Here is a 72089-nt window from a genome sequence, read left to right as displayed (position 1 = left end):
TTCCATATCCCCTGTCTTTGAAATGCACGCTGTGGCCATCAGGATTCTCCTAATTAAGCAAACCGCCTGGAACTCCTCTGCCTGTTTGAGAATCCTGGTGGGGCATTATACTGCACATTGTGTCGAAAAATCAGTTTTGGGACCTGGAGCCCTGAGATTTCTATGAGATCCGGGTGGGATGATATCTCCAGTCCTAGGTCCAGATTTTGTGAAAAGCCAGCACACTGAGGTCTTTTTGTAGAAACCTGACAATGGTTCTGGGCTCCCCCCTTGCAGACATAGAAGGTCTCTGTACAGGAGTAGAAGGAGCTGTGAGCTCCGAGCGCGTAGCCTTTCATTCCACAGAGACAGTCCTGACCCCTTCCTCCAGCTTCTGCTGGTGACATCATTTACGCTTCTGGTTCAAGCTGGTCAGCATGGAGCTGACTACTTCCTAGTTTTCCTGAAAGTACAGCTATTCAGCACAATATCACACCAGATCCTTTCCCAGCTACCCAGATCGTATGAGGAGCCTGTGGGACGCAGTAGAACTGCCAGGACTACATACTTATGATGAGCATGACTCCCACCTATATCTTGTGTTTTTAATCTTGTGCAATAAATGATACTGTTTTTATACTACACTTAGAGAGACGCTCCCCTGTTTATTTTTTAAGTTTATGGATCAAGATACTTAGTAGTACTGTGTAATGGTCTGTGGGACCAGAGTAAAGGCCAGGATGCTGACTGTTTGTTTGTCTGATGGAAGATAAATGCTGAATACCCCTGTGAGGGAAACTCATCTACACCAATATCAGGAAGCAGTCCCAGTATACATGGCCTGGGGTCTAGTAATAGAGGGAAGCCCATGTTGTCATGAAGGAAATTGATTATTTTCCCCAGTAAACCTGAATAAAAGGAGTTAAGGACAGCTCCAAATTAGATGAAAGAAACATCAGCTTTGGTAGAGCATCTGGCGACACCAGGCTCTGAATAGAGTGGTATTTTGATACTCTGATTGGGGTTAAATAGGCTTTATGTATAATGTACAGTTGCATCATAAGGCCCCCTCTCTCCTGGCACCCCCTCTATCACCAATAGATAGATTTGTGCATTGCATGAATCTATCCATGGCCACCGCTGCCACCCCCTATTCAGGCGCCCGGCTCGTTTTCAGGCACTGGGTGCCTGAATTACAGTGGCGGGGGTGTTTTTGAAGCAACTGATTGAAGCCATAGGCTCTAATAGGTGTCAAAAAAGGTAAACAGTTGTGTTAGGAAAGTGAATGACTATCAGGTGTCCAATCATAGCAGAGGACGGAAGAGAGGATGGAAGAAGACATCAAGGAGCATGGAAGAGCATGGAGGACACCACTCGCTGCCCGTCGCTGTCATCTGCTGCCCCACCAAGACAGGTTAAGTGTCTGGCAGATGGGGGTGGGCGGGGGGCACAGTGGGAGCATTTGATGGCACAGTGGGAGCATTTGATGGCACAGTGGCAGCCAGTGGCGGCTGGTGCTCAAAATTTTTGGGGGGGCGCAAACGAAGAAAAAAAAAATCGCAGCCTCACTGTGCCCATCAAATGCAGCCACTGTTCCATCAATTCGCACCACTGTGCCATGCCATCAAACGCAGCCATTGTGCCATGCCATCAAACGCAGTCACTGTGCCATCAATTGTCACCACTGTACCATGCCATCAAACGCAGCCACTGTGCCATGCCATCAAACGCAGCCACTGTGCCATGCCATCAAACGCAGTCACTGTGCCATCAATTGTCACTACTGTACCATGCCATCAAACGCAGCCACTGTGCCATGCCATCAAATGCAACCACTGTGCCATGCCATCAATTGTGGTCACTGTGCCATCAATTGTCACCACTGTGCCATGCCATCAAATGCAGCCAATGTGCCATGCCATCAAATGCAGCCACTGTGCCATGTCTTGAAAAGTGGTCACTGTGCCATCAATTGTCACCACTGTGCCATGCCATCAAATGCAGCCACTGTGCCATGCCATCAAATGCAGCCACTGTGCCATGCCATCAAATGCAGCCACTGTACCATGCCATCAAATGCAGCCACTGTGCTATGCCATCAAATGCAGCCACTGTGCCATGCCATCAATTGTGGTCACTGTGCCATCAATTGTCACCACTGTGCCATGCCATCAATTGTGGTCACTGTGCCATCAATTGTCACCACTGTGCCATGCCATCAAATGCAGCCACTGTACCATGCCATCAAATGCAGCCACTGTGCCATGCCATCAAATGCAGCCACTGTACCATAACATCAAATGCAGCCACTGTACCATGCCATCAAATGTAGCCACTGTACCATGCCATCAAATGCAGCCACTGTGCCATGCCATCAAACACAGCCACTGTGCCATGCCATCAAACACAGCCACTGTGCCAATTGTCACCACTGTGCCCTTTAATTGTCGCTGTGCCAATTGTCCCCACTGTGTCACTGTCCAGTCATCCATCCACCTTGGAGCTTTATATTATAACCTGCTGGGACTTGTAGTTCTCCATCGTCTCCTGGGGCTCAGGTGCATGCAATCCACCATCTTTGTCTAGTTTTTCTCACTGCTGGGACTTGTAGTCCCATAGATGGTGGATTGCATGCACCTGAGCCCAGGAGAAGATGGGGAACTACAAGTCCCAGCAGGTTATAATATAAGACACCCATCCACCTAGGAGCCTTATATTATAACCTGCTGGGACTTGTGGTTCCCCATCTTCTCCTGGGCTCAGGCTGCTGACGGCTGGCATTTCACCCATAATATGTATTGCATTGAACATTAAAAATCATTATCAGTGACGGCCGCCCGGAAACTTTCAATAAGCGCGGGGGGTGGTCCTGACGGCCGCCTATTCGGCCAGATGGTACATTAAAAAAGTTTTAATAAGTGGGGGGGTTAGTGCTGGAGGGTGCCGCGATTTTGCCCAAAAATATATTTCTCACATGGGGGACTGGGGGGGAAGGCATGGCTTCAGTTAGTTCCCTACCTCTTTGCAGCAGATCCTCTCAGGCCGTGCTTGTTCTATTGAGCTGCAGTGCTGAGGTCACTTCCTGTGCTTGGAGACTGTGAAAGAAAGCACCGCCCACTAGGGCGGTGAAATAGTTCTATGCACTGTGTGCACTCACTGCACCCGCCCGGCCATAATACAGGCCATCGCGCCGGAAATAGTGGCACGTCGGTTTGCGCCACAAAGGCATATTTTAGCTGCCAATGTAGCGCCGCGTCTGCAATCTTGTGATTGCACAGACGTGGCACTACCCATACCGCACTATGCCCGGCGCCGGGACACAGTGCACATAAGGATTTTTTTTTAAATTTTTCGTTTTTTTAAAGGGACATGTTTAAAAAAAAGTTTTTTTTTTACCGGCTGGGGGAGGGGGGGCGGCGCCTGGGCGCCCCCTATGGATGGGCCGCCACTGGTGGCAGCATTTGATGGTACAGTGGGAGCATTTGATGGCACAGTGGCAGCGTTTGATGGGCATAGTGGCAGCGTTTGGGCACAGTGGCTGCATTTGATGGGCAAGGTGGGGACATTTGATAGGCACAGTGGCAGCGTTTGATGGACACAGTGGTGTAGTTTGATGGCATAGTGGTTGCGTTTGATGGTACAGTGGATGCATTTGATGGGCTCAGTGGCGGAAATTGATGGGCACAGTGTACTTGAGCAGAGGTGTGGGAACACAGAGCAGTATACAATGCTAATATTAGATTGGAGGGTTCTGAGCTAGTGATGATGTCTATCAGGGATAGAGTGTAAATGCTCCGATGTTTGACAGCCGCTTTTGCCCTCTCCCTCCCACAGCTTTAAGATGCTTTATCGAAAGCCACACAGGCAGATCTGTGATTGTAACTCTCTCCACTGCCAATTGCTCCTGACTGTCCCCTGTGTCCTCCTCCAGTCTTCCTCTGGTCCCCCTCGGTGTCCTCCTCTGTATACTTCATGTGCTCCTCTATGTGCTCCCCCTTGTCCTCCTCCGTACCCCCTCTTTGCTCCTCCCCCCCTGTCCCAAATATTGCAGGATGGAGAGCAGGGGAAGGAGCCAGATGTATGTCATTTACTGGCTCCTTCCTTTTCAGAATGGTAATAGTCACTGACTGTTCTTTCATAACTGAATATCGTAAAATTTGTTTACAATGTTTCAGTTTATGAATGGAGAGGAGCCTCTTTCTCCTCTCCATTCATCTTCAGTGCAGCTGAGGCTGCACTGAAGATGAATGAAGAGAAAACAGAGGCTCCTTTCCCTGCCTCAAAGGGAAGATGTCAGGGGCCTGACATCTTCCCAAGCCTCCCCACACCCAACAGGGTTGATTTTTTTTTTAGGAAACTTAATAAATATTTAAAAGTAAAATTGTAAAAATAATAAAAAATTCAATACATGAAAAAACGTGTCCACCAGAAAGCATTGTAAAATAACAAACAAATATAAATTGTAAAAAAAAAATATATAAAAAAAACTATGACAGTCCACGCCTCATCAGTGTCTATCAGTGCCACCTATCAGTGCCCATCATTTCTGCATATTAGTACCACTGTCACATGACATTAAAAAGTACTTGAAAAAAAGTATCGGTCTTAAAAAAGTGGTATCGGTGCAACTCTACCCAAAACATAAAAGAAACTGCAATATAGAGAAAATATCACCTGAAAGACCATAGTAGTATAGAATGGTGAGATGCTATGGGGGGCAATCTCACACTACAACTGGTAGGTCACAGTGTGTTTCTTTAGTTTTATAACATTACGTAAAAGTGCTGATGCAGTTCTTGAGCATACGGTCAGTATATAGAAGAGAAACACAGACAAACTAAAGTCCAGGGGAGTGGTAGAGTGGTAGAAGACTTCACCCTTTGGTAAAGAACTGCAGTGAAGTGTACATGACAGAGGAAAAGGCTAGGAGCGTGTGTTGGAGACATAAGGGATGAAGGCGCGGTAAGGGCTCCAAGCATGGCTTCAGATACTTTGGGGGCAGATCCCGAGAGGGGCAGTTTGAGCAATCAACAGTACAGCATTGTGGATCAGTCCCTGTATGATGATGATCAGTAAAGTGTGTTGGAATAAGACACGCTCAGTGTAAATGTAATGTACTCACAGTCACTCAATTCATTATCTCACTTAGGTGAAATAAATTAAGTAGAGGCAGCTGCTTAATTAATTAAGGGTGTCAAAACTTTATAACTCACTCATAGGCAATATTTGTTTTCATTGCGCGGATTCATTTATACCATTTCATAAAAAATTTAGAACATGCTCTAATTTTTCTCGTTGTTTTTCACGTCGTAAAAAATGGTTGTGTGTAGGCTTTAAAGACGAGAAAAAAAATGCACATGCTCAGAAGCAAGTTATGAGACGGGAGCACTCGTTAAAACTAGCGTTTGCAATGGAGATAGCACATTTGTCACGCTGTAACAGACTGAAAAGCTCGAAGACTGAAAAGGGTGAATTGTCTCTCACCAAACTTTTACTAACACGAAATTAGCAAAAGCAGCCCAAAGGGTGGCGCCATCCGAATGGAACTTCCCCTTTATAGTGCCGTCGTACGTGTTGTACATCACCACGCTTTGCTCGAGCATTTTTTTTTCACGATGTATGCAATGCAGGCTTGACAAGAATGACGTAGAGAAAAACTTTGTTTTTTCCATGACATTAAAAATGGTTGTGTGTACGCAGCATAAGGGTACATGTCCCTGCAGTGTAAGCAATGGTAGGCATTACAGCAATTACTTCTGCAATGCTCTATTTAAGGTATTTGATTTCTCAATCTTTCTGAAGTATTTGACCATGGGCAATTTCCAGCTGTCTTTTTGCAACACCTAGTGCGGAGAACAAATCGAGCTGGATCCTTGTTTCTGTTTTCTAAGTGCTGTGTTTTTATGCTGAATGGCTGAAAATGCAGACATTAACACCTCTGTGTCGTTTTCATTTTCCTACTTTCGTAGCTCCTGAACTTTTAGTTCCAAATCTATTATCTGTCTTCTTTAACTTTCATGTCTATTGACAGTTTTTTACATTCACTCTCCAGATCTCTGATCCGACTTCCTAATGTTTCTGTGCATTCACCTCTGTTTGTTGCAGCAAAGGCAACTGCTCTGGCTGCTGTGGCTTCTTATAATTTCATTATTTTCTTCTCCTCCATAAGCTACTTCTCTACAAACGCTCAAGCTTCCTGCCTTTAGCTTCTTCTCTAGTTGACTGATCGCCTGCTTGTCTTTCTGTTTCATCTGAACTGTGCTATGCAATTTATTTTGTAGGAGCTCATTCTCCTGTCTGAGCTGCCCTATTTTCATTTTGAATTCCCCACTCTTTGCTTGTGAGTACACTGTTCAATCTGCCAGCTGCCCTGCAAATCTGATTTTAACTTCTTTACATCTTGTATCAGCCTTACTAATGTATCTGGTTTGCTCAGCTGGTTGTTTGGGATACAATTTTCCATAGGATCCTTGTACATAGTTGGACTTTTATTAGTGCATTTATTTTTGTCATTCTTATTGGACAATGATTGATGAAGGGATACTCCCATTGGATGCACTGTGGCTCAGATGAGATTAGTTTGCTGTCCCTGTGGCGCATGTGTCCTCTTTCAAGAGGTTTTCTGTGCTCCCCAAATCATTGTTCAATCTTTTACTGTTGATATGATTCTCCATATATTCAATCTTCTGAACTTTGGAGTCTGTGGGCTGCAAGATATTGTTGTTAATCCCCAAAAATATGTCTTTTTACATCTTTATATTTGCCCTTTTCTTTATACCCCAGCTCCGGTAAGGTGCTAGAATTTTTTCTTACTTGTTGAGAGTCCGTTGTGCTGTAACATTATTGAAGAATCCATTTCAGATAAACCCTTGGCTGCTTCTTCTGCTTCCCTTTCTTATCTCTGTAACATCTGTTGTTCTGGGGGTAGTGCCTGCTGAAAAAGCTGCATATAAAACACATTTTATTTCTTTTTTCTTAACAGCATCTTATAACTGACGTAGCATTTTTTTTTTTTTAGCCGAAGCCTAAAGTGAAAATAGGATACCCAATACAGTGTGTAGCAAAGAGACAACCTAGATCTACATGTAAATTCTTCAGGTCTTTAAACCTAATTGCTGCTTCAATGACACTGTAGGTAAACAAACTCCTCCTTCTGTATGCCATACATACAACATCCATACATAGGTACTGGCTGCAAAAAAAGCCTCTGCACTGGCATTAATTAAAGACATATTTTATCCAACGTTAATGCTACACACACAAAAAATACAGAGAAGGCCAAGCCTTGGTATCTGAATGAATCATATACACTTCTGATGAACAGCCAAAATGACTACAGGTACATAAATCTTAATGCTAGCACAAAGTCTGCTAGTAATACCAGAGCCCAGATGACCAAGAACTTCAGATACAGGAAGGTGCTATGGGTCAGCTTTAACCCTTGCAGTGCAGGGGAAAGGGAGCCACTGCTAGGGTAATTTTTTTTGTAATCCCAGAGTTGGGCTTCAAGATAGGTTGTGGTGTGAATTCCAACACAAGGTTCTGAGGTCCTCCCGTAGATGCCATCCGTAATTCGGTTCCGTTTTAATGCAGTTTGCATTCCACCGCTTTATTCTCCCTGTGTCCGCCTCCTCCCGCTGCTGCCAGCACATGAGGCCTTCCCCATCCACCGAGACAGCACTCACACCAGCTCCAGCAATCACCAGGGGCACCTGGGAATTCATGACACATGGAATGAATGGTCACAAACGGTTGGTCCCTGAGGTTTAGATGTTTTGCTATAAAGGTGCAAGGTGGAGCTCCCTCCGGGTGTTTGCGAGCAGGCATGCGGTGTGCACGCTCCACCATGAATGTGGTGGAGAAGGCCTCTCTGCTAAAGGTATTAATAAGGAAATTTTCCAAGAAAGTAGCAGGGTCAGGACTTTCAGATCCCTCAGGGAGCCCGATAATGGGCAGTTTGTAATGTCTACGTCTATTCTCCAAGTCATCCTGCTTTTGAGCAAGCTGTTGCTGCAAGGCTTCTGCTGTGTATTGCATAGGGTGGAGGATGTCTTTGGCTCGGCTGATCCTGGTCTCTGTTTCTGTGACCCATTCCCTTAGGTTGTGCATATCTTGCCTGATCAGGGAAATGTCCACATTTACCTACTCTATCTTAGATGTCAGTGTTGCCTGGCAGGTGGAGATTTCCTCAAGAACCTTGGCTGTTTTGGTCGGGACAGGCTCAGAGGAGGGGGCAGCGCTGGCGTCATCTTCCGACAGGGGGTCCCGGTCTTGTCTCCTGTATTTCTCCAGGGACTGGGCAGCGAAGGTGTTTTTTTAGGTGGCGACTTGGGGAGAATGGTATCGGCACTCAGGAGAGCTATTTGCAGAAGGAAGGAGTAGCGGTGGGCATGCAGGATATCAGGGTACAGGATAAGCCAGTAGCGGAGCTCAGCACACGTGTGTCCTACATTGCCATCCAGGCAACACCACCCTAAGATAAACCATGTAAGACTGTCAGGGGTGTTTATTAAAACCTTTATCCCAAAGGGAAAAAACATATTTTAATTAGTTAAAAGGTGTTATCGGGAATTAATTTGTAAGTCGCATATGTAAAGCCCATCTAAACCTACTAGTCCATCTAATACTACCCTCTACAGAATGTGATACTGTCCAATGGTGACTTTATTGCTCCTCCTTAGATAGGGAAGTCACCCTAAGATAGGAAGTGTGATACTGTCAAAATCACCAGATAAATATAAAAAAGGGAACACAAAAAAAAAATGAAAACGAATACAGCCACCAAATTTAAAGATTGGTAAGCTGCAATTTTTTTTTGTTAATTTTTTTTTTTTTTTCAGTTTAATATCACTTTAAGTGTAATTTCATATAGAGTAGGTAACTTTATGTGGAAACTTTGACACTTGACCACCGGGCCTATTTTGGCACTTCTCTCCTTTATGTAAAAATCACAATTTTTTTGCTAGAAAATTAATCAGAACCCCCAAACATTATATATTTTTTTTGCAGACATCCTAGAGAATAAAATGGCAGTCATTGCAACTTTTTTTCTCGCACAGTATTTGCGCAATCATTTTTCAAACACCTTTTTTTGGGAAAAAAAAACGGTTTCATGAATTAAAAAATAACAAAACAGTAAAGTTAGCCCAATGTTTTTGTATAATGTGAAAGATGATGTTACGCCGAGTAAATAGATACCTAACATGTCATGCTTTAAAATTGCGCACACTCATGGAATGGTGCCAAACTTCGGTACTTCAAAATCTCCATAGGTGACACTTTAATTTTTTTTACAGGTTACTATTTTCGAGTTACAGAGGAGGTCTAGTGCTAGAATTGTTGCACACGCTCTAATGCACGCGACGATACCTCATATGTGGGGTTTGAACGGCGTTCACATATGTGGGCAGGACTTGCATGTGTGTTCGCTTCTGCGCGCGAGCTACCGGGCACAGGGGCGTTTAAAAAAAAAATACATTTTATTTTTATTTTACTTCATTTTTTTATTTATTCACTTTTAGTTTTTATTTTTAGTTTTTTTGTATCACTTTTATTCCTATTACAAGGAATGTAAACATCCCTTGTAATAGGAATCAGTGTGACAGGTCCTCTTTATGGAGAGATGTGGGGTCAATAAGACCCCACATCTCTCCTCCAGGCTTACAAGCATTAAATCGGTGAAAAAACATTTATCGATCTCACACCGAAAGCCGCGATTGCGGCTTTGTTTACTTCCGGGTACCGGGCGTGACGTCATAACATTGCGCCCGGGCCTCCGACGGTCATAGAGATAACTGTGACCATCTGGTCACCAGCCATCTCTATGCTTCTGCAGCGAGTGCTGGCCGATTCGCTCTCCGGGCCCCCGATGGCACGGGAGAGCCCAGAGAAGCACCGGGTGGAGGCGGGAGGGGGGCATCCCCTCCTGCTGCCTATAAGAATGATCAAGCAGCGGAACTGCTGCTTTGATTGTTCTTATTGTGCACAGAATCGCCGGCTGAAGGCGGTGATATCTGAATGATGCCTTTAGCTGCAGGCATCATTCAGATATCACCGCACAAACAGAGGATGTATATTCTTGTACTGCGGTGGGCAAGTGGTTAAAATGTGCTTGTTATTAGTTACAAATTATTGTGAATGGTGACAGTCTGCTACAGTATACAAATATACCATACCTCAAAAGGTACAAAGCAGGTGAAAAAAACTCAAATAAAATATGCTTGGGAGATAAATTGTTACTTAGGAAAAATTTTAGTTCAGAAATGTTTTTAAAGCGGTAGTTCACCCCCCCCCGACACATTTTACCATCGAGACAGGCATTGTAGCGCGAGCTACAGTATGCCTGTCCCGATTTTTTTAACCCCGGACTCACCTTGTAATCGGAGATCGTAGATTTCGTCTCCCGCGGGGAATGGGCGTGCCTATGGAGAGGGAGGATGATTGACGGCCGGCCCTGGCACGTCACTCTCCCCGAAGACAGCCGGAGTAGGTCTCGGCTCTTCACGGCGCCTGCGCACAGGCTATGCGCACGCGTCGTGAAGACCAAGCCTATTTCGGCTATTTCCGGAGAAGCGTGACGCGCCAGAGCCGGCCGTCAATCATCCTCCGTCTCCATAGGCACGCCCATTCCCCGGTATCTTCAATCTACGAGAACAAGGTGAGTACGGGGGTAAAAAATTCGGGACAGGCATACTGTAGCTCGCGCTACAATGCCTGATTTTATGGTAAAATAAAATTTTTTTTTTTTTTCCGTCGATAGGGTGAACCCCCGCTTTAAGAGGTCCAAGTTTGTATGTGCATCTGGTCGGACCCTTACTTTCACTAATGACCCACAATTCTCTTTATTTATATTGCTTAAGGTTTTCACTGCAGTTATTGCATACACTAGACATCTTTCTCAAGAAGACAGTTTGTCAGTTTGTTTTATCTGATAAATATATGAACTGGATTGTGAGAATCTTGCAAGCTACCTAGTGCAAATAAAACAATTAAAATAAATAAAAAAGATGATCAACAAATGAAAGTAAAAAGTGACAGCTCCTAGCACTAATCACGTCTCATACACCGTGTGAAGCCAATTAAATTAAATTGTGCTGCGCTATTTCACCAAAAATCTTCCCAAATTAAAACGAATTAAATATATTTTATCTGTAAACTATACTGGGATATATGTCACACACCGCTGTAAATATATATATTAATGTAAATTATTATATAAAAACATGCAAATAAATCAAATATATAAATATATATATAGTGCCACACTGTAGAATATAATAAAAAGATAATTCATAAAATTATAGTGCCACAAACGTGAATCATAAATTGCTGTAGTGCATAAAACAGTGATACAGTGAAACATCGGATCACGAGCATAATCTGTTCTAGGAGAATGCTCGTAATCCAAAGTACTCGCATATCAAAGCGGGTTTGCCCATTGAAGTCAATGGAAACTAAAATAATTTGTTCCACATTGACTTCAATGACATGCAATACCGTATGTGGCCAGAGGGTGGGGGATGCCGAAGAGCATCGGAAACGGCCGGAAAGGCCTGAGGATACCTTGGCTGACCTCGGCAAACTTCAGAAAGACTCTGTTCCTGAGGTTTGCTGAGGTCAGCCGAGCTGTCCTCTTGCCTTTCCGTGCATTTCCGAACGGCGCTGATCAGCTGCGATCAGCGCCGTTCGGCTCCACTTGGCTCCAGTGCCCCCCACCTCAGGCCAAATGTGGTACCGCACACAGTTTTGGCATGAATACTGCTCTTTTGCGAGACAACACTCGCAAACCGAGTTAGGATTTTTTTAAATACAGTGTATTGAGAAATGCTCATTAACCGCGTTACTTGCAATCCGAGGTTCCACTGTATTCTAATTCAAGATGGAAAATCCATCCAATGTAGTTGATATAAAGTCCTTTTGATATGTGTTTAGTAAAAAAAATTGACAAACAGCTTGCTGCGCTGTTCACACATATGTGCTCCCCACCCTCAGGTAATGGCTGCTCACCTCTGAGCGTGTGACCTCACAGCTATGTTTGGTCAAACACTCTTATGAATCACTTTAGGGAATCTAGGCGGGCTGTCTGTTTCAAAGCTGCTTACTGGAGCTGTCACCTCACATGGAAAATGTTAAAAAGAAACTCCATGGCATAATATCGTTTAAAACTGTTTATTGTGCAGACAAATAAAATCCCAATACTGGGTACTCACATGGGTTAGGTGCGTTAAGTGCACCGCTCTGTATACGGCCTAAAAATGCTGGGTAATGGCTGGGATCGTACGTTCATCCTCTGTATGGTAGCTGAGCTGCCTATCACACTACCATGACAAATATTTTTATTGTACTAATACTTTTAAGCAACTATAATGTGTGCATTTAACTACTTCCATATCGGACCTTATCCTACATGTAAAAATCATAATTTTTTTGCTAGAAAACTCAGAGCCCCCATTATATATGTTTTTTAGCAGAGACCATAGGGAATAAAATGGCGGCTGTCTCAACTTTTTATGTCACACGGTATTTGCGCAGCAATTTTTAAAACATTAAAAAAAGAAAACAGTTTTATGAATTGAAAACAAAACACTAAAGTTGATGTTATGCTAAGTAAATAGATATCTAACATGTTACACTTTAAAATTGCACGCACTCGTTGAATGGTGCCAAACTTCGGTACTTTAATTTTTTTTACAGGTTACCAGTTTAGAGTTATAGAGGAGGCTAGAAATGCTCACTCTACGTTCATTGCGATACCTCACATGTGTGGTTTGAACGTCGTTTTACGAAAGTGGGTACAACGTACATATGCGTTCTCTTCTGCGTGCAAGCATGTGGGGACGGGAGTGCTTTTTGATCACTTTTATTCTTACAAGGAATGTAAACATCCCTTGTAATAGGAATAGGGAATGACGAGGAGGGGAGGGGTGTATTGTATTGTCTTATTAAGAATTTTTTTTTTTTTCTCTTCTCTTCTCCTAATTCTTCTCTCCGGCCTGAGGATAGACGGATGGAGGAGGGGAATGGGGGAAGAAGGGGGTCTAGAGGTAGGGATAAGGGGGGAGGGAAAGGGGGGATAAAATGAGGAAGGAAGTGCTGCGGGAATAAGGAGGGAATTAGTACTTTAGATAAAGAATAAATGGATATTTAGTGGGAGATGGAATACTCGGGTAGTCTGAAATTTAGTTTAGAAGTAGAAAGTATTTGGTCTATTATAGAGGAATGGATTGAAACTAGTAGTGATACAGATATTATGAATAGTAAATAGAGTTGAAGAGAGAGAATAAATATAATTTCCATACATATGTTGATGTATAGGACTATGCTTAGTCCTCTTCTTATGTTTCCTGTATCACTTTCTTGCTTTTTTTTCTTGGAAAAGAAACGAAATAAAAAGGAAAATTAAAAAAAAAAAAGGAATAGGGAATGACAGGTCCTCTTTATGGAAAGATGTGGGGTCTCTGAAACCCCACATCTCTCCTCTGGTCACTGAGATAAAAAAAACGATTTCTGCCTTTTCAGCCGAGTGCACGACAGTGTATATATCTGCCTGGCCGGACGTGGCGTCATAATGTCGTGCCCGGGCCTCTGAAGGTCATGCCAGGGATGACCTGGTCCACGGTCTCTATAGTTAACTTCTGCCGCCGGGTGGGTTCCTTCTCTGGCTTGCCAATCACAGGCCCTTCCCACCTGAAAAAACAATCAAGCGCCTGAAAATAATGATATCTGAATGATGCCTGCAGCTGCAGGCATCATTCAGATATCTCCACACAAAGTCCAGGAAATCATATGATGGACAAGGGCTGGAAGTGAGATTATGGCCTATGTATTTAATTTTCGATGCATTAGTCAATTAAATCAGTTATTTAAAAAATAATGTTGGTGTTCCAAATTTTCTCCAGCCTTGACCACTTACTTTAGGGTGCTAAATCCCACGAGAAGAGTAAATAACTTTACTTTTACAAAGGTTTTCTCTGAATTTAGCCCTGAATTGGCACCTTATGGAGTTTGTCAGGAGCATGCATGATGGTTGAAACACTTTCTTATAACATTTGTATGTATTTCATAAGCAGAAATGGCACATTCCAGTTTCCACCAGTGGTTGTCTCTCAGCAGAGCTTGCTAAACCTAGACAGACAATTGTGTTACCAGCAAGTAATTTCCTGACAGTGTGCAAACCTTAACAATTAACTTTTGTTATGTGATTCCTTTTAATCTGGAAAATGTACTATTGAAAACATTTGGCTATATCTGTTTGATAAGTGCAAGAAAACACCAACTGATTATGACAACAGTTCAGATCTGTGATGTGTCCAGTGCACACTTCCTGTGTTATTTTAAGAAATTTTGTTTGCTCTCCTTGCTCATCAGCCTTTATGTTGTGGCAATAGGAGGGTTTATGTAGTTAGCTAAAAGAAAACTGGGCTGACATCACTCAGTCCAGTGGAAGCTTTGCAGCAAAATCAAAAACAGCAGCTAAAAGTCAACACTGTCTTAAAATCAACCACAAAATAAAAATGACAGACAAAAAAAGCATACAATAATAAATACAAAGAAATGCATGTGGGGGCTGATTGCCCAACAATTTAGCAATCAGAATTAGAGTATGGTTCCCTAATTGACCCTAATCACTCCCTATGCAGTTTGTCAGCCTTCTCTATGCTTCTCTTTGCTACAACAGCTTACAATTCACTGACAATATGACTGTTCTGTGCCCCCCCTTTTATAGTGAGAGTCTGGATTATCCAAAATCCCCGTGTAACAGTCAGGGGTTAACGCCGTTACGATATTCCATTCCACCAACCCAACACAGCTTCTGACACTCCACAATCCAGCAGACAGGACCCATTGGATTTCCCCCAGAAACGAGACACACACAGCTCTGTCTCTGGTTCCAAAACGAATGACACTTTAATGGAAAACTTAGGCTCTTTTTATACAGTTGAAAGCATGCTGCAGTAATCAAAGGGACAATGACACACTCCACCCACAAAATCACACAATGGGTGCTAACGAGTCCCCCTCAATCCACATCTTAGACAGACTTTCTGGCACCGAATCTACATGAGTTAATTACTATAGCTGACATGGCAGACGCCATGACTCCGGCTCTTTTCACCTTCTATTCAATACACATTCCTTTAGTAAACATAAGTCAGACGTCTGACCTTTAGAGGGTGCTAAGTCACATCACATATTATCATCAATAGACTTTCACACAATACAGTGTAAATTAGCATAGCACAATGAAATATCTTAGGAGCCAGACTTAATTAACACAATAGACAATAGAATGCAATCACAGCAAGCTTTTATCACTACAGCCAGGTAGCTGGAGGTGATTAACATCTTAACCGTATGTGTCCCATCTCATGTAATTCAAGATATCATTTCTCAGTCATCCTATGCCCCTAGTGGACATAGGATGACCCTAGACCCAAGAGTCATTGGTGAAGCTGAACCAGGAGTACCCCCGTATCCTTCAAGAGCCTCTGGGTCCCACGGGCCATACCTTTACACCCCGTACTGGCCCTTCTAAGCCTGCTGGCTATAGTTCAAAGGCCACATAGTACATTATGGTTTAAAAATAAATATCAGGCAAACCTGCACAAAAAGTCACAGGTCTTTAAATCTCTAACTTACAGGAGTCAACTAAAACTTATGGCCGTGATGAAATTGAACATCATTCCTTGTCCACAAAAATGCTGTGTGTTGTTTGTCATCACTCATCAAGGATTAGCAACAGAGTGCATTTTTGGAAGATCAACACATAGGAGTGTATTTATAAAACATTTTCACGGTTATATTTCCTGTTATGTGTGAATGAGGGATAAAATGTACATGTTAGGCTAAATTCTCTACACGTTTAACTTTTTTATTCATGCAGAATGGAATGAATCAGGAAAATACTGCATTTTGCCCCATTCATGCACAACAAATGTGCATGCAGTACATGATAAATAGCTCTGCAATATACACCCCTCATATACCCCTATGTACTTGCAGGGTCTCTCAAGGGGAAAAAAGATGGGTAAACATGCATGCATTGCAAAAATGTACTGCATGTATATTTTTTGCCCTGATATACACTTAAATTCCCCTTTTTTTTTTTTTTTCTGAAAGCAGTAAATTAAACAATGGCTGAAGATCTAGGGGTCTACAAATTGTGAATGTTTAATGCTTTGATTGCTTGGGAACCTCTGATAGCTACAGTCACCTCCTGAAGTTCAAAATCTAAAGCTTCAGTACATGAAAGCCACGTGTCTCAGCCACCCACTTTTGCATATTTCATGTAATTATTGCTATATCCTATTTATTAGTGTATAGGTCCCAAGATGTAGTATAGATGTGATGTTAACCTAAAACATTTTTTTTACATATTTAGTGTTCCATAATGTTACTTGATTATATTTTTCATTGTTCCTGATATAACTGTCTCTGGAGTTTGAAACAGAAACCACAAAAAAATGTCATTTCTTGAAGTCATCAAGTAATACAGAAATAGGGGTGCAAGCATAAGGAAAACAAAAAAAAATCAAAACAAATATATACAGTATGTATGTTTAGTATTTATATATAGTAACATTTTCTGATGTGTTTAACAAAGCACCAAAGCCAACTCATGGCTGCTACAAGACAACTAGCAGGCTGGTTTACTGCAAACTCTTGGGAGGTTGATGCGCTGACGTCATTGCAAGTAGACGGGCGATTGCAGACTGGCCAGCTTTTTATCCTATAGATGCCCCCTTTTTTACCTGGATGCTGTCTAAACCTTTTTAATACTGTAAGTGCAATTTTAATTCAATAAAACTTTGTGTGTTACTGTATTACACTATTGAGTGTTTTATATTTTGGGAACACGTATGGATGTTATTCCCCTCGAGTGTTTGGAGTACTCCTAATCCACATACCTCTCCCGGTTGGTGGAGTGCGGCTGAATTCTGCATTAACATCCTACAGGCTGGTGTATAGCCTGCTTCTGGTAAGCAGGTCATTCATGTGGTGGTGGATCATGTCATTTTTGTGGTGATTGATTGGGATCCTTGCATTGTCGCCTCCCTCAATCGTGTCATTAAAACACTATTTTGGATTTCTTTCTTGGTTATTTCACTAATTCCTTTAAAGACTTTCATCTTGATTGAGCACTTAGTATATTTTTCACAGATATATGACATTGGGTCACATGTTTATTGTGCATCCCTTTATATAATAGTGTTTTCCAATTCACTAGCGCAGCTTTGTTCACATTATTATAGTTTAGCATGTGGTATCTTACGTTTCAACTGCTGCTGTTATTATATTTCTTATTATATTTTATTTATGGTCATTTGATTAGCGCGGCATTACTGCAATTTTCTCCCTGCTTCACTGAACAAATTGGTGGAACATTCTGGTTTTCTAGTGTGCAAACTAAGTTAGTTGATGGCTTTGTCAGAAACCATGAATCTGACCGAGACAGAAGTACAGTTAAATCACACTTGTTTAATAATAATAAAAAAAAGATAAACAGAGAAAGCATAAAGAAGGCAAAACATAGCCAGAGTTCAGGAACCAGATCGGATAGTCAGCCGAGCCAGAGAAGAATGTAGTAGAACAGCCAGCAGGATCAGGAACCAGAAGGGATGTCAGCCTAGCAAGTCTTCAACAGGAATGCAGGTGATGTGACCATGGCGAAGGCAGAGAGCAAGTGAACTGGAAGGCTTAAGTAGGCAGGACTGATGAGCCGGATCATCAACAGGTCAGTCACTGTGGAGAGATAGGAGCTGACAATTAGCCGACAGCTGAGCGGCCAGCTCTGAGAAGGAAGGGCTGAGCCCAGCCCTGACAGGCTTACTGTTTAACTTTCAAACTAAATATTTTGTATATCACCTCATACTGGCCATTTCATTTATGTTTTTTTGGTATTTAATGTAATAGTTCATAACAATTTCCAGCTTAATTGTTCTTACACCTGTTAAGCCTGCTGCTGGTAAACGGACATTTAGGAGCAGTTGGGAGGTTTTTTTTTCAACTGCCCCTGAACTCTCCTCTGTTATCTTATCTTTTCATGTACACAGGGTTGTTTACAGTCGTTTCTAGACAGTTGAGTTTAGAGGCATTTCTTGGAATGCCAAAAAATGCATTCAGAATCTGAGTTTACAGGCATTTCAAGCATCAAACACTTCTAAACATGTCTAACTTGCATCTAGCCACATTTTGTTTACAGGTGTTTTTCATTTTTGGCTATTTTGAAACACTTTTTTTTAAAACGCTTCAAAATGCAAATTCTGTTAAACGCGGCATGTAAACACGGCCAAATGGATGTTTTAAACATAGGTTACTATTTGTCAAGTTAAATCGTTCAGGAGAGGTTGTAAAAACGTCCCGTGTACATGAAGCCTTAAAGCATGGATTGCCATAATAGGATGTTCTTTCCTAGAGAAGGGTATGGTCCTCACTGCTAGGACAATAAGTAACTTTGTTGTACACACATGTTACATCAAAAATGAATTAGATCCTAAAGTACAAGAGATTCTAGGGATATTGTTACATTTGTTGACTGGATTTCAAAATGTTACAGTGCAGTTAATTATAAAATTTGATATTTTCCTATTATTGCAGACAGGACAGTTGTAACAGAAGCATGTTTAGGTCAACACGAAATGAATAATAGTAATGAAGAAGAGAGGGCCAGATTCACAAAAGAGATACGACGGCGTATCTCCTGATACGCCGTCGTATCTCTGTGATCCGCCCGTCCTAACTATGCGGCTGATTCATAGAATCAGTTACGCATAGATAGCCCTAAGATCCGACAGGTGCAATTGACTTACACTGTCGGATCTTAGGATGCAATTCTATGCCGGCCGCTAGGTGGCGAGGCCATTGCGGTCGGCGTAGAATATGCAAATGACTAGTTACGGCAATCCACGAACGTCCACATTACCCGTCGCTCTAACTTTACGTCGTTTCCGCCGAGATACGGGCCATAAAATTAGGGCTGAGCCCTAGGTGTTCTTAGCCATGTTAAGTATGGCCGTCGTTCCCACGTCGAATTTTAAAAAATCACGTTGTTTGCGTAAGTCGTCCGTAATGGCACTGGACGACATTGACGTTAACGTCTAAACAAATGACGTCCGTGCGACGTCATTTAGCACAATGCACGTCGGGTAATTTTCCCGACGGAGCATGCGCAGTACTTCGGCGCGAGAACGCGCCTAATTTAAATGGTGCCCGCCCCATTTGAATTAGGCGGGCTTGCGCCGAGCGGATTTACGTTACACCGCTGCAAGTTTGCAGGTAAGAGCTTTGTGAATCAGGCACTTACGCTGTAAACCTGCGGCGGTGTAACGTAAATGGGATACGTTACGCTGCCGTGGAGCAACGTAAATGTATCAGAATCTGGCCCAGAGTCTCTATGGTTGTAAGTAACTAAATAGTATAAGTACATTGGGCCAGATTCACAGAAGAGATACGACGGCGTATCTCCTGATACGCCGTCGTATCTCTGTGATCCGCCCATCCTAACTATGCGACTGATTCATAGAATCAGTTACTCATAGATAGCCATAAGATCCGACAGGTGTAATTGACTTACACCGTCGGATCTTAGGATGCAATTCCTAGGCCGGCCGCTAGGTGGCGATTCCATATCGGTCGGCGTAGAATATGCAAATGACTAGTTACGGCGATCCACGAAGATCCGCGCATTTGTCGCAATCCCGTACGTCGTCGCTAGTCGTTTTTACCCGTCGCAAAGTTACACCTGCTTTAACATGGCTTATCTTTAGATCAGCCATGTTAAAGTATGGCCGTCGTTCCCGCATCAAATTTCGATTTTTTTTTGCGTAAGACGTCCGGGAATACGAAACGCCGTAACGCACGTCGCATTTAAAAAAAAACTTTGGGGCGCCGTAATTTCGCGCAATGCATGTCGGGAAATTTCCTAACGGAGCATGTGCAGAACGTTCGGCGCGGGAACGCGCCTAATTTAAATTGTGCCCGCCCCATTTGAATTAGGCGGGCTTGCGCCGATCGCATTTACGTTACACTGCCGCAAGTTTACAGGTAAGAGCTTTGTGAATCAGGCACTTACGCTGTAAACCTGCGGCGGTGTAACGTAAATGGGATACGTTACGCCGCCGCAGAGTAACGTAAGTGTCTGTGAATCTGGCCCATTGTATTTAATTGTATCATTTTATAGCAACAAAGAAATACTATAAATGTATATATTACAGGATAGGCATATTGTACAATATGAGAGGTGCAAAAAAAGAGAGCAGTTATACTAATTCTCTGGCCTGTGTGTACTAAAATATCAGACATTGATCACAACTACCTAATTTCAGACTATTTTTATAGTGTAATTTATGTTTTTTTATGGGTTTTCTAATCAGTGATCATAAATAATTTATGCTACATATTTAGGTTCATTTTTCTTTATGCGAGACCTGTGCATTAGTGTAATATGTATACCGATACTTATTCTTTTCACTTAGTTTATTCATTCTATTTTTCTTTTGCAACAGGAAATAATCAGATCCAGGTGCAAACTGCACAGAAATGCATGTTTATTATACCCACGGATGCCAAGCTCTTACTAAAGATTCTTCAGAGATTCAACCACACATAGCTAATTTCTGTAATGGCATTAGAATGGGCCAGCTTAATTTATCCCAGGCATTCTTTACACTGTATGCTTTCTGCTTGAAACTACAAGCATGTCACTTTCAAACATTCAGAGCATGCAGACACATTATCACAACGAGGCATCTGAGTATATTTTGGGTGGCTGGTAAAAGACAAGTAGGAAGTGGAAAGACAGATTATGTTTTAATCTTCTTTTGAAGATTGTAAGGTGGATAACTATAATCAATGTAATTTTATATTACCTCAGTAATTATTTTAAAATTCACTTTATTAGTTCCACTTGATTATATCACTAGGCACAAAATATTCCCAAACCCATAGAGAGGTTAGTGGTTGCAAGCCTACAGTCAATCCTTTTAAAACAATAAGCCTGGCGGTGTGGTTATGCAATCCCATGGTAATAGGGTCTCAAAAGGGAAAAGGGACAGCTGTAAGTGCAAAGATCTAGAGGGCAAATACGAGATCTGAAAAAAAAAAAACATATCCATACACATGCTAAACATAGGAAGGACCCAAAACAAAAATTGTTTTTTTTTAAAACAGGTCCATCCAAGAGCATAGCCAGCTATAACAATCTAACACCAGGAAAAATGCAGAGAACCATGCCTTTAAATATCTTCCTTATATATGACACAAGACAGGAAGCTACTGAAGGTGGAGCCAACAAAATAAATCAAGAACACAAAAAGCAGACCATAATTTTACCATGTATGTTTTTTCCTAAACTACTGCCCTCTATTGGACCCCAAGCATCCAAGTGCAGGATATACATCATCATCTAACTGTAAATTATGTCACTGCACATGTTCAATAGTGGCACATGACAGCCATCTTGGAAACCCACATTTGTTCAAATAGGTCAAAATATCAATGGACACAAAGGGAAAGGCACAGCAGGTCCAGACGTTCAGCTGCATACCACAACAAATGTGCCCACAGGGCTGTAGCATCCCCCAGAGCCCACCACTAAGGTCCACCAGCCAGGGGGGCTTTTTGTGCTAAGCATAAAAACCATTCCACCTAACATGCAGCCTGACAGACAGATATCTCACCGCTCCAGGTGAGCTCCGTGAGTAATCAAGGGTTGTTGAACCACCAAGGTGCTGGCAATGCTAATGATAGCAAATAAATGGACGAGAACTGGACAGCCGCACTCCAAAATCACTTAAAAAAGTTGTCTTTTTATTTTTCAACTGCACAAACAGTCACTGCAAACCAACAAGATACAGTATGGCCGACGCGTTTCACACTTACAGTCAGTGCTTAGTCATGGCTCATGACTAAGCACTGACTGTAAGTGCGAAACGCGTCGGCCATACTGTATCTTGTTGGTTTGCAGTGACTGTTTGTGCAGTTGAAAAATAAAAAGACAACTTTTTTAAGTGATTTTGGAGTGCGGCTGTCCAGTTCTCGTCCATTTATTTGCTAACATGCAGCCTGCACCACCTATAAGACTAGCACATAATAGTCAATAAAAGTACAATAAAAGTACAAAAGTACAATAAAAAAATGCACAATTGCATATAAATGCATGTTAATATACTAATATAATGAACACAAAAATGTTTGATAATACATACATTGCATCTCCCAGGATGAGAGGATACAAAATCAATAAATGTTAATCACATATCCATAAAAACCTCAGCCTATGGGGGAAAATACTACGCTGCTCAAAAAAATTAAAGGAACACTTTGAAAACATATCAGATCTCAACGGGCAAAAATCTCATGCTGGATATCTATACTGATATGGACTGGGTAATGTGTTAGTAATGAAAGGATGGCACATTATTTGATGGAAATTAAAATTATCCACCTACAGAGAGCTGAATTCAAAGACACCCCAAAAATCAAAATGAAAAAATTATGCAGCAAGCTAGTCCATTTTGCTGAAATTTCATTGCAACAATACCTAATGGCAGTCAGGATGCCATTGTGTAGCCTGTAGAGGTCTGTGCGTCCCTCCATGGATATGCTTTCCCAGGCCATCACTGACCCACCACCAAAACCAGTCATGCTGAATGATGTTACAGGTAGCATAAAGTTCTCTGCGGCTTCTCCAGACCCTTTCACGTCTGTCACATATGCTCAGGGTGTACCTGCACTCATCTGGGAAAAGCATGGGGCACCAGTGGCAGGCCTGCCAATTCTGGTGTTCAATGGAAAATGCCAATCAAGCTCCACAGTTTCCAGCAGTGAGCACCAAGCACACTAGAGGATGTTGGGCCCTCAAGCCACCCCCATGAAGTCTGTTTCTGATTGTTTGGTCAGAGGCATTCACACCAGTGGCCTGCTGGAGGTAATTTTGTAGGGCTCTGGCAGTGTTTATCCTGTTCCTCCTTGCACAAAGGAGCAGATACTGGTCCTCCTGATGTGTTAAGGACCTTCTACGGCTCTGTCCAGCTCTCCTAGAGTAACTGCCTGTCTCCTGGAATCTCCTCCATGCTCTTGAGACTGTGCTGGGAGACACGGCAAACTTTCTGGCAATGAAACGTATTGATGTGCCATGCTGGAGGAGTTGGACTGCCTGTGCAACCTTTATAGGGTCCAAGTATCGCCTTGTGCTACCAGTAGTGACACTGACCCTAGCCGAATGCAAAACTAGTGAAAAACAGTCAGAAAAGATGAGTAGGGGAAAAAAAGGTCTTCTCATTGTTGCCCATCTAGTGCACCTGTTGTTAATTTCAATTAACAGCAAAGCAGCTGAAACGGATTAACAACCCCCTCTGTATACACCCCTCCCCCTCTGCTACTTAACTGACCAGATCAATATCCTAGGAGTTCAAAATCAAAAGTGTTCCTTTAATTTTTTTGAGCAGTGTATATAAGGCTTCCACAACAATGGTGACCAGAAAAAGCATTTGGTGGTAGACCATCAATTACTCTTAAAAGTGAATTGTGTCTTGTAAATATGAGGAAAGACTTGTGACAAAAGGACATAAAAAATGATCTACCAAATGACTGAAATTTTCCAAGTTTGAACCCTGGCCCCAAAAAGGTGTCTGCCCAGTGGGTCAGAATAATTTTAATGACTCTTGGGCAATGTGTAGAAAAAAAAATTGAGGGGGGGGGGCGGAATTGTGGCAATTATAACTTCTGTAAATTCATCAACATAGCAAAATATTTCAGACTTCCCAACAGTAAACTGTATTCTCCACTTACAGATTTGTGATTGTGGCAGTTTCTGTGTGGGGAAAAACTAAGAGGGAGTGGTGCAGGAGGATTCAGGATCACATATATGCAATGATAGTAGACAATCTATGCCTTCCCTTGGGCAGGCATGTGGCCAGGGTCCACCACTACTATTTCCTGAATGTTCTTTTCACTGTGTTGTTCCACATACATCTCAATACCTGTGGGGTGACCTGTGGGGATGACAGAAGGCTTTAAGATAGATTTTTAAGTTGGGAGCCAATGTCCCTCTGGGACTTAATGAAGCTTTGAGATTTCAACCTTTTTGAAGGGTCACTCTTGATATGTACTTTTATTGACTATTATGTTTTGGTTTGTAGGTGATGTGTCTCCTGCTGGATCTTAATGGGATGTTTTTTATGCTCTACACAGAAAACCCCCTCTGGCTGCAGAACTGCAGGATTGGGGTGCTCTCTATCAGTGGATCTTAGTGGTGGGCTCTGTGGGGACGCTATGTCCCTGTGAGTACATTTACACATTTACTGTGGTGTGCAGGTGGATGTCTGGCCCCACTGTCGGGCTTCTACTACAAATGTGCAGTTACATCATTTCCAGTTTGACAATGTTGTATATTCTGCACTTGGGCACTGGGGGGTCCAATTGAGGGCAATAGTGTAGGCAGACACATACATGGTAACTTTAATTGACCCTCTGGTCTGCTTATTGTGCTCTTTATTTAGATCTTTGTTTAGTTCCACCTTCAGCGGTTTTATTTTTTTATATTTATTTTGCCATATATAATGGAGATCCTAAAGCCCCATACACGATCAGACTTTTTGACAACAAACTTCAAAATGAGCAGGTTTTCAAAAAAATCAGAGCGTGTGAACGCTCCATCAGACAAACTCCTGCCGTGTGTACAGAAATCCATCTGAAGTACAAATACGCATGCTCAGAACCAATGTTAAAATCAACCAACAAGAGCAGAAGTTGACCAAAGGGTGGCGGTAAAGAGCTCAAAAGAGCAGAAAAAACACGTGATTTTGGGAAAGTTTGCTGAAAAAGTCCTGTCGTGTGTATGCATACAAAGTTGCCATCATTATATTGATATGCGCTGTATTTTCATCTGATATGTAAATGCAACTTTTAATTAAATATACATTGATTTTTTACAGTGTTACACTATGGCGTCCCCTCTTCTCTTTTACACATTCATATGTGACTTTTAAACATGGATGACCATCTCCTGCATTCCCTGAGTGAGAGACCTTCCAGCTTATCCCCAGGTTATTGTATCAAGGCCATTCGTTGGCCCCTTCCTGAAGTAACTCTACACCGTGGTTTCCAGCTTATACCAAGCCTGATTGACTCTGGAAATATACATTTCGCAGAGTCCACATGTTCCGGTAAGCCTGCATTCACACTGGTGATGGGATATCTTTTTCACTTGGAAATTTATTTATATCCACTTATATCATCTCTGGAAGTTATCATCCCACTTCTATTGATTCTTCAATTTTGAACTTTGTGCCATTCATTCATCACTTGGTTCACTTCGGACTTTATTTATTTATTTATCTATGTTATGATATCTTTGTCCTCATATTTACGTGCATTTTATATTTTACATATTGATCACGCATGGTTTTGACTTCATTGTCACATCTTTCTTGTATTAGAGCGCTGCACTTTCTTGTCCACATTTAGTTTTTTGCTTCTTATTTTTCAGTAGCCGTGTTCAGCAGCTTGATACATGCACATTTAGCAGCGCAGTAATTCACACCATACCATGATTCTTAGAATCAGTTACGCATAGATTTGACTAAGATCCGACCGGCGTAAGTCTCTAACGCCGTCGTATCTTAGTTGCAATTTTACGCTGGCCGCTAGGTGGCGCTTCCATCGTTTTACGCGAGGAATATGCTAATTGGGTAGATACGCCGATTCACAAACGTACGTACGCCCGGCGCATTTTTTTACGTCGTTTACATTAGGCTTTTTCTGGCATAATGTTGCTCCTGCTATATGAGGCGTACGCAATGTTAAGTATGGACATCGTTTCTGCATCGAATTTTGAAATGTTTACGTCGTTTGCGTAAGTCGTTCGCGAATAGGGCTGTACGTAAGTTACGTTCATGTCTAAAGCATTGACGATTTGCGGCGGAATTTCCAGCATGCGCACTGGGATTCTTTTATGAACGGCGCATGCGTCGTTTATAAAAAACGTCAAATAAAAGGAGTCACACTAAATTTAAATAAAACGCGTCCAAATTTGAATTAGGCAGGCTTATGCCGGAGCACATACGTTACTCCACCGTAACTTAGGGCGCAAGTTCTTTCTGATTACGGATCTTGCAACTTGCGCCCTAATTTACGGTGGTGTAACGTATCGGAGATACGTTACGCCCGCACAACATTACGCAGGGCTATCTGAATCTAGCCCACAGTGTATATATGGGCATATCTGTTCTGCAGTGGTTACTGGGCTTGCACTGAGCCATAGACTTCTATTACCTGCGAGTTTGGTGTGCTTTCTGAAAAGTGCACCGCACCTACAGGATATAATAGAAGTCTTTGGCAAAGTGCAGTAAACCTACAGGAAAGCCACGGGTGAACTGTGCTGCACTCGTGGTGCGGATAAACAACCATGCATCAGTGCAAAAGCAGCCTTAGGCCCCTTTCACACAGTCAATCCGACTCATCAGACCCACCATTCACCTCTAAGGAGTGGCAGATGTAAATGGACTTGTGTCTGTTTACAAACGCCTACCTCCAATCCGATCCGCAAAAAAAAAGAAGAAGTAGAATGGGCTCTATAGAGTAAAGAGGGCTGCCACCCACCCGCTCTGCTCATTGTGGCCTGTGACCGGTTACTAAGTCACTTAAGTGGCCCTTTCTCTTCAAAAGGTTGGGCACCCCTGCTTTAAAGTCTATAGGATCCGAATTTGAAAAATCAAAAGTCCCCATTTTGAAGGCTTGTATGCAAGTTATTTGACATAAAAAGGGTATGGGGGCCCAGGTATTGCCCTGAGGGACATGTATTCATGCAAACCTTTTTTTTAATCATTTTTAAAGAAGCAGTGATTTTAATAATGCTTAAAGTGAAACAATAAAAATGAAAAATTCCTTTCAATATAGTGCCTGGGGTGCCCTTAGTCTACCTGTAAAGTGGCGCATCTGTACCATGCATAGAACCTTCTGCAGCAAAATTGACAACAAATATGACATTTGAATTGTTTTTCCCAGCTGCAAGCCGTTGCCGCTAATAGAAAAGATGTAAAAATAAAACTGTGTGCCCCCCCCCCATTCTATACCAAGCTCTTCGTGTCTGGTATGAATTTTAAGGGGACCCCATGCCAAAATAAATAATCCAAAATTCTTACGAGACCCTTATCCACGCTCCCTCACCCTCCGTCCTGAACCATACCAGGCAACATGCCCTCAACATGGGGGGGTGCTTTTTGGGTGGAGGGCTCTGCCCCCCACCCCAAAGCACCTTGTGCCCCTGTTGATGGGGACAAGGGCCTCTTTCCCATAACCCTGGGGGGTGGTTGTGGGGGTCTGGAGGCAGGGGGCTTATCGGAATCTGGAAGTCCCTTTTAACCTCCCTGGCGGTATGATTCTTTCAGAAAAAACATGCTAAAAGCGGTACCATTATTTGCAAGGAAATTTGGCGTTTTATATTGTAGGTCTGTAATTTTTAGAAATAACTCACTTAAATCTGACCAAACAAGATTCTAATAGGCATCCCGTGTATTACATTTTTTTAAAAACAAAATTATAAATTATAATATAATAAATAATTATAAATAATTATAACAAATAATAATATAATTATAATAGAAATTATTCAATAATGTAATCAAATCAAAATCACTGAAATTTGCTCAGTTGCAGAATTGTCGCTGTCATTACTTTTATTTTTTTATGACGAATTTCCCCACAAATCGCTATCGCACAATTCTGCAAGTGATTATAATTTATTATCGCTGTTTTTTAGCTGATCTAAAACTATTTTTGACATAAAGGGACACTTTTGGTTGCTATGGACAATCTACAGTTTGCAGGGAGAAAAAAAGGTTTTTATTATATAAAATGACATGCAGGACACTGGGCAGACCACTAGGGACAGGGGGGGTGTGTTTTTTTTACATACAGTACTGTAATCTATAAGATTACAGTATACTGTGTGTATAGTGTTTGTTTACGTTTTTGAATTTGGCGCCGTTCTCCGTCCCCGTGCGTCGTAACGTCGCAGGGAACGGAGATCGGCGTCACATGGAGGCACTATGTGAATCGAGCGAGGTCCCGCTCGCTCACACAGCGCGGTGGCATCGCTGGATCCAGGGACAAGGTAAGTAAAAAGTGCCTGTGGATCTAGCGAGGCAAGCCCGAGACTGACACGGGGTTACCGATAGTAGCAAGAAAATCTAACCCCGTGTCAGTCTCGGGAAGACCGCCAGGGAGGTTAACAAGGGGGCATCCAGATCTCACCTCCCCTATGAGAATGAGTATGGGGTACATTGTACTCATTCACCAAAAAAAAGTGTCAAAAAGAAAAAAAAAACACACACAGTTTTTGACAATTCTTCCGCCGTCTGACAGTTCTTAAATAGGTAAAGGGTGGAGTCACTTGGTGACATCACCTGGTGGCACCACCCTCTTGTGACATCACCGACCGGTGCATGCTCGTTACGTCACAACCCCCCTTTCCTGGTTGCCTGACCGGCTGCAGGCTCGGATATGGGTCTGTTATGGATTTTCTTTATTTTGGCATTGGGGTTCCTTTAAAATCCATATTAGATCCAAAGGGCCTGGTATGGATTGGTGGGGACACCACGCCATTTGTTTTCAAAATGTTCTATTGCCGACAATGTTTTTTTTTTTATTAAGCTGTCAGCGGGAAAGCCTTCTCACAGCTGACAACTCATTAATTGATAAAGACGCAGTGGCTGGCTTCCCATCCCACTCCTTATCAACCATCGGCTATTCACTGTGCCCTTGGTGGGCGAACATCCCACCAACCACCCCAGAAAGTTGGATGTTTGCCGAACATGTGAACAGGTGATATTCAGGCTGGACTTATGCTCGGCCCGAATTGCTTACCTAGCACTACCCTTTAAATATAATTTGTAGCCAGAACTACTCCGAGACTGAAATTATGCTTATTTAATGTCACTTCCAGAGTTAAATCATTGAACAGTACTCTGCCATGGGAATCTTTAGTATTTAAATAATGGTGCAGTTCTTGTTTGACAAGGTTATCTTTATGTGTATATTTCAATGTTAACTGCATTTGAATGTATCTACTGTTCAATTGATTTGACTTGTATAGCAATATCTGCTCTTTGTACATGTATGATATGACAATGACTGTATCTATTGTGTACCGTACAATAGATCAGTCCCTATGCTACATCCTTCAGACTTATATTAAAGAGGTATTCCATTCAAAAACAATAATCGTATGTACATATTGCAGTTTACTAGCTCTTATTTTTTTTTCTTTGTGTTCACCTTCTGAATTGGCCAGTAATACACCACCTGTCTGTGTAATGGTGTCTCCACTCCACTGGAGGAATAATGAAGATACCTTTAAACAATAGCATTGTCAGTCTGTGAGGATTGACGTATTTGATGCACTGCCAGATTTAGATGGATAAGACAAATCTAAAGTCAAACTCTAGCTAACACTTTTTTTAGCAGCTACAACAAACAGTGTTCTGTTTTTGGGATATACATTTTAAAAACATGAAGAAAAAAAACATATGTCAGTTTTAAATGCTTTGTATAAACACTCTGTGGCAGATCCACGTACCCCTGCGCCGGGCGCAGCGTATCTAAGATACACTACGCTTCCGTAACTTTGTTCTTTTTTTTCGACTCCTGAAAGAATTTGCACCATAAGTTACGGCGACGTAGTGTATCTTTGGCGGCGTAATGGCGCGCCATTCAAATCTCTGTGATGGGGGCGTGTTTTATGTTAATACGTCGTGACCCGAGGTAAACAACGTTTTTTTTTAACTGCGCATGCGACGTCCGTGGGGGTATCCCAGTGCGCATGCTCGAAATTAACCCGGAACAAGCCAATGCTCACGACGGTGACCTCATTCTATGCAAATCCGTATTCGCGAACGACTTGTGCAAACGACGTGAAAAATTCAAAATTGGACGCGGGAACGACGGCCATACTTAACATTGAGTACGCCTCATAACAGCAGCTTTAACTATACGCCAGAAAAAGCCGAACGCAAACGACGTAAAAAAATGCACCGGCCGGTCGTAAGTTCGTGGATCGCCGTAACTAGCTAATTTGCATACTCGACGCGGACCTAGCGGCCGCCGAAAAATTGCAGCTTAGATCTGACGGCGTACTAAGACGTACGCCTGTCGGATCTAGCCGAGATGCCGTTGTATCTTGTTTTGAGGATTCAAAACAAAGATACGACTCGCAAAATTTGAAATTAGGCGGCGTATCTTTTGATACGCCGGCGTAATACCTTTGTGGATCTGCCCCTCTAACCGGTCCATTGAAGGAGCTTGAAAATTAACAGTCTGCCCAGAGCAACAGATGATGAAGAAAGAAACTATTTCAGCCACCACATCTAAGCATTAGTGAGCTAAAATATACTACTTTGTTATTTTAGGGTTTTAGACAGCTATAATATCATAATAGTTGAGACACACAAGCTTCTGCGCACGGGTGGATAGTCCGACAGTTAGTCTATATTCCGCATGGAATTTTCCACAAAAATCAAAACTTGTAACAACGGCCTTATTTTTATTTTTATTTTTATTTTTATTATTTTTACTTTATATTATTTCATTTTATTTTATTTTAATTTATTTATTTATTTGTTTTCTATTATTATCATTTTTTTTCCATTATTTTTCATATTGATTTACATTATACTGTTATTCATCCATTGTTTCTATTTTTTCATTATTTTATCACTTGCTTTTCCTATATTTTTTTCGTTTTCTTATCCTTTCTTCTCCCCTTGTTTCCCATGGGCTGTTCTCTGTCAAAGTACCTGTGCTAGGACTGCCCATAGCACATCACCTGACGTATTTTCCATCAGCATGTCGGCTATCGCTGGCCACCGCTGATGACGTCATCGTCGGCACGCCAGTCCTTGGCGTGCAGACGAGTGTGTCTGCGTTACATGGCCACTCGTCCTTCACATACCTGCCTTGATGGGCAGCGGGATCCGAGACGGTGATGAGCTGGGGGACGCGACTTGTTCACCCCACTCTTGGAGGAGTGGCAGTCTGCGATCCCCTTGGGTCCACCCAATTGTGAGTATATCGCTCAGCATCGCCCCAGATGATCTGGTCCAAACACTTTTTTACCCCCCCCCCGCCCTTCTTTCTTTTTTTCTAATCCATTTTTATTCATTCATTAATCCATCACTTTTCTTCTCTCTATGTCCTGTTGTTGCTGTCATTTTTCACTTATTGTCGTTTATAATATATGGGACTGCCCAATATTGGGTGGGAGGAGTCTTGGTGGCCCCTGGGTGGTCCCCTAGGGCTGGAGATAGGCGTGGTCTGTGCATATGTGTAGGTATATTTTAGGGTATGCTTGTGGAAGGGTCGGTACTGCTGAGCTCTGATGAAGAGGCCTCTGTTGCCTTGAAACGCGTCAGCCGGCAGTGACACACCTCTTTCCCCCCTATCCGGGATTGTGACTTGAGGGGTATTCATCATCAACCGTTGTTGACAAGCCTTTTACACTATCTCGTTTGTGAGTAGTTTGATTTTACCTTATTTAGTTATTAAACTGTCAAACGGTAATACACCAGGCTGGTGCGCCTTTCTTTTCCTTCTTTTTCATAATGGTTGAACTTGAATGGTGTACAGGTTTTTTTTTCCTGGGCCTGATTTACTAAATACTTTATTACTGGCCAGTTAAACAGGTACAATTAAAGGAGAAAACTTAAAAATGAAAACCAATTCAGCCAACACACCTAAGGCCGGGTTCACACCATTGCAAATTGGATGCAGCCCCCCCCCCCCCGGTTCTCTGCTCCAGGCACATGCCTAAAGATGTGTAAGGGGCCCCAACATTTCTGATGACTGCCCTGTTGATCAGCCTATTTGCCTTTTGTAAATCAACCCACATATGTCACATTGGTCCTTGACATGGCACCCTATATTATCTAGCTCAAGCTACATGTATCCATGCTCTTTATTAAGCGTTTGTATAATTTGCATTGCTATTTTCACATTTCACATTAGTTGGCTTTAGAGAAATGTTACAAAGCTTGCTATTTTTATTTTAAATGTTCTTAGGAGTGGCCAACATTAATGACCATTTTTTTTTTTTGACTGGCATATATTAATGATATTAGAATGTTTGCTGCTCGTATACCTGCTGGATCCAAAAATACATTCACAGTGAGCTGCGCTGTCAACATCCTGGTAGGTCCATGATGGTATTTGTACACACAAAAAAAGGTTTAACATACTATAATCTCTGCTGATACACCCATAAATTGTAATTTTATGTAACGCATGTCTGACCCACTTTGTCCTTGAAATGCCAGGTCTAATTGGTCTAATATGATGAATTATAGAACAAAACATACTTGACAACATGATGTTAATTACACTTATGGAAGCTGATGAGGAACATAACTTTTAGCATGTGGTTTTAGTGGAACTGTAGTGACACATAGGTCAATGGTTACAACAAATCAACCAAATTAATCTAATGACTTTTTGTTTCCATTTTGTTAACACAAAGTGAACAATGATGAAATTATTTTTTAACCACGACTATGAATAGGAGACATAAGCATTTTGCTGTAATAATACAGCTCTTCAAAAGCAGTGAATATTATAATTAAACTAATGAAGTCAGTCAATTGTTATTCATGGAACACTAGAATATTATTACAGCTCCACTTGATCTACTCTTGGAGTTATTTACACCAAGCAAAATGAACCTTCCATCCTTTCTAGAGCTATACAATTTATAGCCATTTCTCAACTGCAAATATAATTCTGCATATCAGGATTATATTGAAGAGCATAGTATGAATCTTCACTCTAACTCTTTTGTGCAATATTTAATTTGGTCACAAAGCTACTGTGTTTTATTAGTTGTCCCATCAATTTTCAGTAGTTAAAAAATGCAAAAATTAATAAAAAAGATATAAGGTCTTTGAACTCCATGTTTTTATTCTGATACTGTAGTTTTTGATCACCCACATTTATGTTTAGACTGGTTCTGCCTCTGTACATGACCTAGGCAGTAACTACAATTCATGGCATGTTATTGATTCTAATTCCGCGTACACACGGTTGTTTTTCGGCATGAAAAAAACTTTGTTTTTAAAAACATCATTTAAAATCATTGTGTGTGGGCTTTACATCGTTTTTTCGGCTTCTGAAAAACGACAAAAAAAAATTCGAACATGCTGCATTTTTTAATGTCGTTTTTTAAAATGTCGTTTTTTGGGTTGTAAAAAATGATCGTGTGTGGGCTAAAATGACGTTTTAAACCAGTGCATGCCCAGAAGCGAGTTATGAGATGGGAGCACTCGTTCAGGTAAAACTACCATTCATAATGGAGTAAGCACATTCATCACGCTGTAACAGACAAAGCGCAAATCGTCTTTTACTAACAAGGAATCAGCTAAAAGCAGCCAAAAGGCGAATAGAACTTCCCCTTCAGAGTGCTGTCGTACGTGTTGTACGTCACCATGCTTTGTTCATCATTTTTTAAAAACGATGGTGTGTGGGCAACATTGTTCTTAATGATGAAGTTGGAAAAACTTTGTTTTTTGGACATACTGAAAAATGTTGTTTTTTTTCATGCCGAAAAACGACCGTGTGTACACCGCATGAGTTTTGTGCCTAAAAACCCGACCGGTTTCGTCCTCACAGACATCTACTGGGGCATGGAATGTCTGTGAGGACGAAACCATTCTGGTTTACTGGACTCCAATCATTACCACTGCGCCATTGATCCTTTTGCTTTTCTTGATCTGCTGTGGTGATTTGATGTGCTGTGTGGAACTTTTTATCTTTCGGGATTTTTTATATACCCATTTGTATTGGTTGGACTCTCTCCCTGCTGTGAAACAATTTTTATATTTTTCTGAGAAATTTTATAATTACATTTTCTACACTATGAGGAGGTGTTCTTTTCCTTTTTTCTCCCATTCCCTCTGAATTTTGGAGTGCTTCCTCCACACCATCTCACGGACGTTCTTGAGACCAGTACTACCAGCTTCCTTTTGGGACCCCTCTGGAGCATCGTAATAAGGATTCCTACCTTCAACGGTGCCGTTGGAGGGTGTTTGAGCCCACATAAGCCTTGAAGACCTACCCACCGTACGGTGAGACGTGGGTCAACGGTAGCTGGTAAGAGTATTTATTCTTTTTACTTACCAAGGAATGTCCATTTGAAGATGTGTTGTTTCCATTTGAAGATGTGTTGTTTCCAACTGAAGGGAATATCTGAATACAGTCATGAGTCATGAATGAGTCATAAGGAACCACCCCTATACACATATATGGGACTATTTCACTTGTGTACCAGTTTGAATATATCTGTAGCCATACAGATGCACAGGACTTATTTATTTTGTTTTATCACTGAATTTTCACGCATTTTATCTAGCCTTGAGTGAAATTTGTTTAGCTCAAGGCACTTATGATCCTCTTTTCACTGTGTGCCTAGCTAAGAATTTAGTCATATTTCTTAGCAGGATTATTATCCACCTTGGGGCCAAACGGTGGACATTTTTAAATATACAGGTTGGCGCTACATTTTTTCTTTTTTCACTTTTATACAATTATCCATTGGTATGTTGGCTGCCTAAACCACCATTTTTTCACCTATTCTATTTTGAGTAGCGCAATATAGTTTATATTTTACGTTTCAAACAGAAGATTGGTACAATTTGCGAGTTGATCTCTACTGTTCAGATTCCCTCCACGCTTTACCCTTAATGCCCACAGGTACAATCACTACTTCCCTCTTTCAACCCCACCACTATAGATGAGGTTGCTAAACTACTTGCTAACACCCATCTTACCACCTGCCCCCTGGATCATGTTCCCTCACAAATGCTATGTTCACCCTCTGGCTCTACTCTCCACTCTCTGACTCACATCTTCAATCTCTCCCTCTCTTCTGGCATCTTCCCCAACTCTCTAAAACATGCATTGTCAGCCCCATACTTAAAAAGCCCTCATTTGGCCCATCCAATCTTGCCAACCTACACCCCATCTCCTTGCTCCCTTTTTTATCCAAACTCCTTGAACGTCTGGTCTACAACTAACTGAGCGACCACCTTGCTGACAATAGCCTTCTTTATTCCCTTCAGTCCAGGTTTCGTCCTCAACACTCCACAGAAACTTCTCTCCTAAATCTAACAAACGATCTTCAAACAGCCAAAACCAATGGACACTATTCTGTACTCCTACTTCTGAACCTCTCTGCTATCTTTGATATGGTTGACCACCCCTCCTCCTCAATAAACTCCAGGCCTTTTGTCTCCATGACTGTACTCTTTGCTGGTTCTCCTACTTATCCAACCGCGCCTTTAGCGTTTCTTACAATTCTACTTCCTTCTCCACTCTTCCTTTCTCTGTTGGGGTCCTACATGGTTCTGTTCTTGGACCTCTCCTATTTTCAATCTACACCTCCTCCCTGGGTCCGCTGATAGCCTCCCATGGCTTCCAATACCATCTCAATGCTAATGGCACTCAAATCTATTTCTCTACTCCTAAGCTCGCTCCCTCAGTCTCCTTTTGTATAACTAATTTACTATCTGATATGTCAATCTTGATGTCACACCACTTCCTCAAACTAAATCTATCTAAAACCGAACTGATCATTTTTCCTCCCCCTCACACCTCTTCCCCTGATCTTTCTGTCAAAATTGATGACACAACTATAAGCCTATCCCTACATGCCAAGGTGTAATCCTGGACACTGAACTCTCCTTTAAGCCCCACGTCCAATCACTGTCCAAATCTTGCCGCCTCAACCTCTGCAACATCTCCAAAATACGCTCCTTTCTAACAAATGACACAGCAAAGCTCTTAATTCACTCCCTGGTCATCTCTCGCCTCGACAACTGCAACACCCTCCTCATTGGCTTAACTCTACATAGTCTATCCTCCCTTAAATCCATCATGAATGCTGCTGCCAGACTCATCCACCTTACCAATCGCTCTGTTTCTGCTTCTCCTCTCTGTCAATCTGTCCACTGGCTTTCACTCACCCAACTGATCAAATTCAAAGTACTAACAACTACTTACAAAGCCATCCACAACTCTGCCCATCATCATTGACCTAGTCTCAAAATACCAACCTAATCATTCTCTTCATTCTTCTCAAGACCTACTGCTCTCTAGCTCCCTCATCACCTCCTACCATGATCTGATCACCCCCAACAGCTTTTACCCTTTGTTCCACTTGACCCTTCCTTCTAGACGGTAAGCTCCAACGAGCAGGGCCCTCTGATCCCTCCTGTATTGAATTGTATTGTAACTGTACTGTTTGCCCCCATGTTGTAAAGCTCTGTACAATCTATTGGCACTATATAAATCCTGTATAATGCTGATACTTTATTATTGCCTGTCACATTTCTTGGGGTGCAAAATTTCCATAGCAGTGCAAACACCCCCAAATGACCCCTTTTCTGAACTTAGACACCTTAAGGTATTTTCTGAGAGGCATGTTGAGTCTATTAAAGATTTAATTTTTTTAAGTTTTTGGAATACAAAGAAACCAGAGCTATCCCCCATAGTCACCAGGTGAGCGGAAGGAAAATGGACTATATCAGTACCCGTATATACACAGACAACTTTATTAAAGCAGAGCTCCACCCAAAAGGGGAAGCTCTGCTTGTTTGCTTCCCCCCCGCATTTGGCACCTTTTCGGTTCGCTTTTCGGTTTTTGACAGATACCCGCTCCCACTTCCAGGTGGCAAAGGTGGCAAAGTCACTCAGAAGATCGGCCACCCCCCTCCCATTCACAAAACGCAGCACCCTTCTCGCATGCAAAGTAGGCTGTGAAGCCTCAAGGCTTCATTATTGATTTCCCTTACAAGAAGTTTCGGTGACAGCACCTGAGAGCTGATTGAAAAATCGGCTGGAGTGCCAACGTCGTGGGATGCCTGGATAGGTAGGTGTCCTAATATTATATGTCAGCAGCTACAGTATTTTGTGGGGGGGGGCTGGGGCTCCGCTTTAGGAATCACATAACATTTTATTATAGTATTACATTATTAAAATGTTTGCAAATAAACAAGTGCGTCACACCAAAGTTGCATCAACCTAGCTGATACATAGATTACAAGGTGTATGGCACCTTATATTCTCAAAGTTTTGCGGACTGTGTCGCTTCTTCAGGAGGAAATGAACAAAATATAATCTGTAATAAAAGATAATCATTAAACAGGGACATGTAGCACACAGCTTAATATAGTAATGGTATAGTCAAAGTACAGATATGATCTAACTATGGTATTTATTGGGGGAATGCTACATATATGCTTACCATAAAGAGCTAGCGTCTGTAGAGAGCCAAAGCAAGGAGGACCAACACATCTCCCCCATGGTGGGCGGGGCAAATCAGGAGCTGGACCCAAAGCACCACAATATTACTGGTGTGCCGCAAAGTGCTCTGAATATAGACAAACCTACTCAATGTGACACGAAAGAAGAAAGACAGACAACGAGAAAAAAAGGGAATGGGGTAGAAATGGAGAGAAAGAAAAAGGGAAAGGGGTGACAAGAACTATCAGAAATAGGGAGTAAGAGGAACAAAAATGGGGAGGAAGGAGGGGAGGGGAGGGAAGGAAAGATGGGAAAAAAAAAAAGGGAGGAAAGAGGCTGGAGGAAAGAAGGAGGGGAAGGATGGGCACTATCTCATCAATCTAAACATTACAATATATTACACTTTCTCTACTTATATAAAGGGGAAAACGAGGGGAGTCAGAAACAGAATTTTCAGCTTGTCACATTGAGGATATACTCTACATGTTTGATAAAAACATCTTACAACCTGTATTACATAGTTAAAACATAATAACAGTTACACAGTAGTCAGCCTGTCATATAGATTTTGGATGAATCAAGTTCGCAATATGGCGCAATGGATCGATGTGTTTCGCAGGAGCATGTGCTTCTTTAGGATCCATGCCTTTTGGATGCAATCAATATATCTCTCCTGACAATGATGGCTATGAGCTTGGGGGGGGGGGGTAGTCAGTTAACCTGGATACAGTCCACATGTATCCTCAATCCAAAGCAATAAGGGGGCAAAAGACACCACTTAAAGACTAAAACAGCCTCATCACTTGGCGCTGGGGTAGCACTGTTGAATATTTAACAGCACCGGTATGTTAGTATGTACAGAGCTCTGAGCCACCATTGTCAGGAGAAATATATTGGTTGTGTCTAAAAGGCATGGATCTTGAAGAAGCAAGTGCTACTGCAAAACGTGTTGATCCATAACATACTTTTTGGACTTTGATTCATGCACCAAGTTATCAAAATGTATATGGCAGTCTGACTACTGTATGACTTGTACTATGTTTTCACTATGTAAAAAAGATTTGTAAGATGTTTAATCAAATTTGTAGAGTATATACTCCCTGTGGCACACTGGAAGTTCCATTTCTGACTACCTTTGTCCCCCTCTTTATATGAGAAGAGAGAGGGTAATACGTTGTAATAATTGATTATGTATATTTTTATCTAGCCAAGTTATATTTTTTTTCTAAATTGAGGGTCACAATGCATTACTGCTATGAAAAGTGAGTAGTCTACACTAACATTGAATACTTTTAAAATTTTGGAAGTTACCATAAGGCTTCTAGTAAAGAAGCTTTAAACAATTTGTTCATTGATGCATACATAACAAATGTCTGCAACAGTTATCTTTTTTGCAAGCAAATTGCTGCTATTAAAAAGCCTTTACTGTGTACGTTCTTTTTATTATTTATTTATCCAGCAGAAAATATGTCTTCTCCACAATAAGCGTGTTATTTTTAGAGTCTGTCTTCCTTTTGGCAATGAAATTTGAAGAAATCAAACAGAGGTCAGGAAACGACAATTCAAGTAATAAGAAACACATTGAGAATGGATAAGAACAGGCTGGAAGAACTGGATGGATAGTTTTAGTATTGTGCTTTTGACAATTTGATAAATTTGACTGCCAACTTCAGAATGGTTTTGACAGGCTCCTTATCTTGCCCTTTAGCAATAAAACTTTTCAAAAGAATTGTAGTTATCTCTTTGTCTTGAATAGCCCTTAAATCTTCGATTCAATCACCTAAGCTATTACCCTGCATTGTAAATTTGTCAATTTTTTACAACTTTACTAAAACCTCTTTTTTTACTATTTCTCATCTTGGGGAAAAAAGTGGATGCATGCGTGTATTTAGACATCACACCAGGATAAATTGTAAGGTTACAATTTTTTTTCCAAGGCTACCTTTAAAATTGACTTCAGACCATCAAATACTTAATCAGAAAAATAATTATTTTTCATAAGTACTATGTCGTTTAAAAAAAATATAAACACACGATACAAATATTTTTCATAATAAATTACTGAGGATAGCTATTAAGAGCTGTTGGAAGGCAAAATAGATTGAGAAGGAAACACATTAGACCATATGTACCATGTGTCATTTACTGTTTTTTGTACTATCCTTTAATAGTTAAAATCAAACACCTCGCTAAACTACTGTAATTATCCATAAGTTGCTGCAAAATGAAGTTTTCGTTTTAAAATATGCTTGAATGCAGAAATGATTCAGAAGTGTGCTTGTCTATTCTAGAACAGTAGTGGAAGTTTGAAAATTGTAAGGAACTCATCATACCTGCTGACTTAACTGGCTTTTTTCAGTAAATTTTCCAGACCATACATGTAATGAGAATGTTTTCTTTCACTGCTATTACACGGTTTCCAACTGAATTTTAAAATGACAGCATATAATCCGAAGTGCAGGAATTCCCAGGTTGTTTATTTGAAACAAATCTCTTTAAAAATTCCCCATCTTTTTTTCTTAAAGGGGTTGTAAAGGTAAAAAATGTTTTTCCCTAAATAGCTTCCTTTACCTTAGTGCAGTCCTCCTTCACTTACCTCATCCTTCGATTTTGCTTTTAAATGTCCTTATTTCTTCTGAGAAATCCTCACTTCCTGTTCTTCTGTCTGTAACTACACACAGTAATGCGACACTTTCTCCCTGGTGTGGAGAAAGCCTCTTGAGGGGGAGGGGGCGAGCAGGAGTGTCAGGACGCCCACTAACACACAGCTCCTTTCTCTATCTGCAAAGTAGAGAGCGTCCTGACCCTCCTGCTCGTCCCCTCCCCCCTCAAGACACTTTCTCCACACCAGGGAGAAAGCCTCCCATTACTGTGTGTAGTTACAGACAGAAGAACAGGAAGTGAGGATTTCTTAGAAGATAAAGACATTTAAAAGCAAAATCGAAGGATGAGGTAAGTGAAGGAGGACTGCACTAAGGTAAAGGAAGCTATTTAGGGAAAAAAATTACCTTTACAACCCCTTTAAGCTTTACATTTTGAGAATGATTAAATTGATTAAATATTAAGAAAATATCAGAATATGTCCTAGGACACGTCTGATCGTAGCGCTCAATGGATCTACTGAGCTTAATACAAGCTATATAAAAAAAAGGGCAGAACAGCAGCTATTAGAAAAGTAATGGAAAATATAAAAGTAAGTCTCATGGAAACATTAACAGTGCTACAGTATATGAATGCTATGATTCACCTGAACCAAGGGTTCACAATCTGCTACAATCTATTGTGGTGGTCTCACAGGGGCTCTATCCTGTGATCCACACAGCCAATTAAATAAAATAAAATTAAATTAAACTGTCTGCAACAAGTCCCACAATAGTGCTTCCTTGGTGTGGGGTGGTTCTATTGGTCATTCCTGATACGGCCAGGCAATCCTTCAAACGTTATCCCCCTTAAGATGTTCTACTCACCAGATTTAAATGGTGTATGATGCCTTAAAAACTCCTCTGGATCATAGATCATCAGTCACTTTCCTCCTGGCCCCAGCACAGTGTCAGATACTCTCCTCTCAGTGCGTGTTGATTCAAAAACAGTGGTTGCATGCGTGAAGCATATGCGGTCATGGAAGTGAAGCAGAGAGGCAAAACATAGTGTAAAAATGTATTTATTGTTAAAACATTGCCATCTGCTAGGCCAATAGTTAATGGCATCCAATCGGTAACATCGAGAGTTGGCTAATATCTGGATAATTTCCTACAAAGTAGTGTGATCACCACAAAGGCTTACTTAAAAGACACCATAAGCTTTCTGCAAAAACTCAAAGAAGTTAGCATCCCACCAGACACCGTTATGTTTCTGGTTACAGCGGATGTCTCTTCGCTCTACACCAATATACATCATGAAGATGCCATATTGACCGTTTATTGGGCTTTAAGTAAGAGGGATGAGTTGCCCTACATACAGAACAAATGTCTAAAAATGGCGTTGGAGTTTTCCCTGACGCATAATTACTTCTGGTATGGGGGACAATTTTACAATCGCCAACTTATTCATGAGCGAGTGGAAGGATAAGTGGATCTTTAAGAACAGAAGAAAGGAACTGGTATTTTACCAGCGCTATATAGATGACCTATTTATCATATGGCAAGGATCTGAAGAATCGTTACAACTTTACTCAGATTGGTTGAATACTAATAAAAACAATATCAAATTAGAATTCAAGTGGGACCAACAACAGATTCACTACCTTGATGTCACGATAATGAAAGGTTTAAATAACTATCACACCAAGGCATACTTTAAGGCCTCTGATCGGAATAGTTTTATTCCTATACAAAGCGGCCACCACTCTAGTTGGCTTCGCAACATAACGAAGGGCCAATTCACGCGCATCAGATGCAATTGCACTAGGGATGCTGACTACCTTAATCAGGCAATCGTGATAAAGGAACGCTTTGTAGAAAAGGGCTACAGTGCACCGAAACTAGACCTGCTGATAGAGGAAGTAGGGACCTCCACGCAGGATTGTTTATTGGAACCACGCATACAGCCCCCTAGTCAACAGCATGAATGGGGTTTCATATCAGGTTTCCATGAACAATATAAGGACATTGAGGCGATCTTCAAGAAGCATTGGGGTATATTAGCAATGGACAAAATACTGAATCCACAATTACCGAGTGTCCCTCCATTCATATACAGAAAGACACCATCCTTTGGGGATCAAATTGTTAAGAAGGTACTGGATCCACCAAAGAAGATTCAGATGTTCTGGGAGAGACCAGGTTTCACAGCCTGTAGACAATGTAAAGCATGCCGCCAAGTATCTATCCATTTGAGAGGCTTGACCCATTTCTCCTCCACGGATAATGGCAAGCAATTTGAAATTAAAGAGTTCATAACGTGCATATCAACTCATGTGGTTTATGCTTTGGAGTGCCCATGTGGGCTGATGTGCATTGGCCGCACCAAGAGAACCCTATCCAAGAGAGTGTCTGAACACATCTACAATATTTCAATTGGATACAGGGAACTTAGGGCCAGATTCACCAAAGAGATACGACGGCGTATCTCCTGATACGCCGTCGTATCTCCTGATACGCCGTCGTATCTCCTGATACGCCGTCGTATCTCCTGATACGCCGTCGTATCTGTTTCTATCTATGCGACTGATTCATAGAATCAGTTACGCATAGATATCCATAAGATCCGACAGGTGTAATTGTTTTACACTGTCGGATCTTAGGATGCAGTACCGCGGCCGCCGCTGGGGGGAGTTTGCGTCGTAAACAAGCGTTGGGTATGCAAATTAGGAGTTACTGCGATTCCTGACAGATTTTCGCATTCGCTACGTCGCTGCTAGTCTAGTTTCCTGTCGCAAAGTTAGTCGTCGTTTGACCTGCCCTAACTTTACTCAGCAAACGTATTGCTGTTTAAAGTATGGCCGTCGTTCCCGCGTCGAAATTTTAAATTTAACATCGTTTGCGTAACACATCTGGGAATACGGAAGTACGCTACGTTTGTCGCCGTTCAAAAAAATTACGTCACGGCGCGCAAAGCACGACGGGAATTGCGAAACTGAGCATGTGCAGTAGGTCCGGCGCGGGAGCGCGCCTAATTTAAATGGCACACGCCCATTTGAATTGGCCCGCCTTGCGCCGGAGGCCGCCAGCGTAGGTTTTTATTGCAAGTGCTCTGTGAATCAGGCACTTGCGATGAAAACTTGCGGCGGTGTAACGTATCTACGATACGTTACGCCGCCGCTCACCTACGTGAATCTGGCCCATAGTGTATCTTTGCATTTTAGGAACAAACATGATAAAAACCCAATAGGATTAAAATTCTGGGGGATTGATAAGATAGACCCCAATTGGAGAGGGTCCAACATGATGAGAGAGATATCAAAGCGTGAAACGGAATGGATATTTCTCACCAATACTCTTAGCCCCAATGGCCTCAATATAGACCTGGACCTAAATTGCTTTATAAGCAATCACTAGTGGATTAGGGTCGAGGACATTGTAGGGAGGATATCTAGTATAGCCGTTGATAACTCAATTAATTTTGATTTTTCATTTTCTGTATCAGTATTTTACCCTAAACAAGATTTCAGTGGATAACTGTTAGGGTTACCATTGATTAGCAAAGACTATAAGGGCAATGATAATGGGTTGTAGGGTGATCAAATATAAGATAAGCAGTCTATGAACTTTTTTAAGTGGTCAATTTTACAATTTTTTATGATCCAATTTCATTGTGATCTAATTTTTAATGATAAGATTAATATAGATTATGGCTGGGATTCAGGTACATAGGCGCATCTTTGTGCCGGTGTAGCGCATCTCATATGCGCTACGTCGACGTAACATTGAGAGGCAAGCTGAGTATTCACAAAGCACTTGCTCCCATATTTTTCGCCAGCGTAACGTAAATAGGCCGGCGTAAGCCCGCCTTATTCAAAGTAGGCAGGTAGTGGGCGTGTTGTATTAAAATGAATCGTGACCCCATGTAAATGAATGGCTGTACGAACGGCGAATGCGCACGCATGCTCAGAATGAACGTAACCGACACTCAGCCACATTCACGTACGACTTACGTAAATGACGTAAAATACAACGGCTGTTCCATACTGTTGCTTTAAGTAATTGTATATTTAAGAATTAATAACTCACATATATGATATATGGTTATAATAAGAGAGTTCTAATGTCCAGAGCAAAAGCTTTAACATAACACATTTATTAGAGCTTATACAAAGTCTAATCTAACACACAGAACCTATCTATAGTCTCAAAACTCAGATCGTAGGTTAAAATACATACATTTACATGAAGGAATACAGAGTATATTCCTCTAAAACCTTAAGATTACCAGCATGGGCAGTTGCTACAAGTAATTATCACATGCCTATACCATAGTTACCCTTTTAAGACCCAGGTAGGCCAGCTCTCCATCAAGACATCCTTCCAACAAGTGATGGTTCCATAAAGTGGGCTCCATCAATCTGTGCTGTGGAGTATATCTTTCTAAGCTGACGTCCCATTGGTTGGCCTAGCTAGGATCATGATTGGAGGCCCGACTAAATAAGTCAGCCCCCTTTCATGCAAATCTTGGTGGCTATATCCGACAGCAGCGTAAAGTGAATTTTTTCCCAAGCTTAAACAGGATGTGGCTATCTTGATTGAACATCCCAGCATGGGGTCCCTCACATAAGGTGGTTTAATTCATTGGCTCCACAATGTCTGTTACCAAACAATGAACTTTGCTATATGCTAAATGCCATGAATTAGCATGCTAAATGAACCATAAACTTTGTACTCTGACTGAGATATCTTCATCCTCTACTTAGAGAAATATATTCATAATTAGAATATATATATCTTTATATTCATACACAGACACAGCATATACATATATATATATATATATATACCCACATATCTCTATTTAATCTAGATTACCCAAAAACCATATGGCAACAGATGGCCCCTTGTGGCCAGTTGAGAATATGAGACTCGGCCACACCTACAATAATGGTTTTATGTGTAATCTTTCATTTAAAACTTTTTGGCCTTGCCCTCTAAAATGATATACACCTCTGTGGGGAAAAAAAAAAACGTTTTAAACTTTCCGTCTCTACAGTTCATATTTTTGGATCCCAGTACATGTAGTCATCACTTGTTCTGGATGTAATAAATCCATAATAAAAATCATAAGATACCAAACATACAAAAAAAAATTAAGGGGGGAAGAAAACTGGAGGATCCTTGTTCTCAACCGTCCAATAATAATAGTGTGAAAGTCCATAATGTCAATCGGGTCCTGTTTGCCTTGCTTCTGGGACAGCCTTCCATGGTGATTGAAATTGGATACATCATACAGTAATGGCCTTTGGACCACCTTTATTGGCTTTCTGTGCTTGTACTTTATTAGTGTGGGCAAAGTTAGAGAAGGAAAAACACAAGTACTTTTACAACATATGCCTTCCAATGAATGCTTATCTTGTCATTCTGAGTATTAAGGACCTTTGATTAAAATTGTTATAGATATACTGTGACCTAATATGAGGCCCTTTACCATTGTCATGTGTAACAATTTAACCTTCAGCCCGTCAGCCAGGTAGTCTGATTGCCATCCCCCATCTTTCTTCCTCCATTGTCATATGCCTGCAAGTAACTCTGCCCCGCCTTCTGCGGATTGCCCCTGTGTGTGTGTGTGTGACCCTTCCAGTTTCCAGGCGGATCTTGTTGCCATCGCAACTCACCACAAACTCCTTTTACTGACGCTGTGTTCAGTTATACCAACCCTGATGGGTTGGTGCCTGGGGTGGTGCCCCACTTTTGTGCATATAGCTCCGTCCTTGGCTACCATGTGTAGCTGCTGTATGAGTCCTGCCTTTAGCAGACTAGGGAAGAGGTCATCACTTTAAGAGGTCTCCGTGCAGATTTAGGCAGTGTCATGTAAGCAGACAAAAATAACTTGATTTCAGAATGTGGATAGGTGTGATGTTACCAGTTACTTGTGGCTTCAGGAATGATTAGACTAAATTACTTAAGTACAATTGTACTATACTCTGTTATTTGCCAATCACTATGAGTCTCACCAGTCCCAGTATATCTATATGATCTTTAAGCATTGATTTTTTTTTTAAACTTATTTGTGGCACAAAAAGAAAACTGACCAACATAAAAAAAAATTACCCATGACCACCTATGATGACTGCCCAATATTAGAACTGTAGAGAGGATACAATGTCACCTATACCAGGAAACTAGTCACATGACTGTTGCTGACTATTGTCATAGTTGGTAATAGCTACAATGTCACACATTTATATAAAACATTTATCCAGTGTCAAAAGAGAAGAAAAACTGTTGGAACTTTGTCCCATCCCCAAAATGATATAGGGAAGCTTTAATATTCTATATCAACATTTTTGTTTTGTTTTAACTGTTCTAAATGTTGTCCATACTCCCCTCTTTTTTTTTTTTTTTATTTCACCATAACAACCTCCAGAATCACCAAAAATAAAGTGATATAGGAAATGAAGAAAAATAGTTTTCCTTAGAAGAAAAAGGAGGAAACAAAAAGTACACCCAAAAGGGTATATACAAAAAAAAAAAAAAAATTCAGATTCAATGCTGCCCCAACCTTTGTATTGTTAAAGAGCATTGAATATGTATTTTGTTAAACCAAAAAAAACTAAATAATTAAAAAAAATAAAAATAAAAACAAGTAAACACTAAAAAAATAAAATTGCATTGCTGTTATACAAAAGGCAATGTCCTCTCTGTAGTGATTACCATATTAATTGATTCTCAGTGAAAATCAATTTTCCAGCCCAACAGGCCACAGGAAGTGGTATCAGAGAGAGAAAGAGAGAGAGAGAGACCCGGCCCTGTTTAATGAAACAGACCATTAAAAAAAAAAAAAAAAAAAAATCAAAACAAATTAAAAAAAATAAAAATAAAAATAAGTAAACACTAAAAAAATAAAATTGCATTGCTGTTATACAAAAGGCAATGTCCTCTCTGTAGTGATTACCATATTAATTGATTCTCAGTGAAAATCAATTTTCCAGCCCAACAGGCCACAGGAAGTGGTATCAGAGAGAGAAAGAGAGAGAGAGAGACCCGGCCCTGTTTAATGAAACAGACCATTAAAAAAAAAAAAAAAAAAAAAAAAAATGTAAATAAAAATATTTTAGAATTTAGTTGGGCCTGACTCTAATTAATTCTATTCAAGGATTGTCCTTAAAACAAACATTAAAAAACTATGTTTTAAGGTCCTCTGTGTTTCACAGTATTTTGATCAGTCTTGGTTTCGATCATCTGTCCATGTGTGTATTTCTTCCTAAAATACAAAAGTCCAAACCATTAATAACATCTTACTGTACCTCTTCTGAGGAGGTTTATGGGCTAACTGACAGTATATGCTTGCCAGCGGAGGTAAGGAGTCTATCCACCGTAAGTACAGTGACCCATGTAACTAACTCCCTCCTATATCTGTATTTTAACAAACAAAAATTATAGGAAAAACATGGTGGGATTTGTAAGTACTTACCGTCTAAGAAGACCTCCTGCTGACCTACCCCCTTTACGCATATTACCAGCACATGCGTCAATTTTGGGAGGAAAAAAAAACAGAGAAATATAGGACCTACTGGATCCATATCATGCCACAAGGTGCAGCATAATGTTTTATGTAGTTTCCAAGTGTCAGAGTGAATGACACTTCACTCTAACCCCAGGAAAGGAGAGAGAAAAACAAAATAAACTTATCTTGTACCTGTGCACAGGTTTTTTATTCGCAAATACATTTAAGTTATAGAAAAAGTATAAATTTAAACTGGTACCAGTATTGAGCTCATTACAAACAAGAGATTGGGGAAGAGAGAGAGAAAACAATTATGAATTCCATAAAAACAGAAAAAAAAAATCAAAACAAACAAAAAAAAGTATTGTTTACACATGGACCATTCATACCCTTTCATTCCATGACACACACACACACCTTCGTTTATCTTGAATCCCCTAGCTTTGTTAATTTGCAAATGAATTGCTAGGTGTTTCTGGCCATTGGGAGAATACAAAGGGACCGAATAAGAGAAAAACAAAACCCTATACTTGACCTTTTGTTACGCATATGTACAGCTTTCTGTGATTCACCCTGAAAAAAAAAAACTTGCAGCAAAACAATTATTACTTATCCCACTTTTTCTTATTTAAAGCCAACAATACAACATTCTTACATGTACCTTGGTAAACGTTGATCTAGTGAAACTAAATGTCCTAGACATCTAGAACCCTTCTAAATTTACTCCATCCATTTTTCAAATTCAAGTCAATAATGTTTCTTTTAAAGGACTGGAATTCTTTCACAAACTCATCCCTTTCCTGTTTCATTTGCCTAATCTCATACTGTAAAGCCTCATTTTGGGCCTTAATATTTGAGGAAGGGATGTATGAATTTGTATTTTCATATTTCTTAGGCTTTTCACCCCAGCGAGGTGAGTACACTTCTACGTCACGCCTCTTTGTTGTATACTGATTTGGTTTTAATATCTTTTCACCAGAAGCTAAACAAAACTGGGAAATGTGTCCGAATAAACCACACGAGAAGCATTTTATCTTTTGTAAAGTATTAAAGCGTCTTTTAACAACTGGTGTGGTTTTAGGCTGAGAACATTCAATGGCTACAACCTGATTAACACCGTTTGCTGTAAGAGAAATGGAGGTTCTTTCAAAAGAGCTCCCATCTTTCAATGAGCTGTTGGCATTATCACCTACTCCAGACGCAGGTACTTTCCTGTTGCAACTAGAAATACTGAAACTTGTTGCATTACAATCTATGGTATGTGTAGATTGTACCGTCTGCACTGTGCTGGAAGATGCAGATAATTGTTCACATTTACTGTCTTCAGCATTCAGCCCCTGTATTGTTGGCTGCTGATGGCTAGAATTCGTATTTGTCATAGAAACTCTTGGAGTACTGATTTTACTTTTGGCAATTTCTAGATCTTGCTTGAGAGAAATGGTCTGCAATAATAATGACCTATAATTGTTGGCTAACCAAAATGCAGCAAAAATTAGTGCGGTCTTACCCTCACGTTTGCTGTATTTTCTCTCTGTAAGTTTTATATTTACATACTCTTGTGCATGGTGCCATGGGCTTTTGGATTCCTCCATTGTCCTTATTATCTCTGCGCTATTTTTAACTTTAGCCATCCTGGCCATCAATTTCTCCATGATTAAAAGTTCAGTGGTGATACAATAATACACCACAGAGCCGACTATCAAAGTCTAGAACTTAGAATTTGCCCCAGAGTGCAGATACCAGTTTTAACATAACAATACTATCTTCACAGAATGAAGTCTACACCAAAACAAAAGGGCTAAGATCCCCACCCACGGAACAATAGGTTTGCTTTAGGTGCACAATGGGAATGTAAACACAGCTATGTTTACCCCAATATTTGCTACACCCAATTCAGTTTTAAAAAAAAAACAAAAACAAATCTCCCACCAACTTAGGTTATTAAATTATTAGTACTTGGTAGGGTTTATCCTTAAAAAAAAAAAAAAAAAAAAAAAATTCAAGGTATAAAATACAGTATGCTAAATGCACCTTATTTTATCCTAATAATCTTTTGCAGAAATTAGTTTCAGTTGCAAGCCTTCCACAGTCTTGTACTTTAACTAACAACAATGAGAATATTACTACTTGTAACTTTACACCGTTAGCAATAACACCTAAGTTAAAAAAAAAATCTTTTGTAGATTTCCAATGTCCTCCAAATTTAAATTTTAGTGGACATACGATTTAAATAAAACAAAAACTTGTTGGATTCTTTGAACAACAAACGTCCAGACCACTATTTCAGTGTCTTTCTACAGACAGCAGACAACCAGCACGTTTCTGTGTCTTAAACAAAATTGTATAAATTGCAAAAAATAATAATCATTTATTTTTTTCCACCAACCCAATGACCCACTCTTTCAGTGTGTCAAAGCTGTTTCTATCCCGGTATCTCCTCCCCAATTAAATTGACCGGTTATAATGGTACATCCAAGATACATTATGATTTTGGGATATTAATGAAACACAAAAAAAAAAAAAAAAAATCAAATAACCTTAGAAAATATTAACATATATTTTCCCTAGCTAGGATAGGATAAACTGACTCAGTTTGAACTCCTACTAACCTTAAAAATAACTTGTGGGTAAGCTGACTCAGCTTGAATCCCTTAGTAAAAAAAACTTGTGGTGTATATTGTCTCCTAATACCCACTAAAAAAACAAAAATATTTACTTATATGTTCCCTAGATAGGATTGGATAAGTTGACTCAACTTGAATTCCTCCTACTAAGCTTTAATCTCTAATACACAATATTCTGCTATTATATTAAATACTTCCAGTCTGTACATATTCTGTGGTCGCCACTGTTGCTTTAAGTAATTGTATATTTAAGAATTAATAACTCACATATATGATATATGGTTATAATAAGAGAGTTCTAATGTCCAGAGCAAAAGCTTTAACATAACACATTTATTAGAGCTTATACAAAGTCTAATCTAACACACAGAACCTATCTATAGTCTCAAAACTCAGATCGTAGGTTAAAATACATACATTTACATGAAGGAATACAGAGTATATTCCTCTAAAACCTTAAGATTACCAGCATGGGCAGTTGCTACAAGTAATTATCACATGCCTATACCATAGTTACCCTTTTAAGACCCAGGTAGGCCAGCTCTCCATCAAGACATCCTTCCAACAAGTGATGGTTCCATAAAGTGGGCTCCATCAATCTGTGCTGTGGAGTATATCTTTCTAAGCTGACGTCCCATTGGTTGGCCTAGCTAGGATCATGATTGGAGGCCCGACTAAATAAGTCAGCCCCCTTTCATGCAAATCTTGGTGGCTATATCCGACAGCAGCGTAAAGTGAATTTTTTCCCAAGCTTAAACAGGATGTGGCTATCTTGATTGAACATCCCAGCATGGGGTCCCTCACATAAGGTGGTTTAATTCATTGGCTCCACAATGTCTGTTACCAAACAATGAACTTTGCTATATGCTAAATGCCATGAATTAGCATGCTAAATGAACCATAAACTTTGTACTCTGACTGAGATATCTTCATCCTCTACTTAGAGAAATATATTCATAATTAGAATATATATATCTTTATATTCATACACAGACACAGCATATACATATATATATATATATACCCACATATCTCTATTTAATCTAGATTACCCAAAAACCATATGGCAACAATACCTTAACATGACTTACTTTTTTAAACGTTCATTTTATTTTTATTTTCCGTCTCAGTATTAATAGATATGGCATGTTGTTGATAATCGACATATGGCATGTTGATGTTGAATTCTGATTTGGGTGTCAGCAAAGAAGGTCATCTCCTGCAAGGTCTGCGGAGAGGAACGGATGCTGGCATAGGGAACTTAGAACAGAATCAGCTGTGAAGGGTGGGCCCGCATGTTACAGTGATTGGCTGCACTTGCTGACAGGCAAGTAACAAACACGCCCAGTGTCACAGCTGTTCTTAGGTAGGGGGCGGACCTGATCGGACGGTCAGAGGCTTAGGAGAGAGGAGGCCGTACTGATCAAGTAGGGGAGTGGTTTTCACACCCGACTAAGCAGCTCCTAACATATGAATAGGCGGAGCTGAATTGACCTGCCCGCCTATATATACAATAGGTCGCTATCGTACACACAGACGCATCGTACACACTGAGGAAGCTGCACCCGGGACTTACCAGCTGGAGATCTGCTGAAAAGGCAAACCGATCTGCCACCACAGCCACCATCACCCCTTCCATCAATCACCCCCTGCCTCCAATCTCCATGTGCACTTCCAAGCATATCCGCTCTCGGTTATTTTTACTGGCACATTCCAGCAACCACAGACATTTACGAACGGGGGGAAAAAGTGCCAATTTTGACCAACTGTCCGTAAAAATACAGACGGTTGGCAACACTGATGGCCGCCCCCTCATCCGGGATCGCTCCTGAACCAAAAACGGACCGCCGCATGTACCAGGGGGGTTCGAATAGGGAATCCGAGCAGTCAACGAGCGGCACATTGGCGTCACCCTCCTGGACTGCTCGAACGGGTCTGTCTGCATGTATCCAGCCGGTAAAGCAGACTCAAGGCTTTCTAATTACTGCAAAATTGTGAGTGTTTAGTGTGTACGTGTTTTGTATATATTAAGTTTTTAAAAGGTTTTACACGATCAAGGCATTTTTTGTCTTTTTCCATACCCATGTAATGTGGCCATCACTGCTTTGGAGTATTGAGATGAGGAGGTGATCCCTATCAGGCTGTTTGTATCCAGTTATGCCCAGCAGTTTCTATATATCTACATGCTACCTGGGGTCCCCTATAATCAAGGGACCACTGGGATCTGGTAAGCAGATCTGTGTGCTCTGTTGGTGGAGAATTTCAGTGGATGGGTTGTCACTTTTCATCTGTGATATATTTTAATATACCATCTAAGGACTTTCACACTGGTGGAGGAGGATTCTTTCTCTTGCTTTGGTTATAGATGCGATTCCTTTCCATCTATTCACCTGATTTATGGACTTTTTTCTGTTGAATGCAACCAATGTTTTTTTTCAAATGTTTTTTCATTACTAACACATGAGGATTGTTCATTTTGTAATTTATTCTAGCACATGTCTTCACTGGTTTACATATGATTCACAAGGTTTTAGCGCGATTTTTTTCTTTCCAAAATAAGAAAACAATGGCTGTCATGCATAATGTCATTGCCTACTATTGTGTGTACTACTGTGATCACTGTGATTGTTCACAGTGATCACATGGATCAGGGCCAATCACAGTAGTCGTGTACTATGTGATAGCTCTTGCAAATCACAACTATCATAACAGTAAACAGTGGAATTCTGAATGGATGTCAAACACAGTGTAAATGATTACTTGAACTGTAATAAGCAATCATAGTGTATAGTCCCCCCAAGATCCATATCAGATCCGTATCCGAGTATGCAACCTGGCAGGTCAGGAAAGAGGGGGGGATGAGCGAGCACCCACCTCCTAAACCATACCAGGACACATGCCCTCAATATGGGGGCTCTCCCCCCACCCCAAAGCACCTTGTAAGGGGACAAGGGCCTCTTCCCCACAATCCTGGCCAGTGGTTGTGGGGGTCTGTGAGCAGGGGGTTTGTCAAAATCTGGAAGCCCCTTTAACAAGGGGGCCCCCAGATCCTGCCCCCTTATGTGAATGAGTAAAGGTACATTGTACCCCTACTCATTCACCAAAAAAAGTGTCCATTAAAAAAACACAGTTTTTGACAATTCCTTTATTTAAAAAAAATCAATGTCCCCCAATTTAAATCCATCATCAATCACGATGCCCGCTGCCACTGCCAAACTTGAAAAAAAGAGAGAAAATTAAAAATGAATAACGGCTACAGCGCCGTCAGCTAGTTCTGGGAGGGCGTACTATGATGTTCTCCCGAACTCATGCTGTGTCCATGAACGCCGGGTCTTCTGGATCCAGTGCATCACAGATCGGGGTAAAGGGCCGATAACAGTGGCCCTTTACAAAGTGATCGCTCCGTCCAATGACGGTCAACACACTGGCACATGTGCAAAAACAACATCTGATGCGTTTCGCATTGAGTGTCAATGCTTAATCATAGCTATACCTTAGCTATGATTAAGCATTGACACTCAATGCGAAACGCGTCAGCTGTTTATCCCACTGTGTGCTGATACCTGTAGTGCATTTTTTCCTGTACCCAATAAAGGGCACGTCTTTTTCAAGTTTCTGGAGTGCGGCTGTCCATATCCTTATTGTTTTTGCACATCCTGTGCATTGCCAGCACCCATCTGCTTCTGAGTGGACATCAATTACCCTAGTGAGCTCACCTGGAGCGGCAGCTCTCTTACACTGGCACATGTCTGGTTCAACTCCCTCTCCTCTCCTCACATGCGATCGGTACAGCGTGCGAACAGAGGAGGGAGCCGCTGCAGCAGTGCGAGTGGGCTGGATCTGAAGTAACCACAGTGTTGATCTGGGCCCATTCATGCCTCATACATGCCCATCCATGCCTCATACATGCCCATCCATGCCTCATACATGTCCATCTATGCCTCATTCATGCCCATCCATGCCTCATTCATGCCCATCCATGCCTCATACATGTCCATCCATGCCTCCTCCCTGCCTCATAGATGCCAATCTGTGCCTCATACATGCCCATCCATGCCTCATACATGCTCATCTGTGCCTCATTCCTGCCTCATACATTCCCATCCGTGCCTCATCAGTGTCTCATACATGCCCACCTGTGCCTCATCCGTGCTTCATGCATGCCCATCCGTACCTCATACATGCTCATCCATGCCTGGCCATTTGTGCCCTTATTAATGCCCATCCATGCTTCATCTGTGCCTCATACATGCCCACCCGTGCCTTATACATGCCCATCCATGCCCATTCATGCCTCGTACATGCCCATCCATGCCTCATATATGCCCATCTGTGTCTCTTCCCTGCCTCATACATGCCCATCTGTGTCTAATCCCTGCCTCATACATGCCCATCTGTGCCTCATAGATGCCCATCCATGCCTCATTTGTGCTTCATACATGCCTATCTGTACCTCATACATGCTCATCCATGCCTCATACACGCCCATCCACAGTGGCTGCATTCATGGGTATAGAGGCTGCAATCAGTGGGCACAGAGGCTGCATTCATGGGCACAGAGGCTGCATTCATGGGCACAGAGACTGCAATTAGTGGGCACAGAGGCTGCAATTAGTGGGCACAGAGGCTGCAATTAGTGGGCACGGTTATTTTCAGTGTACTCGTATGTGAAAATATATGTTTTTAATTGATCTATTGTAACAGTCATTGATAAAGGACGAGAATGGTGGTGTGTGTGTGTGTAGGGGGGGGGGGGGCATTGAAGGGAGTAAAAGGGAGTAAATCCGGGCCTGCATACAACGCCCATAAGCCAATTACAGTCATGACAGGGATCACAGGGGCTTTCAATCAGCTATAGCCAGGACAGCATTTGTGATTTCCAGTCCTTTTTTGGTCATCAGGACAAATAGATAAATAGAGGGAATCTCCACTGCAGGGGCACAGACAGCAGCATAAATCTTGTAGGGGTTTGAACATTTCTTCAGTATCCAAAACTAAAAAAAAAAAGATTCACTTTACATGCACTTCAGTCACCAAAAGTCCAGCACAGATTACTGTAAAATGCTCTGTTTATCTGCCCATATTGCACTAGCTTGCAATAACACACAATGAAGTTCTACAGAATGGTGCCTCCCTGCTGTAACCTATACACATACGGTAGCTACATTTAAAATTACGCAGCTGCTAAAAACAGATTTTTAACCTGCTCACCACAAACTAATGCCGCGTACACACGATCTGGCTTTTGCCCGGCCAAATACATTGGAATTCCAACGGAATTCCATGGAAAAAGAAAGAACATGTTCTATATCTAAACTCCGATGGAATTCATCGGAATTTCCAATGAAAAAACTCTGATGGGGCATACACACGATTGGAAAATCCGATGGAAAAAGTCCATTGGACTTTTTCCATTGGAAATTCCAATCGTGTGTACGGGGCATAAATCTACATAACCTGGCATAAATGACATTTATAGCTAATAGAATTAATGTATAGAAAGCCCAAAAATCTGCTGCATTTGCACACACTATACTGTACATTCCTCTACACTGTACCTGTTACTAGCTGTCCTTTTAGCATCACAGACAAAACTGCAACACTTCCTGTGAGGTACCAGAATATATATATAAGACTTGAAGGTTTACATGTGATGTTTAGTTTGAAGAAGTTCTGGCAGCACAAGGTTACCAATAGGACACTTTCTATGGAACAATAGGTGTTGAAAGAAATCCAAACGCTTTGAAGATGATAAAGATCAAGAGAAGAACGTTTAAGAAGCACAAAAAAAAACGTTGAATATATCCAATTGCAGGAATGACATCACTTCAGCTTTTATTCTCCTCAGTACAATAAGGAGTCATTTATCATCCTTATCGGCTGAGCCAAGTAAGCAAAGGTGCATGTTTGGAATTCAATTTTGAACGCATGGATGGGATTTCTGTCCTTTAGGTGAAAAACTCTGCAATATTCAATTAGCTGCTGTGAGATCTTGCACCATGTACATATTTTAAGCTTATATTCTCAGTGTTTAGAAGGGGAATCTTTATCAAGAATGCTGTTTGTGAGTACTGGCATGGTACGTATTAAATTAAACTTGTGTGTGTGCGTATATATATATATATATGTATATATATATATATATATATATATATATATATATATATACAGTATCTCACAAAAGTGAGTATACTCCTCACATTTTTGTAAATTTACACTGTTTTACAAGCTGTACTCCCAATACATTGTAACAAAGTGTCATTTCTTCAGTGTTGTCAAATGAAAAGATATAATAAAATATTTACAAAAATGTGAGAGGTGTACTCACTATTGTGAGATACTGTGTGTATATATATATTTAGGGGTAGATTCATGTAGAATGGCATTTCTTTGTGCAGGCGTAACGTATCCTATTTACGCTACGCCTCCGCAACTTTTACAGGCAAGTGCCGTATTCTTAAAAGAAAGTTGCGGCGGTGTAGCGTAAATAGACTGGCGTAAGCCCGCCTAATTCAAATTGTGAAGAGGTGGGCGTGTGTTATGTAAATCAACCCTGACCTGACGTGAATGACGTTTTTCACAAACGGCGCATGCGCCGTCCGTGGAATTTCCCAGTGTGCATTGCTCCAAAGTACTCCGCAAGGACGTATTGGTTTCGACGTGAACGTAAATGACGTCCAGCCCCATTCACGGATGACTTACGCAAACAACGTAAATTTTTCAAATTTCGTTGCGGGAACGACGGCCATACTTAACATTGGTGCGCCGCATATACGCCTCATATAGCAGGGGTAACTTTACGCTGGAAAAAGCCAAACGTAAACGCACTGCGTCGGCCAGGAGTACGTTCGTGAATACGCGTATCTAGCTGATTTAGATATTCTAGGCGTAAATCAGCATACACGCCCCTAGCGGCCAGCGTAAATATGCAGTTAAGATCCGACGGCGTAAGAGACTTACGCCGGTCGGATCTAATAGAAATCTATGCGTAACTGATTCTATGAATCAGGCGCATAGATACGACCGGCAAGACTCAGAGATACGACGGCGTATCTGGAGGTACGCCGTCGTATCTCTTCTGTGAATCTACCCTATAGTATTTATTATTAAAAAGCTTTAATCCAATTCACTACAAGAAAGGCCATTACTTTTTGACCTGCATAAATTGTGCAAAAAAGTGTATTTTGAATTTCCAAATGATAATTTAGTGCCTGTTGTAATTATGTGATGCTTATAAGATACATGTAAGCTTACACTGCTAACTCAACTTCTGAAGGATCAGGAAAAACATGCAAGGCAAAAAAATCTGACTTTTAAAGCCTATACACATCTTCCCATGGCAGTAACAACCATTGTGCTGCACAATTAATTGTATCAATCTATCTATATATATAAAACTCAACGTGTGTGTGTGTGTGTATGTATGTTCCAGCATCACGTCCAAACAGCTAAAGATATTAACATGAAACTTGGCACACATGTTACTTATATGTCAGCAACAAACATAGGATAGGTGGTTTAACCCTTACCCACCCCCATTTGCCATGGTCAGGGTTTTTCTTTAAAGTCCCATTCAACTCTATGGGAAATACATGTTACTTCATGTTCCAGCATCACGTCCAAACGGCTAAAGATATTAACATGAAACTTGGCACACATGTTACTTATATGTCAGCAACAAACATAGGATAGGTGGTTTAACCCTTACCCACCCCCATTTGCCATGGTCGGGGTTTTCCTTTAAAGTCCCATTCAACTCTATGGGAAATACATGTTACTTCATAACTTCCAAACGGCTGTAGATATTTCGATAACACTTGGTCACATGTTACTTATATGTCCACTTAAACTATAGGATAGTTAATGTATCCCTTAACTACCCCCATTTGTGAGGGTCGGGGTTTTTGTTTAAAGTCCCATGCAAATCAATGGGAAATGTATGTTCCCACATAACTTCTGTACGCCTGGAGATATTTCAATAATATCTGGTACACATATTACTTATATGCCAAATAAAAATATATGACAGTTAAATTAACCCTTACCTACACCCTTATATAAAAGATGGGTATATTTATATTACTATGATTTTCCTCCCCAAAAGGTTAAGATGGGAAGACCGGGCAACGCCGGGTATTCAGCTAGTTCATATATAATAATAATGCAGGCTTTTTTAAACATGTTAGGCGATCTATGTGTGTAGCTCAGCTCCAAATCACCCTGTGACCCCATGTATGCTTCTTAGTCCCTAGGATATGCCCCTGTTGATGGCTTTCTGAGCCGAAAACGCGTCGGGTTTTGCTTTACAGCACCCCATACTGCTTTTTTTTTTTTCAAAATATGTTTATTGAGTTTCATAAAATAGAAATCAATGCAAATAACAAGTTACAAGTGCACATAGTACTGAAACTGCATACATATAACCTAGACAGTCCATCTGGGTGGACAGATGGGCAAGAAAACAGAAAAAGGTAACAAAGGCCAGTATACAGCGGTACAAATCCCCTAAAGGTTTGGGAACAGGTTGGATCTGGACATGAGGGAGGGAGAGGGGAGCCTATGCTCAACTGGTGGGTATCAAATAGGTATGGTTGACTGGAATCGGATGGCACTCGGCCTGACGGGGAGGGGAGGGGGGGGGAGACAAAAAAAAAAGGGGGGGGGGGGGGGGGGGCGCTTCAAGACAATAGAGACAAAGGGGGGCTGTAGAGGCCTTGCACAAAGTTACGGGGGGGGATAGAGGGCGGTACATGAGTACTTATGTTGAGAGACGATCCGTAGCAATAGCAGAGGGGTCTGAGGGGGGGTCTCCTCCATTGAGTGAAGTTGGCCTGGACTTTGCTAATGAGAATGTGAATTGTTCGAAAGGTATCCAAGTCGGCTTGAGATAGGTTCAATAACATAATGGGTTTCCAAATGGATAGAAAGCGAGCTTTCGCAGTGGCCTGATGAAAGTCTGTGGTGAAAAATAAAAAATAAAAAATTGTGGGACTTTTTTATGAGGCCAACTAGATGTACCTCCATCCCCGATATCTTTGAGAAAGGAAACTATGTTTGAGACTTTAGATGAAGCGTGCAGCCACAGAAAATAACGTAGCATTAAACTATAATAATGTCTGATGATAGGGCCATCAGTAGTGTCATATAATACAATGCATAAACGTCATAACCATCGTAATAAGGTAATAAAACCATTTATTCCATAACATGGTACATAATAAAGAACAGAATAGCATGATGACACAAAGATGGCCTGCTGGCCTAGAGCCACAATCATAACATAGAAACCACATCAGACTAGTTTGCAACATATTTCCATTATACATTGTAGATTGGCAGGTTCCAGTAAACCATGGTAATGGTGATGAAGATGAAAAAGTGGCAGGGAAAAGCATCTATTTAGCTCGATGCGTTTCGTAGCTGTAGCGCTACTCTTCAGGAGCAGATGCACAGGATATGTCTATAAATGTTAAAGGTAGATATAGTAATGAATGGTCATGTATTGACACAGTTAAACTATAGAGAAAAAATATATATAGATCATATTGCTCATACTTGCAGGTCATAGTGGAGTCTGGTCATGGATCTGGATACTAGTGGCAGGCCGAAGATCAATCAGCACCGGAACCTGAGGCGGCGATCCCCAGAACCTAGAGATGGAACTAGCACTAGGAAAGGGCATAACACTGGGAGTAACCCCATGAAATGTGGAAATGTTAGGAATCACGATGGAGGAGATTTCCATCTGGAAAATTAAGTGAATAGAATAATGAAATTAACTTTATAAAAAAGTAAAAAACAAGGAGGGGGTTACAATGAAAAGTGCCTAACTTGGTGACTGGTAATATGGTGAGTGAAATAAAATGGTGTCTTATTAAATTAAATAATAATGGTAGCCTGGTAATGACAAGAATTACAGGTAGGTGAACAATAATTGTCCTATAGTGGCACAGAGGGGGAAAAAGAGGTTCTCCCAAAGATTAGTGAAAGATAATATCAAAATGTAAAAGTGAAAACAGGGGAGGGGGGTGGGTTTGATTAGAGTGGTGTTGTGTAAAGATTGTAGCAGTGTCATACCTAAGTCGCCAAAAAGACGAGCACTGTTCAGGATGGTGGTAATAAAGTGTACATGGGGAGTTTCCAGGGAATACCTCCTAGGGTGTACTAGCAGTACAGAGACTGCAGTAGTGGGGATGACTGCCAACGCCACGTCGCAGCACACAGGAGGGAACGGAGCCGGCGGACCAGTGAAGGGTAACGTCCGCCCGCCGAACAACGTGTCGGACGTGTGGCGCCGATGTTAAAGAAATCACGCCGACGCACCGGGGCCATCAATGATGACACGGCGCGCACGGCGTGGAGGGGCGTGCCCCCGATCGGCGGCGGGATTGCCCGCCCCCAACCCCGCATCACACAAGGAGAGGAGGGCCTGTGGTGGCCCGTTCCTTATAAAGGAGGAGGAGAATGTCTCGTTTGATCTGAGGAACAGACGGGGGGTTAGGAGAGATCCAGTTTCTCAAAATGGCTCTTCGTGCAACAAGGAGACAGAGTAGGGGCCATTCTTTGGGTATCCGTGCGGGGGACGTGGAGGTGGTGGGGAGAGGGTCGTTGTGCCGTGACCATTGTAGCAACAGAGGGTCCCAGTAGCCGAAAATGAGGAGAAAGGGGTCCTTAGGCAGCTTCAGCAGGGTGACTTCGAAAATGTATGCCAGTACTTGATCCCAAAAGGTGGAGATGAAAGAGCATGTCCAGAAACGATGCGTCAGGGAAGGTCGTGGGTGCAGACATAACGGACAGTCGGAAGACCCTGGCACCTGTGCGGAGCGTAAAAAGGGGATGTGAGCCCGATGGAGTATTTTGAGCTGGGTTTCCTTCCAAATTTCGTTGGGAGTCAGTTTTTGTACGGCATTGTATCCTTGTAGGAGTTTATGTACCAGGTCATCATCCGGGAAGTCCTTGCCCCAGTTAGCCACTGAGGAAGAGGACAAGGAAGGGGAGGTCTTGAGTAGCAAAGGTTTGTATATGTCTGAGATCTTGTACGTGCCTTCCAAGAGCAGCCGATCGGTGAAGTTAGGGGAGAATCTTTTACTACCCTCATTGCAGATGGTTCGAAGAAAGTTGGCGCATTGCCAGAAATGAAAGACGTGGGATTGTGGTAGATCAAAGAGTTTGGCTACTGTATTAAAAGTCAAAGTGCGGCCAGTTGTAGAGTCACACAAAGAAGTGAAGAGTGTGAGCCCCTTCTTCTCCCAGACTTTGAAGGGTTCGTGTTGCAGGCCTGGGGTAAAACTGGGGTTGCCTTGGATCGGGAGGTGTCTTGATATGAATGGGGAGAGACCAAGACTTTTTCTGCTTTCCCTCCAGGCTATGACAGTGTCCCTGAGCAGTAAGTTGTGTTGAAGTGCGGGGGTGATCGATTTCCACTAGCAGTGGAGGAGAGCCGCCAGGGAAAAGGGGTGTACCATGGCCGACTCAAGGGAGTAGTTCGAGTATTGTGAGGATTGTGTTAACCAGTCCAGACCAAACCTTAATAAACAGGCTAAATTGTAGAATCTGATATGCGGGAGACTAACACCCCCCTCGCCTCTGGGGAGACACATCTTTTTCAAGGCTATACGTGGTCTCTTGCCGTGCCAGATAAATTTGGAAATAGCCAATTCAAGAGTTTTGACATCCTTGTGTCGAAGGAGTAAAGGAATAGTCTGCATAGGGTATAGTAATCTGGCAAAACTGACCATTTTGACCAGGTGGCATCTTCCCAAAAGCGAGAGAGGCAGATCCAACCAGTTCTCCAGCTCTCGAGAGATCTTTTGTATCAATGGGGGGTAGTTCAGATGGTACAGCGAGGATGGCAGTTTACCGATCTTAATGCCAAGGTAAGTGATGTGGGAAGTGGCAACTGAAAATATGGAGCGAGATGACCAGGTGGGGGATGACGAAGGGCCCAGGGGGAGGATCTCACTTTTGCTATAGTTAATCCGAAGTCCGGAGCAGGCGCGGAAAGTATCGAAAACGTTCTTGACGGTCAGTATATCTAATGAGGGATTCGACGTAAAAATTAGGACGTCGTCAGCGAAAAGCGAGGAACGGAGTTCGTGAACACCGACCCTAATGCCGTGTAACGGGGCTACCTGGTTGAGATGTCTGGATAGTGGTTCTAAGGCTATGTTGAAAAGGAGTGGGGAGAGGGGGCAGCCTTGATGGGTCCCCTTGTGGAGGCGAAATTCCTCCGAGAGGAGTCCCGCTGCGACTAGTTTCGCTGAGGGAGAGGTGTACATGGCATTGATAAGGTGGCAGAAGGTTCCGGAGAAGCCCATTTTGGCCATTGCAAGAGAGAGCCATTCGAAGCTGACATTATCGAATGCCTTCGCCGCGTCTAAAGTGATTATGGCAAAGTCACCCTCGGGGTGTTGTTTGGCGTGCTCCAGGGCTAGCATCACTTTTCGTATGTTAAGTGTGGCCATTCTACCTTTCACAAAGCCCGATTGTGCTTGATGGATGAGGGAAGGGATGACGTCAGAAAGCCTATTTGCTACGATTTTGGAGAGGATTTTGACATCTAGGTTTAACAGAGATATTGGTCTATAGGAGCCGGGTTCTAGGGGGTCTTTTCCCTTTTTGGACAGTAGTTTGATGATGGCCTGGTTGCCCGAGGGAAGGTATGATCCACCGGACCATACGTCTGTGTAAACCGTGTGGAGAGTGGGTTCTAAAATGTTTTGCAGTGTCTTGTAGAATTCTCCCGTGAAGCCGTCAGGGCCCGGGGCCTTAGAAGGGGCCAGTGTTCGGATGGTGTTTGATATTTCTGCAAGGGATATGGGAGCGTTTAGGGATTCTAGTTGGGAAGGAGAGATTTTAGGCATATCTAGGCGATCTAGAAAGGCATCAGCCGTTTGTTTATGGATGGGGTCGGGGGCGTATAGGGCCGAATAATACTGGAGCATCGTCTCATTAATCGTTGGGGGGGTGGTGTGTACGTTGCCATCAGAGTCCCTCAGGGAGGTAATATGAGTGGGTTTGAAGGTACCTTTACATAGCCTGGCTAGTAGTTTGCCTGATTTATTGCCAAATCTATGAAGGGTGGCATCTAAGTTAGCTTTTTTGACTGACTCTAATGTGTCTGCCCAGGTGTCGAAGGAGTTCTTGGCGGCATGCCATTCGTTCCTGTTCTGTGGGGAATCGGAGGAGTAGAGGGCCCTTTGTGCCCGGTGTAGCCGAGCACTTGCTAGTTTGTATTTGGACATAGTGTTCTTTTTGAAGGAGGCAGCATAGGAGATGATCCGTCCCCTGAGGAACGCTTTGCCAGCGTCCCAGAAGAGGTTCGGGGCATTAATATGAGGGGCATTGGCCGTGGAGTATTCCAGCCATTCCTTCTCTATGTATTGTTGGAAATCAGCATGTTTATGAAGGTATGAGGGGAAACGCCAGAGCCTAGGGTTTGGAGGGAGGTCAAGGTTGTCAAGAGAGATGGAGACTGGGGCATGGTCAGAGACAGCAATATCGAGGATATCGGAGGCCGAGACCATAGGGATTAGATCATCAGAGCCAAAGAAATAGTCTATCCTGGTAAAGACAGAGTGGGGATTGGAGTAGAAGGTAAACTCTCTATCTGCGGGGTGTGCTAGCCGCCAGAGGTCACTAAAATGGAGGGAGTCCATAGTGGACGCAAAAAGTGAGGGGCGGTTCGGGTCTGGGCAGGGATGTAGGTGCTTCGGGGAGGACCTGTCATCGACCTGGTGGAGGGTGTCATTGAAGTCACCGCCGATCAGGTGAGGAAGGTGGGTGTTTTGGAGGAGCTATGCAGAGAGGTCGCTGTAGAAGGACTTGCCGGGGCTGTTGGGGGCATACACATTGGTGATGACCATCTCCTTAGAGCCTAGTCTGACCTGGGCCGATAGAAGTCTACCCTGGGAGTCTGATTTCACCGCGAGAACCGTGCATGGGAGATTTTTGTGTATCAGTATGAGTACGCCCGCTTTCCGGCCTACGACTTCAGAGCCTATGACCGTTTCTACCCATAGTTTTTGCATGCAGGAGAAATCAGACGCGGCGAGATGGGTCTCCTGCAATAGTGCGATGTCTGTCTTGAGCCTTTTCAGGTGTCTGAGGATCTTCATCCTCTTATTAGGGGACCTAAGTCCCTTCACATTCCAGGAGATTATTTTCATGGTGGTGGGCCTATGGGGGGAGATTTGAGCATCAGGCCAAGGAGCAAATCGAGGAATATGGGGTCAGGGAGGGTCGCTACGGTAAGGGGTGAGGCGTACCGAGCCTCGCGTGGGGGTGGTGGTATGTAGGGCGGGTGTACGTGCATGCGCCGGATGGGGGGGAGACATGAGGGTGTAGGAGTTGTGAGAGAGGAAGGAGGGGGGGCCTGGAACATAGGCAACAAAAACAGTAACAACATCTGTAGGAACTTCACTTTTTTCCGCATGGATTCGCCGTACGAAACCAGCCCCCATGTCACGAGCCTGACAACATGTTGCCCAGGAGCCCAAAACTAAATGCCGGGCCTAGATGACATGCAGCCAGACAACCGAGACGGGGATAAGTAGATAGGGTTTACGTACAGTGGAGCCAGACGGCACATTTCGGCAGTCAATACATATCAGAGCAGTGCAATTTTAAATCTGTTGGGGGACAACAAGTAGTGCGATGCATAGCAATCATAACAATCAAAAGCAATCGATAAGACTAGCGAAAAAGGAAAAGAAAACAGCTGGAGCATCGTATAGTGCCATCTACCTAGGGCGTAGCATGGAGCCTTAAAGGAGTAAATCTACCTGTCCTCACGGTAGGGCATCAGGGGTCCTCACATCGTGGGGGGGGAACTCAGCGAAAAGGGCCAACAGTCAGAGGGATCAGGACCTAGCCACACGGGGTATGGTGCGCATTGTGCCCCTAGAGGAGGGGGTCAGACAGAAGGAGAATGAGACAATCAGTTGGTCAGTTTTCATGAGGAGTGTCGAGGAAATTCCTGGGCTGATGCCCTGAAGCGTTTGGGAGAGTCTTTACGGGGGCTCCTTTGATCCAGGGGCCTGTTGAGAGGGGTAGCCTTGGAGGGTGTATGTGGGTGCGGGTCCGCAAGGCGTGACCGCACAAAAGCTTCCGCTTCAGCGGGGTCCTGGAAGGTCAGTTGATCTCCATTAGGTGCTTTGAGGCGGAGGATAGCCGGGAAGGCCAGGGAAAATTTAATCTGCTGCTTAAAGAGTTCCGAACACACCTGCTGGAAGGCCTTCCTTTTCTTTGATACCTCTATTGAGTAATCTGCAAAAACCAGCACCTTTACGCCGTCGATTTGTAGTTGGCGGGCTTGCCGGAATGTTTGCAGGATAAGGGACTTGTCCGCATAGTTGAGATACTTAGCAATAATAGGCCGTGGGGATTTGCAGTCCGAGTTGAAGGCCCCCATGCGGTGTGCTCTTTCCACCATGCAAGGGCCTGTGAGGCCTAGTGCTTCTGGGACGCGACGGGAGCAGAACTCAGCTAGGGCGGATGATTGGAGTGATTCCGGTACCCCCACAAAGCGGAGATTGCTTCTCCTAGACCTATTTTAAAAATCGTCTAATTTCTGTAAGACGTACTGGTTAGTTTTATCCTGGGCATGTTCTATGGCCTGCGCTTGGTAAAGCTCGTCCTCTGCGTTGGAGAGACGGTGTTCAATGTCATTTAGCCGTTTACCGTGTTCCCCCATCTGGGCCTTAATTTGCGCCATGCCTGCATTTACGGCCTTCTCCACTGATGCCACAATCATGGGGGATAATAACGCCACCACGGCCTGGGCAATGCGTTCGGTGGTGTTGTCCCCCGTCTGCTGGGGTTGAGGTGTGTGTAGAGGTGGAGGGGGGGAGGTGCTGTCGCTTACCTCCATGTCTGCCTGTGTCGCCGTAGGAGTAGGCCGCGACCGGGGCCTCGATTTGGGAGAGCGCCGCCGGAGGTGAAGCCGCCTGGGCCGTGGTTGTTCGGGCGCCTGATTTCTCCACGAATCGGTCCATGGGTGTCGTATGGCTCGTCCAGGTGAGTGGTGGGCTTGGTGGGGCTCTCTGGCAGGTTTAAATGCCGATTTGTGGCTCGTGCTGCGGGAGCTGAGGAGAAGCGCTGCTAGTCCATGCGGCGCCGGAACCGGAAGTTGCTTACTGCTTTTATTCATTGATGTGATCACCTTTTTATTTATAAATTTTTATTTTGTATGACTTTTTTAGAAAAACCTGTTATGGTTTATTTTTGACCTGCACCATTTGGAGCACTCTTCCTTTTTTTTCTTTTTGCTTCTCCGAGTTCGTTGGAACTATTTTGTTCCTATCCTTCCTGCACCTGAAGGCCCATTGGTTTGGTTCCTGTCGTTTTTGGTATCTATCCTACCTGAGTGATCGAGAAACGCACCACCATCTGAGGAGTCCTTGTTGCAGTGACCTAGGTCTTTAGAGGCCATCAAGCGCACTAGACTTGCTGTTGCAAAACAGTTGAGTCCACAACACATGGTAAGAGTACCCTATTATTCATATTTGATGCCTTGGTGATCCTTGCAGACAACTAGACATTCATCAGTCCATGTCAGTGACTGGAGAGTTACATATATTTCTCATATACGGACTATTTCACATATAGTATTTTATGTTTCCAGTATCACATTGCTTTTGATATCTGGTCCTTGCATATAGACCTAATGCTTGAGTCACATTTTTGGAATTTATGTCACATATTTTTTGTCACTATTAATATTGTATTTCGATACATCTTAGCGCAGTACTAATTATCTATGTTGCTTCTTAGTCCTGACTAACGCTTTGATATATTATCTATATCTAATTATTTTCTGCTCTTCCCAGCTGTTGATCTCATACTGATCTCAGCTCAAAATGCTCCGTAGTGCTGACTAACTTTTTGATATGTTACCTATCTTCCACTGTGGTCATTACAGAGAGTTTATGATTTCTTGGCCTTTTTTTAGAGAATATAAATGATAACATGATAACATAAAAACATTTCTTTCACTCATGGTTAGTGTTTGACTGAAGCCATTTATTATGGATCAACTGTGTTTACTCTTTTTAAATCATAATGGCAACAGAAACTACCCAAATGACCCTGATCAAAAGCTTACATACTCTGGTGAATTTGACCTGATAATGAATGACTATTAAAGGTAAGTTTGGTCAAAATTGATGTCAAGATGAATGCAGTATGTTATCAAAAAATACTGAAGGAACATTTGCATTCATCAGCCAGGAAGCTGCACATGGGACTTACTTGGACATTCCAACATGACAATGATCCAAAACACAAGGCCAAGTCGACCTGTTATTGGCTACAGCAGAATGTAGTGAAGGTTCTGGAGTGGCCATCTCAGTCTCCTGATCTCAATATCATGGAGCCACTCTGGGGAGATCTCAAACGTGCAATTCATGCAAGACAGCCCAAGAATTTACAGGAACTGGAGGTTTTTTCCAAGAGGAATGGGCAGCTTTACCATCTGAGAAGAAAAAAGGGCCTCATCCACAAATACCACAAAAGACTTCAAGCTGTCCTTGATGTTAATGGGGGCAATACATGGGTATTAAGAACTGGGGTATGTAAACTTTTGATCACGTATTAGGGTAGTTTCTGCTGTGATTATAACTTAAAAGAGCAAACACAGTTGATTGATAATAAATGGCTTCAGCCAAACACTAAACATGAGTGAAAGAAATGTTTTTGTATTATCATTCATATTCTCTGAAAAGTGGCCAAGAAATCATAAATTATGCCAGGGTATGTAAACTTATGAGCACAACTGTAAATGTGTAATTTATGCTCCTAGAACGCCTGATGGTTCTCCCTGTATGTTGGGCCTCTGTATGTAGCCAGGCTGTGAAAAAGTCCCACACATGTGGTACCGCCATACTAAGGAGGAATAGCAGAATGTATTTTGGGGTGTAATTGTAAATTTATCTATGCCATGTGTGAGAAATAACTTGTTAATATGACAATTTTGTGGGGGAAAAAAACGTAATTTTCCAAAAAAAAATTGGGCAAAATTTGGGTAACTTCAAAAAACTCACTATGCCTCTTACTAAATACCTCTGACTCATCTTTATAAAAGGGGTTATTTGGGGGGTATCTGTACTGTCCTGACATCTTAGGGCCTCAAGAATTAAGCTAGGTGGTCAGTACATCAGGATTGATCAATTTTCAGTTATACGTAGCATAGCTTTTTTTAAACCAAAGACTTAACAGAATACATTCTGGCCTAAAGTTATGATGAAATTTGATTTTATTTGATTTTTTTTTTTTTTAAATAAAAAAAAATATATATATTTTTTTAAATTCACTATTTTTTCGCTTATATCGCAAACAAATAAAAATAAATGGTGGTAAATAAATACCACAAAAAAAAAGCTTTATTTGTGTGAAAAAAATGATAACAATTTAATTTGGGCACAGTGTAGCGTGACTGAGTAATTGTTATTGAAATTACGAGAACACTGAAAGCTGAAAATTGGTCTGGGAAGGAAGTGGGTGAAATTGCCCAGTAATGAGGTGGTTAAAGGGGTTGCAAAAGTTTTTTTTTTTTTTTTTTTTATAACATACATGTTATATTTTTCTGCTTTGTGCAAGGATTTTGCACAGAGCGGCACCGATCCTGCTCTTCTGGGGTCTCCCAGCGGTGCACCTGGCTCCTCCTCTTCTTGAGTGCCCCCTTGGAAAGCCACTTTCCATCAGAGCACTCATGCAGGTGCACTCCCAAGGTCTGACTGATGCTGCATCCATTGACACAGACAGCAGGACTTGGCCCTGCCCCCTGGTTCCAGTGTCACTGAATTTGATTAACAGTAGCGAGAGCCATGGGCTCCCGTTGCTATCAATCTATCCTATGAGGACCAGAGACAATGGCTGCAGCTGCTGGGTTCATCCCTGTCACTGGAACAATCGGGTTCAGGTAAGTAAAAGGGGGGCTTTGGAGGGAAGTTGCACTATGCCTATGACCGCTGGCCACACGCGATTGCAGGCACGAGAGCCAGAACAGGGACATGTGTGTGTAAACACATAAATCCCTGTTCTGTGAGCAGAGGAGAGACAGATTGTGTGTTCCTACCAGCTAGGTACAACAGTCTGTCTTCTCCTCTAGTCAGTTCCTTCCCCCTACAGTTAGAACACACACTGAGGGAACACAGTTAACCCCTTGATCGTCCCCTAGTGTTAACCCCTTCCCTGCCAGTGACATTTACACTGTAATCAGTGCATCTTTATAGCACTGATCGCTGTATAAATGTCAGTGGTCCCAAAAATGTATCAAATGTGTTGCAGTCCAGATAAAAATTGCAGATCACTGCCATTACTAGTAAAAATGCCATAAATCTTTCCCATAGTTTGTAGACGCTATAACTTTTGCGCAAACCAATCTTTATACACTTATTGCCATTTTTATTACCAAAAATATGTAGAAGAATATATATTGACCAAAACTATTGAAGAAATTTGATTCTTAAACATTTTTGGGTATATTTATTATAGCAAAAGTAAAACATATATATATTTTTTCAAAATTGTCGCTCTTTTTTGTTTATAGCGCAAAAAAAAGTCATAGATGATCAAATACCCCCAAAAGAAAGCTCTATTTGTGGAAAAAAAAGACGCCAATTTTGTTTGGGTACAGCGTCGCATGACTGCTCAATTGTCAGTTAAAGCAACTCAGTGCCATATCGCAAACAATGGCCTGGTCAAGAAGGGGGTAAATTCTTGCGGGGCTTAAGTGGTTAACAACTGATGACTTATCAGCTGTCAGCGGGCTTTCCCGCTGAGAGCTGAAAGGTAAGCAAAAGAATGCCGGCAATGAAAAATTCAGAAAAAGAACAGCGTGCACCCCCCCCCCCATCTATATTTTAAGTGGAAACCCATGCCAAAAAGAAAATAAAGATAACAGACCTTACATGCAGCCCGGCAGGCAAGGAAAGGGGGGGTGCCCTCACATACCCTCAACTTGGGGGGGACATGTTGAGGCCCTTGTCCCCATCAAATGGGGGGGTGTCCCCACCGCAAAGCACCTGTTCCCCATGTTGATGGGGACAAGGGTCTCTTCCCCACAACCCTAAGCAGTGGTTGTGGGGGTCTGTGGGCGGGGGACTTTTCAGCATCTGGAAGGGCCCCCAGATCCCATCACCCCATGTGAATGGGAACCTCTTCCAATTCACCAAAAAACTGTAAAAAGTGAGAAAAGACACAAGTTTCGAAAAAAAAGAAGGCTCCCGCAGGTCCAGTGGTGCAGTGGGCATCATGGATCTACCGTATTCATCGGCGTATACCGCGCACTTTTTTGCCCTGAAATTGAGGGCAAAATCGTGGGTGCGCGATATACGCCGATAACCGCTTCCCGCGCCGAGTTTGAACTACTTCGCCGGCATATACCGTGCGCAGTACACTCATGTATAGTCGGGCAGGCTCGGCTCCTCTCACAGTCACGTCCTGGATGTACAGGACACACAGGGCATGACGGCGAGAGAAGCCAAGCCTGCCCGACTATACACGAGTGTACTGCGCTCGGTATATGCCAGCGCAGTAGTTCAAACTCAGTGCGGGAAGCGGGGATCGAGTGGGGAGGACATCGCAGAAGGACCACCGGACCCGACGAGGAGGACACCAGCCGCAGATGGACGCCGGACCCGAAAAACTGTAAGTACTAAAATCTTTTTTTTTTACAGAAATGCAGGTCCATTTTAGGGGTGCGTGCTATACGCCGGAGCGCGCAATACCCCGATAAATACGGTACATAGTCATGGATCTATGATGGCTCTACACAGGAGGACATTTTTTTTTAAATAAAGAGCTTGTCAAAAAACTTGTGTTGTGTCTTTACTCACTTTTTTCCACTTTTTTGGTGAATAGGTAGGGGTACTATGTACCCCATACTGATTCACATGGGGGGCTGGGATCTGGGGGCTCCCTTGTTAAAGGGGGATTTCAGATTCTGATAAGCCCCCTGCCCGCAGACCCCCACAAGCACCACCCAGAGTTGTGGGGAAGAGCCTCTTTTTCCCATCAACATGGAGGCAAGGTGCTTTGGGGTGGGGGGGTAAAGCCTCCCCTGCCCCAAAGCATCCCCCTATGTTGTGGGCATGTGGGCTGATATGGTTTAGGAGGGGGAGCGCTCACTCATCCCTGCCTTTCCTTGCCTGTCAGGCTGCATGCTCGGATAAGGGTCTGGTATGTATTTGGGGGGGGGCATGCCTTTTTTTACATTTTGGCAGGGGTTCCCCTTAAAATCCATACCATACCCGAAGGTCCTGGTATGGATTGGGAGGGTACGCTTTTTTTTCTCAATTTTTAATTTGCCAGCATTCTTTTGTTTACATTTTAGCTCTGAGCAGGGAAGTCCGCTGACAGCTGATGAATCATCGGTTGTTAAGGACACGGCGGCAGGCTACTCCGCCCGCCCTCTAACAACCAGCTATTCTTTGCACAGAATTCCAATCGGTCGATCATTTTCGACCAATCCCAATTCTAATCCTTCTGAAAATTTAGAAAATGAATACATGGAGCTAAACTAAATGAATTTCAACTAAATGTGTTACTATTTCCTTCGGAGATTCAGATTCATCAGTATAGCTGAATAACTAAACATTAGTCGGAATATACATTTGGACCAAAACAAATTGCACATGTCTAGCATAGGCTTCTCTGAAGAGAAGGGTAGACTGGAGCTTTTCTTATGTAAGCTTTAGTCTTCCTCCTGAAATTCTGGAATATGTGACTGGACTAAACATCCTAATCTTCCTCTGTGCTTGTAGCACGGAACTATTGGCGTAGTCACTTTATTTCTATAATTGCATTGAGTTTTACTGTAAAATGCTTGCACAGTGTTACATTAGTTATTCACCAAATGGACATTTTATTACAACTACCATAGCTCTCAAATGGCCAACAAAAATACTGGATGCTTTTTGATGACATTGCAATAACAATATTTCTTGTCTAATGAAGCAGATACTTTGCAAATGACTTTGTAAAATATTTATACACTATTGTTTTTACAGGGTAAATAAAAATAAAAATGTTTTCAAATTATTTTTTGATACCATTAGGGTGTCCTATTAAATTTTACAGAGCTTTACCCTCTGATGCCACGTACACACG

At 42.1% G+C, this 72089-nt stretch overlaps 1 long non-coding RNA gene and 1 pseudogene across 1 annotated transcript; both read right to left on the bottom strand.

Annotated features, from left to right (window-relative positions):
* Positions 1-8088, bottom strand: part of LOC120935660 — a 23566-nt pseudogene extending 15478 nt beyond the window's left edge.
* A 51069-nt stretch (positions 8089-59157) lies between these two features.
* On the bottom strand, positions 59158-59686 carry LOC120935334. Its single transcript, XR_005748422.1, has 2 exons — positions 59535-59686; positions 59158-59439 (listed from the first exon to the last, which is right to left on the bottom strand). It is a non-coding gene; the product is annotated as an uncharacterized LOC120935334 (long non-coding RNA).
* Between the last annotated feature and the right edge of the window lie 12403 nt (positions 59687-72089).

The sequence above is a fragment of the Rana temporaria genome, chromosome 4 (assembly GCF_905171775.1).
Source record: "Rana temporaria chromosome 4, aRanTem1.1, whole genome shotgun sequence".
Taxonomy (NCBI): domain Eukaryota; kingdom Metazoa; phylum Chordata; class Amphibia; order Anura; family Ranidae; genus Rana; species Rana temporaria.
This window is presented reverse-complemented; position numbering and strand designations above follow the sequence as displayed.